General features: G+C 25.1%; 1 protein-coding gene across 1 annotated transcript; it reads right to left on the bottom strand.

Annotated features, from left to right (window-relative positions):
- Positions 1–8,067: 8,067 nt before the first annotated feature.
- On the bottom strand, positions 8,068–45,696 carry LOC129608931 (protein trachealess). Its single transcript, XM_055520736.1, has 8 exons — positions 44,788–45,696; positions 27,234–27,472; positions 18,356–18,423; positions 17,969–18,260; positions 14,273–14,394; positions 10,819–11,012; positions 9,935–10,041; positions 8,068–9,835 (listed from the first exon to the last, which is right to left on the bottom strand). Exons 1-8 carry the CDS (start codon positions 45,057–45,059, stop codon positions 8,166–8,168), a joined length of 2,964 nt encoding a protein of 987 aa, XP_055376711.1. The 5' UTR covers positions 45,060–45,696; the 3' UTR covers positions 8,068–8,165.
- Between the last annotated feature and the right edge of the window lie 11,970 nt (positions 45,697–57,666).

Here is a 57,666-nt window from a genome sequence, read left to right as displayed (position 1 = left end):
AAATACAAAAAGCACTTACTTAATATTTATTCAGCTAATAATTCGTATATGGAAAGTTCAAAGTTTTGGAATGAAACCCGCTTTTTTAAGTTTTTTAATTTGAAATATTGAATTAGAAAAAAAATTGTGTCGATCTAAAATTTTTAATATTCAATATTGCCAAACAAATAGATTTGCAAAAAACATTGAATAGCTCAAAAATATTTAAAATGTGACAGATTACTTCAATTTAGGGTTAATATTATAGGGGATAGGAACTATATTTGTTCACGCGCATAATTACTTTGACTTCAACTGTGCAGATATATACGTTATTACTGCAACACTATTACGTTTGACTACAATCTATAGATAACATTGTAAAATGCATTTCATTTATTGACATTGCATATAACTACCTGATTGTTGAATCGGTACGCGCCCAAATAAAGCAATCCAATTCGATTGCTTATTCGTCAATTTAAATCGATTGCCTTAACTAAAAATTGCAATCAGTTCGTAAAAAGTTTTACACAGTTGCATATGTGTGCGCTTCAACATAAACCTATATGGAATGCAAGTAAGCAATCAAACAGTTGCAAGACTTTTTAGTTTCTGTCAGAAAATTTAAGGAGTTTTATTCGTTTTCTCTTACAATTTCATAAACAGTTTTTATTATATTTAATCAGCTCTGTAGTGTTACGTTTCGAGTTAATTAAGTGCAATTGTTAAATTTAATTAGCCATTAAAAATTCGGTTTCGTTCAGATTTTTATTTTATTTTTGTGTATTGACGTTACTTTTACATTAGCTGTGACAAAACAAAATTTAATCATAATTTTGTTTATGATTAAAGAACTTTTAAAATGTTGGAGGCACATTTTCATTATGTGCACATTTTATACGGATAACAAACTACGTTGAACTTTAGACTTTACAGATTTTTGTGCATATAAAATGTTAAACTCTAGACTCTCTCTGCACAATTGAAATCAGGGATGTTCAATGAAACTGCCAATATTTTTAAATAATTTTGTTGTTTTTTTTTTATTTTCTTTTAATTATTCTTAATAATTTTTTTTTATATACTATTTTTATATAATAATTAATTTTTATTAGAACTTGAACTATTTTACAAATTTTTAATTTAATATTTTATTAATAAATTTTAACTCATAATTAATATTTATTTTTTTTTTTAATATTGTTTTATTGTTTAAATTATAATTAAAAGCTCACATTATTTTTTTTTAATTTTAAAATTTTAATTTTATTTTTTTTTATTTATACAATTTTAATTTAAGCACATAGCAATGTTAAAAATTTTTATTTTTGAATCAAATGTTTCAAATGTTTATATAATTATTTTAAATATTTAAAAATTAATTTATTTATTTGAATTTAAATATTAAATATGCATGCATGTACTCGTATGTACATATATGTAAACAGCTAAGGGATAAATTGAGTTTCCTCAATTACATTATTTTAATTTGAGCAAAACTTTTGAGGGAAATTATAACGAAATCGTGACAGAACGTGTTTTATACAATACCCTATATAAATTGAATTATTATACGTAAATTATTATAAAAATGTGAATATAGTATTATCTACCGTAAGCTGCGGTAGATACGTTTCTATACAGAAAAGAGCAAATTACGTTCTGTAATTTTGTAAAATCGCACAAAACTGAAAAAACGAGTTAAAATGAACTCAAAATCACATAAAGTTTACCGAAATTAAAAGAAATAGGTTACTTAATAAATTATTTCGAATGTCTGAAACAAATTCAATATAAAAGTTTTAAATAAACTTGTATTCAAATTTGATTCATTCCATTTTAATGAAAAGAAATCAAAATGTGCTGCTTTTTACTTCAATTTCAAATTAGCAAAATTTAAAACCTCGAATTGGAAAGGAATGCAATTAAAAACTAATATTACAAGATGTCAGTGATTTGTTTTTAATTGTAATTAAATGCTCGAATTGCAATTAAAAATTAATCACTAACATCTTGATATGAAGAGTTAAGGTATATTTCTATAACTATATTCTTTACATCCATAAATACTATATCCGTCAATTGAGTAAATGTATAGTGAGCTTTGTGCGTCCCACAATTTTTGGATACTGTGTACGTAGCAGTGGTCTAAACAATCCTTATTATCGAAAAAAAAATTTTGATTAAATTCAAACCGTACAACTTCAAAATCACACAATAATAATTCGCCATAATAAAGAAAAGAGCCCACTGTATAGAAAAATTTCACATGTGGTAATTTCTTGATTTTATGCTAAGTCAACTTTGTATAATTGTTTTCTCTTACTGCCACAAAACTATTTAATATTAATAGTTATACAACAAAAGTTTTGTGGTATGTGTTGTTGATTGTTTCGCAGCACATGCGATATCAGTTTACTTTAATCAAGATAGGATATATTCGTCTATAATATAGAAAGTTCTATGACAAAGTAAATTTGCCCATGTTATTTCAAGACAATAAATTTAATTAATGTGATTGAAATCGGCCATTAAAATTTTTCTATACTGAAATCACAAATGAATGAAATTTTTAACATACTTCAATAACAACGTATAAAATAATTTCAATTTAAATATCTGCGCACACATACAATAATAAATAATTAAATTCAAGTAAATTATAATTCTTAATTATTGATAATTTATTATTTATATTTTATTATTAATTACTTTATATTTAATTTTTTATTTTTTGATTTCTTTCGTTTTTGATTTTGCATTTTATTGCACATTTTCGATTATATTTTATTTTACGTTGACATTTATTACAGTATATTTATATTTATGTACATGTTTAGATAATAAAAAAATTTTTTTAACAAAATATTTTTATGTAAAAAACAATTGTTTTAACATTTAATAATAATTATTAAAAAAAAATAGGAAGAAATTAAAAAAAAATTTATAAATATTAGAAAAATTAGAAAATTTATTTTTCAAATTTCTTTTTTTTTTAAATTAATTATTTTTTTTGTTTTCTATAGTTCCTAAAATAATTTTGAAGAAAAATATATAATTAAAATTAAGTATTTTAATTAATTTTATACACAATAATTAATTGTAAAGTTATTTTTCTTTCAATTTATTCTTATTTCAATTGTAATTTCATTTAAAATTAGTGATATGTGTTTATTTAATCATACTATACAAAATTTCATACTAAATTTAATAATCCTCCATTGTTTTAATCCTTTTTATATTTATATGATTCAGGTTGCATAATTATGATTATAACAATTCATGTATAATGAATAAAATAAAAAATTTGTAATTCATAATTACGTGTGTTGAGAAATAAAACCGTGTATGATCGGTATACGTTGTATACGTTATACCCTGCTTCATTTCTCAGCAGACAAATAGTTTTTGCAATAGAAAATTTTAAAAATATTTTTTAGAGACAGTTTGTTATTTGGCTATACGAGTACGAGTATCATATAATAAATAGAAAAATTCTTAAATATTACAAATTTTTGTGTCTGTTTGACTGCAGATTTATATTGAATACGGTATTCAAATTCCAATTATTCATATTAAAACATACGGCGTGTTTCTTGTTATTTTACTCGCCCAGTGAGAAGAAGGTGAATGAAAATCATATATATGTACATTTGTATTTGTATAATTTTCAAGTGAGAAGAGTTTTTCCATATTGCGTATTTCGTTTTTTCAACTATAATTATTTCAAATCATTATTTATTCACTTTGTGTTTGAAGGTGATAAATTCAGTCGATAATTGAGGAAAAAATAAAGCAAAACTCCAATTGAGAAAAGGGTTCTATGAAAAACGAAGTCTTAGTAGAAAAAATGAAATAACAATTAGGAGAAAGGAAAATTCTTATTTTAAAGTGAATAAAAAATAAAATGAAAAAAACGAGATACATGATTTCGCTAATAATTTAGTTGCGATGGTTTCATATTGTATTGATAAAAAATTAAAACTATGCCTAAAATTTTATATACATATTTACGAAAAAAAGAATGGATACTTTCCACCATATAGCAAACAAAAAAACAACATTTGCCATAATCACCATCTATTTACGCAGAAAGTGCAAGTAAGAGGTCTTATACAAGAATAAAACAATCTTTTATAATGCAAACTTTTTCTGTTCGGAGTAAGTTGGGTTTGCCTGCGTGCCATTTATAATTATCTACATAAGTTAATTAAAAAAAAAGATCTGAACATATCATGGAGGTTTTTGTTAATTTTGTTTTAGAATAGTTTTAATTTGCAGGAAGTTCGAAAATAATTGTACGCTGCATACACACTGAAAATATAGATTGTTCGGAAATTATACTTGCTGTAATGAAGTTCGTAAATTCATTCTGTAATTAAGAAATTTCAGAAATGTAGCGCCCGACATCTAGTTTAAATTTTTTTACTGGCACATGAAATTTTTTTTTTTCAAATTTAAGAATTTGAGTTTTTATATAACAACTTCATTTAGGATAATTTTTGAACGACTTCAGAATTTGAAGAAATTTCAGAATTTGAAGACTGCATAATCATAAAAAATGTAGCTGAAGTTTTTGTTTACTGTTTAATGCTGCCTATTAGAAATTTAAGTTCTAGATTAGAACTTTTAACGCATAGCGTGCATAAAAGAAACTAACCGTATATTTTTTTTGATATTCAATGAATATAATATGATATACACTGAATTCTAATTGATTACCTGACTTGCATATTATATAAAAAAGAAACGTTTTTGTTAGAAAATAACATTTTATTCTACTTGAGTTTTATTTTTTGGTATATACCTATAGTAGATCATACAATTAAATGTTTTTTTTTTTAATTATGAAGGATTCTAAAGTTTATTCGAATTCACAGATATTTTTTTTCCAAAATTTACTAAAAAATTTGTTAAACTTAATTTTGTTTCATAGTAAAATAAAAGAACAAATAATAATAATTATAGATCGTTTATCAAAGTAGTGCAGACCTAATGTCAACATGACTTATTCACCATAACAGTGTCAATTATTGAATAAGACAAGTTGACGTTAGACCTATATTTTGGTAGACGCCAATTGTAATGTAGGAAAAAAGTAAGTAATAATTATAATATAAAAACTAAATAATATTAAAATTAAATTTTTAAAATAGGTAAAGGTTAAAGGTTAAACAATTAATTTTATTTAACTTTTAATAACATTAAATGTATAGATAGTAAGATAGTAATATTAATATTGAGTATGAATTTTTCAAATATATTTCACTAATATTTTAATATAATTATAATTTTATTTTCGTTTAATATTTTGAAATTTTAAATTTACATATATAATTTTTAAATATTAAATTTTATATTTACATTTTATTTAATTTTTTTTTTTCATTTGAAATAACACTATCTAATTTTTAGTTTTAAGTTAGCTGTGTGTGTTCAATTTATTCAAATATAATTATTATTTAAGAGTATTTCATAGTTTTTTTTTTCTTCTAAATTATTAACACTTTCTTGTTTAATTCTAAAATATTTTGTATTATATACTTATATAGTAATGATTATTATATATTTTATAATATTATTAAGTAATTGAGATTATAATTAATTTTAGATGAAACTTTTATTTTATTATTAATTATTAAGTCTTATGAATTAATTAATTAAATTTTCTTTTAAAAATATTTTTTTTTTTTGTTCTTTTCCTGTGGAAAAAAATTTAACAATTTTCCTTTTTTTAATTTAACAATTGATTCTTTTAATTCTAGACTTAAATAATATCTCGTAAATTCAATAATTACAATAACTAATTATGTAAAAAAAAATATTTTATTAAAAATTAATATGTGTAATTTTATAAAAGTATTTTGAAATTATTTTTTTTTATTTATTTGTGTGTAAATATTATTTAATTGAGCGTTTTATTTTAATAAATTTTACTTTTATAATTTATTTAATTCATTATTTTTATTACATTTTAAATTAAATTTTTTTTTTATATTTATAATTACAAAATTTTTACATTCTTTGCAAATTTTGCCTTTAAATGAATAATACACAAGGAGAAGGAGTTTTGAAGATGGTTTTTCATTTCGATTTCATATATGAATGCTGATTTCATAGTAATACCGTTACTGCAATTTTAAAGTGAAAGGGACATAAAGAATTACGAATTTATTGTTAAATAAAAAATTTCGACGTTTATGTTCATGTTTTTTCGGTTTGGCAGTTTTATGTATGAATTAAATAAAAATGAGGTGAAACTTCGTTATGTTATAGGAATTTTTATTGGAAATTATTTAATTAATAATATTAAATTAATGTTCTATTGTACTCTAATTTAAGTCTAGTATCTTGAGTTTTCATCCTCAACCAATTTAATTGTCAATTAAGATTACAGGGTAATCTAGGGTATTTGGAACTAAAATTTAAATATAAATAAGAAATTTTTTAACTATGCATTTCAATGTTAGTTAATAATATCCAATCTAATATAGTTGAAGTGATGCTATTTGTGTGATTTTTTCTTGATAATGATCTTAGATATAGGCCCAAGTATATGTTTTTGATTAGAATTTTGAGTCCATTTAGCTTTTCCCGTCTCTCCGTCCGTTCGTTTGTTCGTCCGTCCGTCCGCCCGTCCCAATGATAACTCAAAAACTAATTGAGCTAATTTCCCCAAATTTTCACAAAAGATTTATTATAATAAATGCCAGAACCCTAATTAAATTGAATATGATCGAGTTACTGGTCCGGGTAGCTGCCATACAACTTCAAAATTTATTTGGCTTTACCTCAGAAATTATCGAAGCTACAGTATTGAAATAAGCGAAAATATTATTATATTCTGGTAGCTGCCATACAACTTGAAAAGTTATTTGGCATTATCTCAGAAATTATTGCAGCTTTAATGTAGAAATTCCGTGGAAACAAGTATATTATTAGGGCTGTTAGAAATCGTTGAAATTCCTTGACTCCTTATCGTAGCTGCCATACAACTTCAATAATCATTTGGCCATATCTTAGAAAATATTGAAAACAGAGTACTGAAATTTTACATAAATTAATATGGTAATTCGGTAACTCAAAATCATAGTCTAATAATAATAACTCAACTCTATTTTTTCTCGTTTTTTATCAAATTATATTTTTTATGTGCTTTCGGAGAATTTCACAAATGTCCTGTTCTGCCTTTCGAATTTTCTACAGAATATGAAAATTAAAGTTAAATTTGGATCGAATGCATTATCGGATTTTAGATCGAATATATTATTAAACATTTTTCAAGTTATTTTGTACTACAAAACAAAACATAAATATGTAGGTACTTTGTAAGGTTACAGACTCGTTATTATATTAGTCTTTTCTAATAATTATAATACAAAATCTGAAATAATTAGAAAAAATATTTCTAATATTATTATTTGCATTTAATACAAATTTCTTTAATAAAATTATTTTTATTAGAATTTTATGATAATTTTTAAATGTAATTATGAACATCCTTTACGTCTGCATGTTACTGTATGTATACATATTTTGTTTCCTTACATATAATCATTTTAATCCCTTATATAACATTTATACAACATATAATTGTCATTTAAATGTCAAATTATATTTTAATATTCCGTTATATTACCGTATACAGAAAATGTGATTAATTTTTCCCTAATGCCTCTACATAACATGAAATGAAATGAAGATAAAACAAGAAATTTACCTTCTCAATTCAATCAACTCCCACCTTATCTTTATATCATCATTTTAATGTCAATTATACATATCTTTATATTATATAATATGTACATATATATATTATGTACATTGTAATAACTGCCAAATATTAACGGTTAATGGTATTGGTATACAATGTATGTACGTAAATAAATTTAACCAAAAATTCAATTATGTTATAAGACATTAACATTACAGTGTTACATTATTATTCTAACAATAATAAAGTTGTATGTTATTTTCTATATGGGCAATATTAAATTCTTATTTTGTATGCATGTATGTATGCATATAATGTGTATATAAATAAATTATGAACATTAATATGAGTATTTTATTCAATAATTTATTTTTAAATGCAAACCGGTTTCTTTAATGTTTTTTTCTTTGTATTAAATATTATATAACAATATTCTGCTCTAAATAAATTCTAAATGATTTTAATAATTCTATGATGGTGTCGTATACCAACCAGCTGATGGAGTTCCTTTATGATATAAATGAAAACTTGAATGAGGTGAAAAATATTGTGATTGTTCTAAAGTACCATAAGCAGCAGCTGCTGCAGCTGTTGTTGGATCTATTGTTGCTGCGGCAGCAACAGCAGCTGTTGATGCGGCATGATGCATTGCAACAGCAGAATATGGTTGTGGTTTGATTAATGATGGCGTTGTAGGTGATTGATTCGCATCACCATTTGAATTACCATTTCCGTTTCCAGTACCAGTATTATTACCATTACCATTTCCATTTCCTGTACTACCACCTAATGTACTATATTGACCACGAAGTGAATCAATTGTTGTGTATTCATAACCATTTGCAGTTGACGTTGAATGTTGAGTTGAATTTTTTAATGAATTTAAATTTGTTGAATCTCTCGGTGATACTGAGCTAGGTGGTGTCATAGCATTATGATAATCAATTGAACTATGATGTGGATAACCACCGTATGTTGAAACTAAATTTGTAAATGCATCGGCTGATGTCTTTTGGCTATGATGAGAATGTAATTGTAAAAATTGGTTATCAAAAGAGGATTCACTACCGGGTGGTGTTGGTAATGGTCCATTTTGACCATTATCATTACTATAATAAACTGCCCCAGTTGGAGTTTGCCTAGCTGTTGCTCTTATTACACTTTCCCGATTCGCATATAATTGTCTAAGTAAAGCTGAAGCTGGCATCGGCGTAGGTTGTTGATATGGATTAGCAGCAGTGTGTGTATGATGTGTACCAATCCATTGTATTGTACTACCACCAAGTTTGTCTTGTTGTTGCTGTTGCTGCTGTTGTTGTTTTAATAAGGCATCGGTGCTGAAATCTGTTGTTGGATTATTCCCCCCATTCGTGGGTGAAGGAAGATGTTTAGACATTGCATTTTCTAAATCTTTAACAGAGGATTCTGTATGTTCTTCAATAACAGATGATGAATGGCGTGAACGATTCGTATCATTTGTTTGGTCACCAGGAACACCTCCATTTGAATGCATTGACATAGCAGGAGAGGATTTTGGTGGATCTATACTTATTGCAACCATTTCATCTGTAACTTTCATTTTTCGTTTATGACCTCTTTTTGTTACGATGGGTGTCACTGTTGTTACTGTTGGTGTATTATTAACTGCAGATATATTAAGATTTTGTTGTTCTTCAGTTACGGTAGGAACTACTAAACTGTCTTTAATGGATGACAATGAATTATTTCTACGATTTCGATGCTGTTGTTGATGTAAATCTGGATCAATTTTTGGTGATATTTGAGGTTCTAAAGTAGTTGCTGATGTTGCATTTGAATTTCCAACCGCCGACGTTACTGTAGAATGATGATCAACAGATAGATCACCACTACCACCACAACTTGGGGAGCCATCATTATTATCATTGATAATTTCTTCGTGTTTTATGAGATTATCAAGGCCACCCTCTAGCTGAATGCAATCTAATACAAGATTCTCATTTTCACGGAGACTGACGACATAATTAACACAAATTATGTTCTGTTCATCAGCATTTTTTGAACTGCATACCACAGTAGCACATGTTTGTAGCCACGTATAACCACCGTTTTTATTCATTATTCTATAGTAATGTGTCAGAACTTGTCCTTTATTTATTACTAGAATTTAAGACATGAAAATTCATTATTTAAAACAGAGAAAAATAATATTTTACAAGTAATACAATTTTAGAATTCGAAATTTCATGTTTAACTTACAATCTAAATGACATTTCCGTAATTTTTCCGCATCTTCCCCATGACATAAATTGTATAAATTTTTACCGGTTAGTTCTTCAGGCGTATAATCAAGTAAATCGGATACTCTGTAAATAAAGTTAAAAAGAAATTTAGGTTGACAACAAAAAAAAGTCCAATGATTTGTGTTAGTATATATAAATCTAGTTTTAGAATATATGGGAACTTTTATAGTTTTTATATAAATAAATTTCAATAGTAATTTGCATAGGAAAAGTATAGAATTATAAAGAGACTTTACAAATCAATCACTCAAATCGAAGATTTGAAAGTATATTCTGTTTTCTGATTTTTGCTTTTACAAAGAACAAAAATGTGCATAGAGTCATGCTATTCAAATTTCTTTAAGATTTATTGGAAGATTAAACTTCAAAATTTTTGTGCTCATTTAAATATTTGGGAAAACTTTATGTTATCTTAAGTAAGGAAGGGTCCTGCTAGTTATTAGTTAGTCAAATATTGCAATTTATTTTCATTTTATAATTTTCTAACTTAATCAGGAAATGTTTTGTTTTTTTTTTATTTGCAATGTTTACATTGCAAATTTGCTAATAATATTTTGAATTTTAAAGATTTCCTTAATTTTATGCCAGAAGAATATTTTCTTATTTACTTTGATTTCTCCCCACATCAAAAGGATCAAAAAATTTTTAGAGGAAAATCTAATTTTTTTATTTATTTTCGAAGGCAAAGAAAATTTTATCAAAATTTACATTTTAAATTATTTTGCAAAAAAGAACATTATTTTAATGTTTATTTATTTATTTTGCGGTTTTCTTCTCTCTATTATTGTGCATAAATATTGTAATATTAAGAAAAATATATATAAAAAAATATTTACTTACTTTGGTTCACAATGCGCTATTCGAAAATCAAAATTTATTCTAGTCACAAACATGTCACATTCTAAACGTATTTCATGTACAGATGGTGGTGGTAATGCAATTGCTAATGCCACCATGCCTAATAATGGGGGCTGTGATTTTCTTGTATGTGAAAATGTATATTGCGGTCGTAAACGACATAACATTAGTACAACCTGCAATAAAAATTGAAAATAAACAAAAATATTAAGTGAAAAAATTTATTTATAGCATATTAAAAAATAAATAAAATATAAAATATTTATTTTAATATATTTAATTTTGAAAACATTCTTATATTTACTTTATAATATTCGATACTGATCAATAAATCAGTTAGTTTCTATCTATTAAAAATTCAAATGCTTTTATAATTCTTATAAAGCTTTTACTTTTAAAAAAACATTACGTTAGTTTTATTTTTAGGTAAAAAATTCACACAAATATTAAAAAACAATCACAAAACTTCTTTAACAAAATAAAGTATACCAGCACACTTTTACAAAGGTGTAAAAGTATAGGTATAAAAATTAAAATTAAATCAATAATAAGAAAAACACACAAAAATAAGTAAAACAGAAAAAATGTATGAAAACAAAAATGAAATTTTAGATAAAATTCAGGCATTAGGAAATAGAATATAGTCCGCAAATGGGATTAAACTAAAATGAGTTTTTGTACTATAGGAGCAAAATTATTTATTAATAGTTCACTTAATTAAAATATTACCGTGGAAGAAAAATCTATTAATATTTTGTTAATAAATGAGTAACCATTGCAAATGCGAAATTGAACCACATAAAAGCTAATTCAGGAAAATTTTTAATTACAAACTTTGATTTAAATGACAATAAAAAATGAGTATAATGACATAAAACAAATAGAAAGAATTTAGCTCAATTTTTAATAGGACTCGGAAGTCAATAACTCTATGAAGAAATAAGGAAACTATCAGCATTATTTTCTCAGCGCGGGCATCAATGGTAAAAAATTCTTCATTAATGACGCTTCAGACGCTTGGTAAAAAATTAACCCTGTGCTCTGTATTAATTTGATTTATTATAATGAAGCATCAAAATGAAAGTTTGTATCGCAGTGAATTTATCAAGGTTACGAAATTTCAAAATTACATTAACAATTTGAAGACAGGAGTTCTTACCAATTTGTATTTAACAAAAAGATTGTAGTAAAGTCAAACGGAAACATATGTAAAGAAAAATACTATATGAAATCAAAACAAAATCAAAGAGAGGTTAAGAAAAAATACATTTTTCAGTTGTAATCAATTATAATTTCAAAATGAGGAAAATGAATTTCAATGTGAAACGATAAAAGAGTGTCAAGGTTTGAATATTCTCATATTGAAGTTTACTATGCAATTAATTTTAATTTGATCATTCTTATCATCAATTTTACTATTCCACATTAAAGTTTATTATTCTCATTTTAAAATTAAAACAGTTTTATTCTAAATCAAAGAAAAATAAAATATTTTTAAATAATTTTTTAATTAATTGTTATAAAAACTTCATTTAATTTTTAAACTCTCATTATTTGTTTTTGGTTTTTGTGTTTCAAACTGATTTTATTGATACGTACCGAATAACAAGCAGAAGATGATTTCCCATATTTGCCATTACTACCATTGGACAAATTACTACCATCTTTATCCTCTTTTACCTACAGCATATAATATACACATATATACGAATGTTAGTTATTAAAACTCTTTTAAAGTTTTATAATTTTTTTTTTATTTATTATAATTAGATTTCGACACAATTTTTTTTATTAATTTTTATATTTAATTCAAAAATTTTCGGTTTGCAAAAACAGCTGGGTTCAAAACTCCTGTCCAGAAACACTAAGTTGCAGCAGTACAAAACGCTTATTCTTCCGGTTCTGCTCTATGGCTCGGAAGCTTGGACATTGTCTGGGACAAGTGAGCAATGCCTTAGTGTTTTTGAGCGAAAGATTCTTCGTCGCATTCTTGGTCCTGTGAATGAGGGGGGGGTCTGGAGGAGAAGATATAACGCCGAACTCTACGAGCTGTACAGCGACATAGACGTGGTTAGCAAAATTAAAATCAAAAGGCTACACTGGCTAGGTCATGTGGCGCGAATGTCTGAAACCAGTAAGGAGAGTATTCGACTCTAGACCCGAGGGAACAAGACGTCGAGGTAGACCGCATCTTCGCTGGGGAGACGAAACATCGGCGGATTTAAAAAGGCTTCGTGTCTCCAACTGGAGGAGAGTCGCGCAGGACCGAGGCGAGTGGAAGAAAATGCTGAGTCAGGCGCAGGACCTTCATGGTCTGTAGGGCCTAGCAAAGAAGAAGAAGAAGAATTCAAAAATTTTGCATTTAATATGTAAAAAAACTAAGTAAATCACTTTTAAAATAATTTTCCTATATTAATCTTTATAGCTCAATTGTTATGCTCTTACTCAAAAAAATAATTGTTGAGATTTCCTAAAGTAGCTTACGAAACAAAAAAACAAATTTTTGCGTCCGATTTCTAAACAATTTACTCATTCTTCTATGCTAGTTGTTTTATTATTTACTAATTTGCTAACTGTTATACTGGAAATTCTATACAGTTTTAGCAGAAATTTAAGCTTTTTTTGTTTAAATAGAAAATTATGACATGCTAATGCATACAGAGTTTTGATTGCTTTAATTTTTTCAAGAAATTTCGGTAAAGCAAAAAAATCTTTACGTACTAATAATAAACTTTTTGAATAAACTTTGGTAGTAAGGAAAAGATTCAAAAAGCTCGGTTACAGCTTAAACTTTACTAAAAATATTTTAATGTCAGATTCATAAAGATATACATATAAAGGGATTCTTAAGACTACAATGAATGTTGAATTAAATTGAATCGAAATAAAATAAGGAATGAATTTCAATGGAGCATTTTTTTTTAAATGTATACAATACTCTTAACATTAAATGTAGAAGAGTATACTAATCAGATGCAATTTCAGAAGTGATTTTTCAATTGTGATCACAGGAATCAATTTGATGAACTCATTTATTGGTCACTTTATATTTACAATAGACATTTATTGGTCACTTATATTTATAATTACATTTGGACCTTATCTTACGAATATACGATTTAACGTTATGTGAGGTGAATTTCGCACTTTTGGTTAAAATAATTTTGTTAATAAAATTTGAAAGTTTGATCATATAAAACGTAACGAAATAATAGAATCAAGTATTACTCGATTCTATTATTTCGTTACGAGTAAAGTTTAAAGAATTTTTGTTATAGGATTGGATAATATTGTGTTTTTTATTTCAAATTTTTTGCAGTATTTGTACAATTCTATTTTTCAATATGACAAACATTTACTAAATTTATAAATTTTAATTATTATAAGGTATGCGATTATTTCATTATACCTCTGGGGATATTAATTTTGCACTTACCCTATAACCAGATGATTTAAAATGGCAACCACGTTTTGTTAATGTTGATTTCATTCGAATACAAAAAGCTCTATCAAAACCTTTATAAGCACTTGAAGCATTCAACACCATTGAAGCTGACACTGTAAGAATTAAGAAAAAAATTAATAGTTAAATTTAATGCATAATATTGTGAGAGGTAAACTTTTTTGTAGTTATCTTATTTTAAAATTATGTAGGAATGCCATAACGAATTGAAGAAATAAAAAGAAAAAACAACTCCCCAATATTACAATTAAGGATAGTCTGCTTGTTTTGGTAAAAGCTGAACCTGAGGTTACCGGCTGATTCCGTAGGAGGAAAGAACTTCTTTTACTGATGAATTATAGACTAAACATAGCTCAAATGTTGAGGATCGTTTTCTTACAGCGGACCACAGTCCGTTATGAAACTATAATCAGCGAATAACACATTTCAGTTATTGCAAGGAAATTAGAAGCAAAGACAAGCTGAACAATTCAAAGTCCTTATAATTATTTGAAACATATGTTATGTTCATTTAATGCACCGTATCCTTCAACTGAAATTTTGCGTACCAATTAAGGCTACATAAATATATAAATAGTTTTAAATTATTTTACTAAATTCTTTTTATGTGCGATATTAAAATGTTGCATAATTAAACGCTGTCAGAATCGTTACACGATAGGAATCATCTAGTGCACGATACACGTGGAATCTGAATACAATTAAAAAAGATTTTTAAACAGCTCTTTTAGTGACTGAGTTTTTATACGTGTATCAACGACACATATATATATAAATAAATATTCACAGTAAGAAAATAATTCACAATGGCATTATAATTAAAATAATCCAAAATGCTAAATCATTTTTAGATATCAAATTGTAATCATATAGCAATCTGTTTTATAAAGAAAAAAATAGATTATTTTTAACTTGTAATCACTTTAATTTCATCAGCAATCAAAGTACTTCATGGTAAATTAATCAGTTAATGAGTTACGCCTTTCTTAACGAATAATCAACCTGTTTTTTCTTCCTCCCTTAACCCTTTTACCCGTTTTATACTCTACTAAGAGTAGAGTTAAGAAAATCACAAAATTTTTTTTATTTCTTTAGTTTGAAAAGTATGGTTGAAAAATGTTGGAATTTTTGTTTTTTTTTCTCATTTTTGTATTTTATGGTGAACGTGCCTCCGATACACTTGGTTAGAAGCATGAGAAAATCTTTATTAATTCAATGAGATCCAATTTGTTCATTTAACCATCACAATAATTAGTACAAGAGTGTATAAAAAAATAACTGCAAATTTACAAGATTTTTTCCCGTTTTGTTCTTTTGTAACTTCCTAATGAGCTTCACCATTTTAAAGGAAAAGGGTTAAAAGAAGTAAAAAATAATATTTTGTGTAATAGTCAAAAATTAAAAAATATTTGTGTACAAACATTTAATTGAATAAATAAGTTGAAAGCAATGGATTTAGTAATTTGAATACAAGGGTTAAGTTAAATACAAACTTGGTTTTTGGATTCAATTAAACGCACTTACACCACTATTTTGCTTGCAGTTAAAAGTTTTTACATTAATACTCGTACTTTGCTCTATACATGGAATTTATTTTTATGCACAAAAAGGAGTAAATTAGTTAATTACTCATTGAATTATGCAATTAATGTTTAAAATTTATATTTTCCATCTAATATTTTTAATAATAATATAACGATTAAAGGAGTAGATATAGAATTTTGGAATTTTAAAAAGATAATCCTTGAAGACGATCTGTGGTTTTCAGTGTTCATTAAAATCGTCAATTATAATTTTTGATTTACTAAGAGATTTTGTAAAGTTCTCTTAACAATGTAAAATGTTCAATTAGGGTTATATAGAGGAGCTTATTCCAATGAAAATTGTTATTCCAAAAATTGAAATAGGAAAATAAAAATATATTGAAATTCTATATTGATTTTTCCAAGACAAAACTGTATAGAAGGATTTTTGCAACAAGTGTTTTATTTGCAATAAAACTTATTAATGTAAACCCTTATGACTGTTTTGTGGGGGTTCTTAGAAAATAAATTGCTTTTACAACTTGATACCGAAGTTCGAATACTTTCTAAAGTATAATAAAACTATTTTTGAATCTTATAAATTATTTTTGAGTACAGAATCAAAAAGATGCTGTATGGAAGTAAATTTTTTGAAAAACGTGCCCATTACTAAACAATTAATTATGCAAAATTTTAATATTGAAACTTAGTTTTTTTGCGATATAGGTACCTATTTTTGTTGTGTATCGGCACTCTCATAAACACTAGTACTAACATCTAAATTAATTTTAATAACAATTGTTGTTTTAATATATATGTTTTTAAATTATATTTGAATTTGTGTGACAACTAATTTAACCACTACATCGATTGCAGCCAAATTAAATAAAATCCCGGTGCTCGCTTTTATGAAGCATTGGTGAAGAAAATAAAGTGGGCGTTTAATTTTTTAATTGTTGCAGAAAGGAAAAATTAGACAAATTGGATGGATAGACTGACAGACAGAACGATTAATCAAAAAACAATTAGTAAAAAAAAATAAAAAAAAAATTGAATTTAATTATAGTACTTTTTAGCGCTTTTTAAAAAAAAAGTGTTTATTAGCTTTACTCTGTCCGTCGCGCACATGTTTACAAAACTTTTACACACTTGAGGATAGAAAGGTAAAATGTCATACGTACTAGAAACCTATTTCCGTGAAAGAAAATCCTTATACACCTCCCCCCCCCCCCTTCCCCTTTAAAAGTTATATCCCCCATTACCCTAAAAATGTCATTTTTCAACTATTTATTGCCGTGAAACCATATGCACTTTTTAAATTTTGCAAATGCAGTAAAATAGTGGTTGGCTTCTCCACCGCGGCATACTTGAATTGTAAAAAACATAATGGCCTTTGAAATTTACCGCTATTTAAAATTCGCTTTTTCAAATTTTTCATATCGTTTTTAGGTGGCAAGATAACTGTTTATTAGTGTCTAAAAGCCTATAGCAGCTCAAAAATTTTCTTCTTACGAAATAGTTTATTTCATTAAAAGAAAATTGCAAGTTCTTTTTCATCTCCACCCCCTCTCAATTTATTGCCTTTCGAAATTGTAAAATTGAAATTTTTGCACCTTATATTTCTGAAACTGTAAGCTTTTCCAAGTTTCTGCAAATACGAAAGCTAACGGTAAATGCCTTCCCACTAAAAAGTATAATTATTTTTCGTAACACCCACAATTAACCTTTAAATTCGAGCATTATGCTAAAGCCTTTTTTCAATTTTTTTTGGTTTATTTCAAAGATTAAATATATTGCTCTTCCGAACTGTATGTAATTTTTGAAATATATTCGTATATAAATGAAAGTAATTTTAATAATGCAGTACATCGCTAAATTGTTTTAATACCAATTCCCGTCACTTGTTGACGGGAAAAGTGCTACATTACCAACCATTTGTTGGATCCAACTTTAATTATTCTTGGTTACAAGGTGGTGCATATAATATAATTTTGGTTATTATTTCTCACTAGAATTCGAAACAGAGTGGTACATTTATGACATTTCACGAGCATAATTTGTATTTTACTTTTATAACAATAAGGTTTTTAAATTATGTGATTATAACATAACATTAAGAATTTATGGGGAAAAAATTGAAACTTACCATCTGGATTGTTTGTTCCTTGATTTGTACCACCTTCATCTGATGCACCTGATGACGGTGATGCTAAACCAATTCCATTATTATTGCTACCATTACTACTACCAGATTGATTATTTGCTAAACTTAAACCTAATTGTTCAGCTATTTCATTATGATCCTGCTGATGTACATAATCAAATATACTGCTACCGGTCATTTCAACTTGTGATAAACCTAAATAAATTGATACCGTTTCTGATATATATAAAAATCTACCATCTGCTGCAACAGCTAATGCAAAACCATCTAATGACTGTTATAGAATATTAAATGAAAAATTTTATTTATTGTAATTGTGAATTTATATATTTAATTTTTAAAATCGAGATAGGTTTTGTATTTTCTTACCTGTAATATATGGGTACCTTGATGTTGTTCAAATAAATCTACAGCGGGACTTCTTCGTATTGAAGAGGCTAGAACAAAATATTAAAATATATTGATAATAGGAATGCTAATTTATTTATTGTTGTGTTCACAAATATGACGTGGCTTTTAAAGGCAAAATTTAAATAGTAAGATTCTTTATGGATTTAAATAAAGCACAAATGCAGTATATTAAAATTGAATTCGGATACTATTCTTGGGCGTCTTCTCTCTTTTTAATGTAATTTTATCTTTTTTCTGGTCAATTACAAAATTATATGACACCCTCTTTGATTCCAGCTGTAAGGGACTTTATAGTAAAAATATTTTAACAATTTTTTTCATTAAAATTCGTAAGATAATCAAAAATTTGTTATTTAGAATTTAAAGAGAAATTTACGCCATTTTCTTTTTACTTTATTAAAAGAAAGAGAAAATTCATATATGGTGCCGACTTCTTAAATGGTGTGCATATAAGTATGACGATATATGAATTATATTTTTATTCATAATTCTAAGAAAAGGCACTAAAAGAAAGCAACCTGCACTTTAGTGTATAAAATAGAAGAAAACGATGAGCAAACAACAAAAAAAAAAAACATAAAAGAAACAGGGTTTGGCTTTATTATTTATTCTCTTTTTCTGTGTTTAATTTAAACAGGGGATCGTTGTTAAAATAAATCCGAAGCCATTGAATATTTATTTTTTTTTTTTGAAATAATTAAACAGCTTATTCAAGCGGGCTTTGGTATGTTTGTGTATATGAAAATGAAATGTATAAGAAATAAAAAGGAAACATAATTTACGCTCATTACTTTATTGATGGGTTTTTATTTGCTTTTCATAAGTCTTTATTAAATTTTACCAAAAATATTTATATATGGTTATTGTTACGCCTATCCAAAATAATCTTTGCAGAAATACGTATGTTATAAAATTATTAGTTCGTTTAGAATTGTAAGATATAAAAATTTTGAAATATTATTGTGTCATAATATCTTTGTATTGTGCCGAATTCTAACCTATTTACTAATATCTACGTGTATTTGCGTCCATGTATATGCGCTTTTACGAAGCGCATATGCTGATCTGTGAAAATTTTAATTAAAATTTTTAGTAGAATATTTAATACCGGCATCCTATTTAGTTTGAATTCGGCAAGAAAATACTTAATATTTGCCATAAAAGTCATTGGTCGAATATTAACTTAATGAAATCCCAGAAACTTTTTGTTGGGTTATAAGTTTGTTAAAAGTAGCACTAAGGCCAATACAAATTTATACATCACATTTTAAAATTAATCAAATTATCAAGTACTCCAAAAACGTTCTTTGATAATAAGCCCAAAACATTTTTTTCTTTTAAAGTTTTATAAATACTTTTGAAAGCTTACATAAAAGTTCAAAATTTGTTTTTTGCTATTGATACGAGTTGAGGCTAACCATTCTCCACTTTTTATTTAATTTTGTTTGAAAATACGTTTTTTACTGCTGAACTTGATGTATGCTGCATTTTTTTCATAGAAAATTTAAACAATTTAAGATATGTTGAGCTTTTTAGCGTTTCAAGCCATAGTACGGACAATAGGTTTGACTAGATATCACATGGGTTGGTATGGCTAGTTCACATATTCTTCTTCTCACTTGAAAGTTATTGAATTAAGAATATGTGCTGACATTTTGACAATATGTTAATGTTTTCGATTGATTTCATTCAAAACAGCAAAACAATGTCATCATTATAATTCTTATTTTTTTAACTTTTTTCTTTCCTCCAAAATTTATTGAACAGCAAAAGACATTGGAGGGTAAAAAGAGAGATGTGTAAAAGTAGGACATATAAGCGACTGTACCAATAGATTATGCAGATGGGTTTACCATGTTATTGTGTGTGCATATAAATGAATAATAATTAAACCATTATTTCAGTTTGAAATAAACGAATTCATTTTGAATTTCTTTTGTTATTTTTTCTTTTTCATTACTGTATTATTATTACAAATAATATTTTTTTTTCAGGTCATTTGTAAATTTATTTATTATTATCGTCATATTTTGTATGTGAGACGTGGAGCACACAATAAATGGAACAAAATAAGAGTAACACAATAAAAAAAAGTGAACAAATAAAAAAATTTCTTTTTTAAATAAAGTAGCAAAAAAAATTGATAATTTTTTTGTTATAACTTTTATTTGGTATTTAAAGAGTTAAAATAATTTCTTGATAAGGCTTAAGTGAAGTAATGTTTTAAAGTTTTAAAACTTAAATATACTTTTGTGAAAATACACATATAATTAATATATAGCCGCACATATACATATATAGCACCTTGGTTCCTTAATACCGGAACAATTTAAAATAGTTAATTTCTTATTTAACCATCTAATTGGAAGCGCAAAATATTTTTAACTCGCAACAGCTTTACGATATTTTTGGAAATTGCCATTCTTATTTTCCGCTTTTTGAACTTATTCTTATTGCTTTGTTAAAGAGTTTTTTTCTAAAATTATTACTCGAAATTGCATCAAAACGATGTTGCAGTATTATTGACTGGATGAGATTTGTTAATTCGTAATAACATTTGTATTTATAAAGAATTTCTAAAAAAAGTACTTATTAGTTTTACTCTGTCCATCCATCCGTTCGTCCGTGGATATGTTTACAAAACTTTTACACCCTTGAAGATAAAAAGCTGAAATTGAATATGTGTACAGATATTTTTTTACTAGAAACTTATTTCCGTAAAAGAAAATTTTTACTTATTTCCACTCATCTAAAAGTCCCTTAAAACCTTAAAAATTCCATTTTTTGACTTTTACTTGTAATGAAACCATAAAAATTTTTAAATTCGGCAAACACACAAAAGTGCTGGTGAGCTTTTTTACCACGGTATACTATAATTGAAACATAAAAAAACAAAATGGCCGTCGAAATCTGCTGTTATCTAAAATCCGTTTTCTTCCAAATTTTTGATATAGTTTCTCTTCTAGACCTTAAGTTGTAAATTTTAACAACTTTTAGATATTAATAAAAAGTTTATTTCGTTTCCATCTCCACCTCTCAAGTCATAGCCCTCGAAATTTGTAAAATTTGAATTTTTGGCACTTCATTATTTCGAAACTGCCAGCTTTATGAAATTTATGTAAATGCGGAAAGTTAACGGTAGGTGCCACGCCCTTAAGAAATATAATAATTTTTCTTGACTCACGCAATTAATCCTTGAGTTCGAGCATAAAATTTAAAGACTGCATACAGTGCTCATCTTAGATGTATGCAATTTCAACCGCAATAAATATATTACAAAATATTTTGATGTATGAATGAAACTAATTTTAATAATATTGTAGATTGTTTTTAACAGCGGTATTTTTATTGGTTAAAGGGAAAGATGCTATAGTAGAAGCCATTGGTTTTGACCCAACTTTATTCAAATTATTTTGGTAACCCCAGTTTAGATTAACATTTTTTAAGAATTTTATTGAAGATGCAAACCAAATATGTGTGACGACAGTTGAATATAATGACTTTGAGGTTGGTTTGAATATAATGACTTTGAACTATCTTTAAAGAGCATATAAAAGTCTAAAAAATAGGATAACGGGCTTAGAGAAGCCAAGAACTTAATTTATAAAATTTTATTTTTGCATTAAATGAAGTTCAGGTTTTCTTAAAGTTAAGTGAGAGTATACAAATTCTATACTTTTTTAACAATATTAACAACATTTAACTTTTGTAAATCGTTATTTTTAAAAAATATGTAGACAATACAAATTTTTAAGTCAATAAAAAAATTAAAATATACAATCATAGACCAAAAAAAAATTTTTCTCAATATTATTATTGAGAAAAATTACAAATTCAATATTCTCAAATATTAATTTTGTAAAACGTTATATTTAATCTGCTGTATTCTGTACTTAGATTTTTTTGTTTTTTTACTCAAAACTTTATTTAGTTTTGATTTAAGAGATTTTACTGTTTCAAAAGCAGAATTGTATTGTGTATTGTAAATATTAAAATAATTTCTTTTAATGAATCGTATATAAAGTTGTGACTTTTTATTTTGTTTTTAACATTTTATTTTTTTATTATTTTTATTTTCATTTTAAAAAATATTTTTGGGCCTTCATTGTTAAAATATAATTAAAATAAAAATAAATTTCAATGCTTTTTTTATTATAGCCATTGCCATATTTGTAGTCCATATGAGTAAAAAAAATTTCATGTCATTTACATACGCAATGAAAAACGATGACAAAAGGGATGACTCCGGCTTTTTTTCTTGTTTTATTTGTACTGCTTTTCACAGAGACAACCAGCTTGAAAATTGTGTATGTCTCATTTTCTGTATACAATATATGTATGTAATTACTAGGCAGTTTTTAAGCTAGTCAGCTTTTTCAAAATGCCCATCAGTATTGTGACAATGGATAGAGTAATGAAAATAAAAACGGTTGACGGTTAAAAATAAAATAAAGAAAAAATTAAAATAAATTTTTTTTTAAAGCATTGAACACTGATGGAATTTTAAATGAGGGTTTGACAATAATAAGAAAAAAAAAATCTCCATATTTATTTAATTTTTTTTATTTTATGGTATAGAAATGTATTTGTATGTATTCGTGTTGGTTTGTAGTTAAATGTCCGTCATCAGAAATTGTTGAAAAATTGTAATTGTTTTTTTTTTTTTGTTTTTTTTTTTATTTTTTGTTTATTTGCATATTATGCCGAGGATCTCATTTATTTATAACGAAAACTACTGGATTTTTATTTCTTAACTTTTATGTATTTGAATATTGCCAGATGACATCAAATTTAAAATTAAATCAAAGAAAGTTAACGATGTTTTTAAAATGAATTCGAATATTTAATTACGATGTGACGGATTAGTAGATATAGGATGTTGCCGCAAGCTACAAATTGTACTTTTATTAAAACTAACTCTACATGCTGTATCATATACACATTTACAAAATGTTAGTATGTATATAAGTATGTAAAAGCAAATTCTATACCAGCCTAGATATATTTAGAAAGATTGTATATGTACATACATATATCATAAATTGTAATGATTTACCCAAAATTTTTCAATATGTGGCTCCCATAAAGAAAAACTTAATATTAATATGCGTCTCTTAACAATCTCTGTTCGCAAACATGTCTTTTATGGGAGTATACTTACAGCATTTCATTTAGTGATGAACTCCCAAATTTTACATCAAATTGTGTAAAAAATATTCCGAATTTTACTATTAATTATGAAAATAGCGTAACAGTTTGCAACAATCAATATTTCTCAGTATTTAGGCTAAATGCCATTTTCTCAAAAGAAAAAAGATTATATACACTCTTTGACAAATAATGTTATTAATGTAAGGGCTTAATAAAACTTACAAATTAATGTTCTCAAACACAACGTAAACAACTCGATACTTCTTTATATCTCTGTAGTTCAGTTAGTCTAAATTGTTAGGCACCTCAATCTCAAAAGGAAATATCTGTGTTGTTGTTTATTTGTCCCACCCACACTTTCCTAAATATGATGTATTTCGGTATATTTAAATTATAGTGTAACTTTCTGGCAATGCCATTACAATGAATTAGCATTTGATGAGTTCAGTATTCACTTTAGTATATTCATAAAAATAATAGAAAAATAACAATAAGAAAAATTACAAAACAAAAAAAATAAAAATAAAATTATAATTTTAAATAAAAATTCAAAATGGCGGAATTTTGAATATACGCATATTTAATATGCTATAGTTATATGATACATTTCCAAACGTTCATACATATATATATTATGTATACATAATATATAATACATAAATACATAAATTGCCAAGATTTATTTGTATCCATATAAATATTTGAATAACTAAAAAATAAAAAAAAAACACTGTGGTTGGAATTTTTTCTTTGTTTTTTTTCTTTTAATTTTATTTATTTGAATTTATTGTTAAAGCAAAGATTTTTTTAAATTTGCTTTTGTTAGAAAATGAAAATGGCGACATTGTGACAGTAAAATTATTTATTCTTATTTTAATCATTCTATTTTATTGTCTTATATTTTCTTTAGTTTTCTCTCTTAAATATGTATTTAAACTCAACTATGTAAGTACCCATTAAATTACTGTTTTAGAAATTATTGTTAAAATGTGGAGAAAAAATTACCATTTGTTAAGATTAAAAAAAACATAATATAATAAAAAAATTTATTTATTTAAAAAAAAATTATTTACAGATTTTTTATGTTCCATTTAGTTTGATTTGAAATTTTTGAAAAAAAGATGAAATAAATTGCATAATATTAAAATAAATTTTATTTTTTAGTTTAGAAAAATAATAAAAGAATTTCTAAACATTTAATCTCCTCGCTTTTATGGATATTAACTATGTGTAAACATAATATCTATCAACATACATAACGTACATATGTATATGTGTCGGTTGTCTTTTACATAGTATATTAAATAGAAAGGAATTTGTATATATAATTTAAAATAATATTTTTAAAACTAAAACTAAAATGGCGCTTCACATATTTAAAATTATATTCATATCTACATACGAGCATAAAATTTACGCACGTATTTTTAAGTTTTTGGACAATTTGAATACATTTTGGGTTTTATTTTTTTGCTTTTAAGACTTAAGCGAACAAATTTTATAATATATAGTTCTACAATTATATTTTAATTACATATGTACATAAATAAATTAACAAAAAAATACGAAGGCAATGACATAATTCCTCTACTATTCGAAACTTGTATCAATTTTATTGTGAGGCAAAGTAATATACACAGGAGAGTGTGTGGACATAATCAACGTGGAGTGAGTCTAAGAAAAAGCACTTTATTTTTACATGCTTATAGGTATTATTATCTTCGTTCCTTTAGGTACATATAATTCCTAAAAAATTTCGATAAACCTGAATAAAAATATCTTTATTCATTACATTTATATAGACGCTCTTCTGCGCTTGGAATATATTCCGTTAGTCTAATTTTTAATTGACGTTCTCTTCTGCGCTCGGAATATATTCCGTTAGTCTGATTTTTAACCGACGTTCTCTTCTGCATTCGGAATATATTCCGTTGGTCTGATTTTTAATTCACGGAATATATTCCGAACACAAAAGAATGCCGGAATGTAAGATATTGTTTACATATACAAAAATATTCAAAATTAATTCTACGATAAAGTTTGACAACTGTTTTTATATCAGACTTAATTTTTCTGATGGCTGATAATTTGAGAGGGGATGGAGATTGAAAAAATTTTTTTTCTAACGAAATAAACTATTTATTAGTATTTAAAAACTGCCTCCCACAACCTGGGGTCTAGAAGAAAAACGACTTCAAAAATTTGGAAAAAACGGATTCTAGATAACGGTAAATTTGATCGGCCATTTTGTTTTTTTTTAAAGCTTAACTATAGTATGCCACGATAGGCGAAGCAAAAAACTGCCTTTCCGCGTTTGCAAAATTTGAAAAATGCTTATGGTTTCATTGCAGCATATAGTTAAAAAAGGCCATTTTTAGGGTTTTGGGTATAGCTTTTAGAGGGGATGAGATAGGTAAAAATTTTGTTTTACGGAAATAAGTTTTTAGTAAAGATCTATGCACATATAAAATTTCAGCTTTCTATCTTCAAGGGTGTAGAAGTTTTGTAAACATGTCCACGGACAGACGGACAGAGTGAAACCAATAAGCACTTTTTTTCAAAAAATGTTTGGAAAAGTGCTAAAAAGCAGCTTATCGTTGCTCCAAACTTCAACAATAAATTAATTGTCACTCCTTTACTTTTAAAAAATCTGGCAGTAAGTCGGATGAAAATATTTATTTTAAAATTAAATATTAAATAATATTTAATATTTTTCCAAAAAATTATATACATACATATATTTGATTTAATGAACTTTGCCTTTCAAACATTTGTAGCTTTTCAATTTAAAATTAAATCCCCCTCATATTTTACTTTTGTTTGTGTTTATTTAATTTTGAAATTCTAAATAAATTATTTTAAATTTTTTTGAAATGTTGAGTAAATATGACCTTTATTTATTGCTATTTTATTCGTAACATAATCAAAAATCATCATTAAAGTCAAAACTAATTAATAAATTGCATGAAATAGTTAAGTACCTACTGACATCAATATCGCAGACTTTTTTATAGTTTTGTTAGATCATGATAAAATATATTTTTATATAATTTTCAAATAATAACAAAATTATTGGAAAATTAATTGAAAAATCGTGATGACAGATGTAAAATAAAATCGTGACATGGCTAAACTCATAAGGTTTTTAATTGACACCACATGCTTGGCATGTATGTATTTTTAGTATTCAATGTCAATCAAAGCTCAATTTTGAGATAACCTTTTTATTTAAGTAATTACTGCACTTAAATTTTTGAATACAAAAATATATGCAAAGACATAAATATATATCAATTAAGGGCATTCTAATAGTATAGCTATACTCTTATTTGCATTTATTTTTGAAAAATCAATTAATTTATTGATTTTAAAAATTAAATGCTTAAGGTATTAATAATCTTTAAAATGTAGAGCTTACGAAGTTTTAAAATTACCAAATTATTTTGCAAGTATGCAATTGTTTAAATAAGAGTTGATCCTGATTTTAAATCAGGTTCTCAATTATAAGGAGAGTAAATATAATCTCATAATCAGGAGAATAATTATAATCTCAATAACTCTATAATTAGATTAAAAGAGTATAGAATGAATAGTACAGTTTAATTATTTATGTGTATAATTTTGTAACAATAGAAAATATTGTATATTGTGTTTAGTAAGAAAATAGATCACATTTGATACTTACTTTTTAATACTTTACTACTGTTTGAAGGCTCCCTCGTCCATGGCGGGTCTCCATGACCACTAAAATCACGTAATTTTAAATAACTTATTGTCAGTCTTATTATAGAAGCTTTATCCAATTGGCTTGTTATTGCTGCTGGTAATGGCAACATTTTTGCTAGTTCATAAAATTCAAAATTCTCTTTACCTCGTCTAGATCTTGCTGCATCTCTTGATTTTTCTTTTCTTAATTCTAAAATTCTGTAAGTAAAATAATTTTTAAAATTAATATTCAATATTGTAAAAGTAATATTATATTTAATACTTAATTAAAAAATTTGAAATGCCCGACACTGTATGAATTATGTTTCATAGATTTTATAGAAGCACAATATGTGTAACTTCGTTTTATAGCCGCTTCAACTTATTTTACAGTTAACTGTTTGTTTGAAAATATTATCGAAATTAAAACAAAACATAAATCGTCAAACACATAACGATTTTGAAAGTGTGTTATAATATTTTAATAAATTAGCAAAAGGTAGAACGACTTATTCTTGTTATTAGAAATTAAAATCTTGTTTGCGCATATACAAATACCGCATATTGATTCGTATAACGTTGGGATGTAGGGATGGTTGGATTATTTGCTCTACATATTTGTACAAGTATGTATATATATCATAATTATAAGATTACCAAATATTTAAAAACGAAAGTTGCAATTTTAGAACGTGGAACAATTCCGAAGGTACAGGATGTTGAAAAAATTAAATTTACTTATACGAATCATTTTCAGATTGGCAGTTTTATTCCTTTGTTTTTTTTTATTAAAGGATTTAAAAATCGAACTTTCAATTTTTTTCCTTCTTATTTAGAATAACTATGAAAAGAAGTTAAAAATATTTTATCATTTTGTTACTAAAAATGTGAACAATAATCGGATTACAATTTTAGGTATGTTACATAAAAACAAATTTCAAATCGAATTAATAAAAGAAAATAAAATAATTTTTTTTCGAAAATATTTACGGTATTTTTTATTAATAAGAATCTATAATGATCTATAAAATGGAACCTTAACATTACTTATGAGAAATGTTGCAATTAAGCGCCACTTTCAACAAAAGGGATTAAACAGGATTAACAGTAAATTTTTCTATTAAAATCTAAACATTTTATCAACACAAAAAAACTCGTACCGAGTGTATTTCATGTTTACATTATCATATGTACATATTTATTTTACAGGGCTCTGAATCTTACATATGTTTATATATCTGTTATGTAGATTTGTCAATGCACATTACGTAAATCAACTGTAAATAAATTTAGTTGCATACTATTTACAAGTAAGGGTATTTCAGATAAAATAGGCGAATATACCAAAGATACTTTTCGAAAATGGAAACTTAACTGAAGCTAATTGAAGTTAAGATCTTGTTTTCGTAATAATCTTTTGTAACGAAGGCAGAAGGACTAGAACCATTGGTAGAGAAATAAAACAAATCTGATTTTAATTTCGTGTACACATTAACTTATCCAAAAATTACGAGTGTGATTAAGGAATAAAGAATGACTTGACTTGAGAACAAAACAGAATAAATAAAAATAAATAATTTCGAAACCCAAATAGAGATATCTCTAACTTGTCCTTCGTGGATAGTATAACTATTATAGATAGAAATGTTGAAATATACGTTATGTATAATATAAAACTTGCCAAAATAGCATTAGGAAGATTCTTAATAGAAACACAAAGATAACTTTATTCAACTTTTTCGTTAAATTACTATTTTTTAACGAAAGCGGAATCTGGCTCACAAAAAAAACTGAATAGACAAAAGAATATATTTTGTATCTGATGTAAGATAATCATAAACGAAGAGGAAACCCAAGGAAAACCCAAATTAAAATGATAAAATGGATTTTGATCAGTCATTCGTTGGGAGAGAGCAGCAAAATAATCCATAAGGGAGACTACAGGAGTTGAGTCTTCAGCTTAAAGGAAAAATTGCCAGGCCAATTAAAATAAAGCCCAGGTTTGTGAAATAACAGAAGTATGAAGTAGCCCAATTACTAATTCACAATACAGAAAGGTGCTTACAAAAGAAATGAAAAAGAACGGAAAAATAGCAATAATTTCGTACAAATGGTTGCGTTAAAATTTTGTAAAGCTTAATACAGTAATGAAGAATAAAATTAATATTAAGTGTACTATAACAATGTGAAATTAATCAATTGAAATCTTAGAAGAATGGATGCTCAACATTGGTAATACTTTTGATATCTAATGTTTATATCCTAAAAAAATGGTATAAGATTAACAAATTAAATACTAAAACGTTCTTTGTTATTTTTTTTATTGAAAGCAAAGGTATTAACAAGGATTTAATCGTTCTCCATACAGGTAAATATTCTGCAGATAGGAAACCAGTTTAGGGTTTCCCGATTACAATTTGAAATAAAAAAGCAATTTTGTTTATAAAATACTGATTTTGTTTTCATACCATCCTATGCTTTTCATAATTATCAGTTTAAAAGTACTAGAAAAATTAGAAAGCTTTGGTCTTTAAATAATTTACAATGTTAATAATTTACAAAACAAGAACATCGTTGAAAAGCCCGAACTAATTAAATTTATTAATTTTACACGAAAGTCTTACGTAGACTCGTAGACTAGAGGTGGGACAAGGGATTGACATGTTTCTTTTGAGATACATATGTACATATTAAATTTTTCAGAATTTTCATTATACAAAAATTATTTTCCAGATTTTGCATTGGCCATAAATATTTCGATTTACGCATTAATTTATACTCAAAATAATTTGAATCAGTTGCCAACTGACCTTAACAGATCTAAAATTTTTACCGTTTGTTTTTTTGTATCAATACGAAATTATTGTTGTTGTTACATTTTTATTTTGTATAAATTTTCTTAATCTAACATAGTTAATCTACCATTGCTTATTATAAGTGATAATGTGAATAATTGTGAAAATATAGAAAAAATAAAACCAAAGTGAAAAATACTTCTTTTATTTTATTTTATTGAAAATTTTTTTCGGAAATTTAATTCTTTTTTTTTTGCTTTTAACAGTAAATTTTTTTTTTGCCCTAATCTCTTTGTCTTCGGCAATTCTCAGTCACGTACAAAACCTTTTTGGTATTTTTGTGTTTTTTTGCCTTTTTGAGTTTTGTGGCTAAATAAAGTCATAACAGAAACCGACATATTTCTTTTTCAAAGGGAATGTTTAGCTAAACATTCTCATATAGTAAAATAATAAAAACGCTATTACTGGAAGAGAAAATGTAAAAAACTTTCCTAATTTTTTTCTGTCATGAGGATTTTTTTTTATTTTTATTTTTTTACAAATACATGTAAGTACAGAGAGAGTTAATAATCCATTATATGGTGGTAAAAAGTTGAAAAATCATAAAAATCATAATATCATTTGTATTCCCTAAATTATATTTACATTTATACCTAAATAAGGTTTGAAGAAGTTGTTAAAATATTATTTAAAATAAATTTTATTTGTCAAAAGTTTGTATGAATTTATAAAATAGTGCAAGCAAATGCATGCTTAAAATTACATTTTAAGAACATTTCTGAATATTTAATTTCATGATCAAATTATCTGTATTTTAGCAGAAATGTTTAACTAAATTCATGAAAAAATTAAAACCTTGTATTGGAAACTTTGGACAATAAATGACCAACATGTGACGTTTTTCTTTTACAATATGGATGCAGAGAGATTTCGATTTTACTTGTCAAAATAAGTTAGAAATCTACTCGAAAAATTATTTGGATCAGTTACGCGGACTGATCGTTTTATTAAAGTATTCTTTAATTAATTTAAGGATCTTGGTATTTACTATAATGAATCATTTATGACAATTTGTTAAACAACTCAATAAATTTTTGCTTCATCGCCTGGACACACGGCGATGAAGAAACATATACTTCCAGAAACATATACTTCTGTTATTTCTTAGCATTACAAACGAGTCAGCAAATTTATAATGCAAACTGTACATACGTTTATATGTGTATAGAAGGAGTATAATAAATAAATAAACAAAAAAAAAATATTAAAACCATACATAACATAACTTTATATTAAATCCTTAACTATACAAAATATTTTCAAAGAATCATTCATGTTTTAAGTGTCTAATAACGAACAACAATAACATATACGAAGCTTAATGATAAACTTCAAGCATAAGCTTTGGCACAGAATAATTTTTGATAAAACTCATGTTTTTATTAAGGTACCAACTAACAAGTTATAAAACTCAAGAAAAAAATAAGGAATAAATCCAGTCCTTCATTTACAAAATACAACATTTTTCTTTGAAGTAAGCGGGCTACACAAAATTATTTCAATCCAGATAACTAAAGGTTTCGCTAAGATTCTATGTATAAAATTTGCTATATTCAAACAGACGAACATATGAATACATTGACAGACAGAGTGAGTGAAACCCATTAGCTTATTTTTCACAAATATTTATCGAAATGTGAAAAATTAAATCGTGATTTGCTTATGCTTTCAAATTCTTTAGTGTATGGACGTAAGTAAAAAACTTAAATGCAAATTACAGAAGTAAATCATAGTAAGTTTTGATGCGAAGTTCCATAGGAAGAAACCTCTTATATATTAAAACGTAGTCGTAAAAATCCATGTTTTGTAAAATGGCACATTTCTCTTTAACAATTTAAGTCTAGGACTTGTTATTATAAACAATTAGATAAGTCAAAATCTGACCAAAATTAATATTCAGGGTGATTCAGTAAAGAGTACAATATTATATATCATAGTTTATAGCACAACGGTTTCCGAAATACAACGATTTTAACGAATTTTCACGAAATTTCTACTTGCCCTAGTTTTTTTGCGTATAACGTCTCTTCCAAAAAGTATAAAAGCTTTATACAAACAGTTATTGAAAGCTAGTAAAAGGCTTGATAGTATGATATTTTGAATACAGTTAGTTTGTCAAAAACTTAAATTTTCTCCACCTAACATTGAAAACATGAATTTGAAAGAACGTTGTATTGAAGTTATATGGGATAGTACAGAAAATTATGTTCTAAAAAAATAATGTTCCCACTGAGTTTTAAAGGTTTCAGTCATCTATTTTCGATGTGGAAGAAGAACGTACGGGCAGACATAGTAAACGAATGCACAATTTTTTCGAAATTTTGTAATGTGATAAAAAAATGAGAAGTAAATCTCATACTAGTAAACATGTTATAGATCCTTCTGAATAAAATTTGCTAATCCAATAAGCATAAAGTAAACTGCTGTTTATTATCCAGCAGTTATAACGTTCTGTAGCATCTTGTAGCATTTTAATTTTAACAACTCCTTTTGTTATTGGAGACGTTATTAAGTTACATTTTTAATCACATTTAATAATTTTAATTTACATTGCAAAGGATGCAATTTCAATATAAATTTACACTTAAAGAAGGACACTTTGGACCATTTTTCATATTTAATTTCTTCCAAAGTTATTTATGACTTTTAAACATTTTATTCATAACGTTTTTATGTATTTCATTTTTATATATTAAATCTTTTTATAAAATATTCAATATTTTAAAGTATAAAAATATTAATATGTTGAATGTATCTTATGTTATACGAGTATGTATATATGTTTGTAAAATTGTCTATAACTTTAACGTTTCCGTATTGAATACATTATTTGACAAATAGCTACTAATTTGTCAGTATTACTTTAGTGAATGATTTGTATGTTTATTACCTTTAATTTATCTGAAATTCTATTCATGAAATATCAATACGAGATGTATGAAACGATGATGAATCAGACAGAAATATTTTAATATTGTACTCCGACTATATTAGAATGTAAGGTTTCTTTTATTTTTTCGAATATTTATGAAGATATCAAAGAAGAAAAGTGTGTTGTTTTTCTTATTCTTCTTCTTCTTTTGATTAATTGTTATTACCTTTTAAAGTAATACACATATATTTCATATGTAATTGTTTTGTCATTTAAATGATACACATACAAAAGTATAAGCATATCCCGTTTAAAAAATTTCAATTTTTTCTTTGGCATTTAATCTTCATATGCTATCATTATAATCATCAAGTCCAGTATAATTTAAAGTTTATTTGTTTTGGCTATTATAATAAAGTTTTTTCTATATCTGGTTTAAATTTTTCTGGTTTTCATTCATTTTGTAGCCGCTTTTTTTTCCAATATTTTGAATGAATTTCCGTAATTTTTACAAATAAAACCGAAACGAATCTGAATATCTTTTGTTTTTTTTATTTTCTTAAGAAATATGTTAAAAAATATCTTTAGGAAACAGAGAGATGCTTTAGGGTAAACTTAAGGTAATAATTTATTAAAAAAAAGAAGAAGACTATGTATACACATAAAAAAGAGCAAAAAGTAAACCTCATAAAAAATATGAAAAACAATAAGAAAAAAGTAAAATATTTGTTTATCACATTTTTTAGATCTGTTTCACTTTAATGATTTTTCACTTATGAAGAATTTGGAACATATTAATTTTAGGAGAATAAGAATTATGATAACAATAGTTGAAGAATGTTTAAAAATTTAAAAAAAATTAATATTTTTAATTAGATTTACAAATTTTGTAAATCTTAATTGATTTAGAAATTGAAGTGCTCTATTACAGGATTTCTATTAGCAACACTAAATGAAAATTTAAAAATTCAAACTTTTCCAAATTTATTTTCATAATGGAAAATAAGATTGTAATTATATTATGTCTTTTATAAAGCACGCCAATTAATGCTTGACCTTCCAGAAAATTTGTAGATCCTTATGATCTTTTTTTATCTACGCACAATATCATTTGGCTAAAATAATTCGGTTTTTTTCTGGAATTCATTAGTCTATAAATTGTTCTTCGGTGTTCGGATTTATGCTATTCTATTGGCTCTCATTTCTTTCCCTATCCACTCATAATAAAGAGTAATAGTGTATCATACATATTCATATTAAATTGTATAAAATAGATGAGATACCTATGTGTTTTTGAGATAATATTTTGTAATTGCCGCGCTTTATTTCGTCTTTAATTGTATTGCTTGCTAATTGTATTGCTAAGATAGAATTTATTGAGACTCTCTCGGCATTCATATGCATCTAGGGAAGAAAAGCACTTTCTTTTAAAGTTAATCACCAATTCCCCTCCTTAATTTCACAACTTAAGTAATAGCAATCATAGAGAACAATTCTTGATGATGTTTTCACTCTATGATGTGATGGGATGTTGGAGAAAGAAGACCCTAAAAGTCTTCCATTATACCAAAGGATATTTGATTCCTTTAAAATTTTTTGTTTCTTAAAATCATAAAAATACTAAAAATTAATAATAGTATTGCGGGTTTTTTTTAAATAAATATTTTTCAAAAATTATTGGTGTTAAATTGGTGAAGAAATAGTCGATTATCATCCGCCAATGTCTTGGTCTTATCTTAATTCCTTATTATGGCTAATTTTAATTGTATCATAACATATTACAATCTTATTTATCACAAAATACGTTTTTTCATTTCGCTCTACAGACAATCAAATTTTATTATCAATCATCGTTTTAATTTTTTTTCGATTTTCAAACGCATACACCAAATTTGGGAATCCTTTATCTTGGAATTAACATAATATTCATATGCTATTTATGTTTTATTTATGATGGCGGATTTCAGGTTGGAAAATCAAAGTGGCACTACACTGCGACATTAGAAGAAGAGTTGTTCTATTTTATAGAACAATTCTGCTTATGTTATTAAAATCTCGATATTGTAATGATTACATTAAAAGAGTTTATCGGTATTTTTTTTGCTCTTTTCAAATACTAGCAACTGTAAAAGGATACAAAGCGGTTAATCAATTTATATAGATAAATATCTTGTATGACTCCTGCATTTTAAAATGTTAGTACAATTCAAGTTACAAATAAATTTTTTTTCATAACTTTTATAATTTCACAAACTTGAATATTTTTACAAACTTAAAACCATACAGTTTACTTTATCCACGGGCTTAACTAGTTTGTCAACTTTTTTTTTGCTTACTTAATTTTATTACATTTAAGCGAAACCAAAATTTAAATTACTTCTTGAATTAAAACATAAAATTCAAACAATAAAAATATTAAAAATGAACATTAATAAAAATATAAAACAAGAGAAAAAAAACCTTAAGAATCACCGAAAACTTCTTTATTTTTTTTTGTGTTGATGAAATTTATTACATGTTGACAACAATAAACTTTCGGAACAGTCCTAAAAACAAAAAGGCATTTTAAATAATTTGTCAAGTAACGAAAAAAAAAACCAAAAAAAAATTTTTTTGGAAAACAGGTATAAAAAAATTAAGACTAAAAAATTAGTAAATCATAACTATACGAAATAAAATAAGAAGTTAAAAGTTAAACACCTGTGTTTAGTGTAGCCTCTACAAACAACCGAAATTATTAAAAGAACGCGAAACTATACCGAAAGTTTGTTAAACCAGACAATGAAAATGGTGTTAGCTTTACGTATATTTTTACTTTGATTTGGATGTCATGATAAGCCGAAGTATAAAAAAATAAATTGAATTTTTTAAAGAAATCTTAGATTTCTTAGAACTATCACTGAAAACAACACGGTAATTATACCAAAATTAATGTATCCATACATTTTATGCTTTAAAAAATTTGAATACCGTATTTAATCCAGAAAATAATGGACCGTGCCTTAATCATAAAAAATTATATGAAGCATTGCTGTTTTGGCTAGAATTAAAAAAAAATTTTTTTTTATAATTTTTAACGCACTTAATACATGTAAATGATATTTAGACTTAAAAAAATCTACTTATTGTGAATTATTTTTTCACAAAGAACTTATTTAATTCTGTAACAATTTAGAAAAATTAAATTTTAAGTTTAATTAAAAATTTTGGATTGAGAATTATTATTTCATTTCTATTAAAGATTATATACAGCACAAAATTTAAAAATTTGGTAAGCTATCAAAATCACGGTTTACTTTAAGTTACACCTTTCCATTCTAACTTTTTAAGGACTTTTCCATTCTAACTGCTCTGAAATATGTATCGTTGTGTTTTATAAACACTTACTAGGAAGGATCCAGGCCTTCAATATTTCGTCAGCTGAATGAATATTTATCTTATTTTAAAATTGAGTTGCAGATTTTTACTCGAGGTCTTATATTCTTAAAGATTTCTTAAAGATATGAAGTTTATTTCTGAAATAATTATAACTTATTCTTATGAAAAATCTTATTAAACAAATGTTCTTAAAGGGTGTTCTTAGTGCTTTGTCGTAAATTGGTAAATGTTGTTTTAAGGTAAACGGTTATAATTCGGTTCTAATACAGTTTTTTTTATAATAACTTCTTACTCTACATAAAGGTAAAAATCTAAATGAAATATGTTTTTAAATATACGAGTATTTTTTATAATTAAATTGATGTTCGAGTTCAGAGCACTTCCCAAATTAAATTTAATGATTTTAATTTAATGTGTAGTTTTTCGGGGATTTTTTCAGAAAATGTTGTAATTTCATTTGAAATTTAAGAAAAAATATTTTTCATTATTTTCCGCTGAATAAATGCGTGTAAGTCATAGTCTAGGTTTCAGAATATTTAGATTTATTTTTTCTAATTTTATACCTTTTTCTTAAATGTTTTTATTAATTTATTTAAAATAATTAAAAAACTTTCGGACCAAATTAGAGCATTAACCTTTAGCAACTTTCTAATTTTTAAGTAAATAAGTACTGCCCATCCGTCTGTTAGAATGTCTATTCCAGCGATGTCCCAAAAAGACATTGAGCATGAGCTATAAGCTAAAAAAGTTTTTATAAATTGTTTAGATTCGCTATAATTGAGCCGAATTCATTTTCGAACTGAGCGACGGTTTGCGTAGCTGTAACAAAAAAATTAAAATAAGTTACTCAAATCTGGGAGACATAGGTACATGTATCTGGGAGATGTTATCTGGGAGATGTATGTTAAATTATACAGCAACAAATAAAGTTTGTTTGTGGGTTTTGTACCACAAACCGTTAAAGTTTGTTTGTGGTTTTTGTGTGTCGCAGCTGCCACATTTAGTCGTATTTCAGAAACTTAAAAAAAGGCAATAATTTAAGAAAATTTAGTTGCTGTTGTATATAAATTCTTGCAATAGCTGTAATACAATTTCAAAACAAATTTCGCGATTAGCCCAAATTCTTTACACTTAAGCAAAAAGTCTAATAACAACACTATTATTCAGAAAAAAATATTAGCGGGGACTTTAACGATAAAGTCTTGTTACATACCTTCTTGATATCTAATTTCATTTCTTCATAATTTTTAAATAAGGCAACGTTTTAAAAATTAAATTTTACAATAAATTATTTAAAGTAATTTTAAATTTAAACTCAAATTTGAAAACATTATTATCCAGATTTAATAGTGTGCACACATTTTTAAAATTTTGCAATAAAAAATTTTAGAGAATCGTAATTAATAAAATTGGTTCAAGGTTTTTTTCATACAAATTGACAAGAAAATTTAAAATTAAAAAAAAATTTGCAAGGATATTTTTTTAACAATAAGAAAAAGGATAATTAATCAATAGTACAGAGGTACAATTTTGGTATAGAAAAGTAATACATAGATAATATTGCAAATAAACAAAAAAATATCCTTGTCTTGAATTTGATTAACAACACTCTAATAATTTTTATGTAAGAATGTTTTCTTGTTTGCAAAAAATGTCAAATTACTCAAAAATACTGTGGGGCCCGAAAAATCATTTGTCATTGCTCAAATTGGTGATTACATAATATGAAGAAACGGTATTTCTTTTTTATTGATGAGGCATATATTATTGTCGTTTAGAGACCCTCCTAGACAATTTTAAAATACTGTTTTATATTTTTTTTGTATTGCTCAAGTCAAATGCATTTTTAATAAAAAGTTAAGTTATATGTGTACTTGAAGACAAGCAGTGTATGTTTATACATATAGAAGTCAAAAAATGAATTTAAAAAGATATTTACCATATAAGAAGTCCTAATGATAGTCTTTTTCGAGAGTTACAAGTTTTAGTTTTTAATATGTATATGTAATGTAATAATGTGCATCTATGTAGGTCTATTATTTTGATTAAAATAATTTTAAAATGAAAAATTGATATAAATTGGTAAATTGAGAAAATTGGAATATATGGCATCAATATACAACTGGTGTTAAATTAATTTAAACTCAAAATAAAACAGCGTTCATGTAAGCTACCGTATTGTTATTGTGTTTTATTGTAGTTTGCTTTCCTTTAGCTCAGCATAGTATTTTACTTTTTTAATTCAAAATAAAAAAAGGTTAGTAAAAGTGAAAAAAAAAAAAAAAAAATGATTTGAAAAAAAAATTATAGAATTTGTAACAATTGATTTTTAACATTTCTAATTTAAAATTTTCAACGCAGTTTATATGAAAAAAAGAAAAAAGATTAATGCATTTTCCGTATTAAATTTAAAACGTTCGCTAAAATGCAATTAGTCCGGCTAGTAAGTCTTAAAATATAAATGTATATTGGAAATAAATGTTGAGCATGGACATATTTTAACTGAATAACTAATTGTTAAAAACTAATAAAAACTACTAAATTAAGTTCATTAATCAAATAGGTAAATGATTATCGCGCTTCTTAATTGTCCCAATTCTTCTAAACACTGAAAATGTGTGGTATCATACGATTTGATTTTTCGCAATTAAGATGGAATTGTTGATAAACAAGAGAAATTTGTGGCAACAATGAATTACATTCTAACAACAATAAAATATAAAATGTTAATCTGTGCCGTGTTTGGTACGAGTAATAAAGAATCATAAACCATTCAACATAGCTTAACTTATTAAACTAACTAAAATTGTTGAAAACTTCAAATGGCTTTCCTCAAATTTCAATCATTGACTCTTAAGATTAAAGACTAGAGATCGTCTGATATTTATTGTGCGCTACGGAAAAATGTTCGTTTTAGTCGAATACCTCTGGATTAAGTAAGTAGAAAACAGTTAGTAAAAAATATCTCCATTCAAAATTACTTTAAGTTTTAATTACTGATAACAATTACAACATATTGGAGATCTTATAACTTTTTCCAGGAAGAGATTGAAGGATAAAAACAGAAAAATTACCAGTTGGTCACTTATTTTTATTTAAACTAAAACATCAAAAAAATGTAGATGTTCAATTTATTATTTGAAATTTCGCTTTGACGTTCATATTGCTGAAGATTTCAACTAACTAATATGCGGAATCATTGTTTCTTTTACAATCTGATGGTCAAATTTTGCTATTGCTGTCTATTTGTAAAAACCAATAACTGGTAGTACTCGTATCTTATCGTTCATCGGACGACTTTTCATTATTTCATATTAAATTCAAATACAATATTTGAATTTTTCGAAGAATTAAAATTAAATATTCTATTAATTTAAAAAATTTATGTACTTACATATTTATAATATTTGTATAAGTTCAGAATTTAGTTGTTATTTTTAGTTGTCGGAATACAGATTTTTTCTTTTGAATTAATTCAATACTATACTTTATCTAAATAATCTTATCCTAAATTATTTTTAGGAATAATTTTCTAACAGTATGCAAAAATCTCTTCTTGATACCAATAAATTAATTTCAAGAATGTAAGAACTAATTAAAAATATGAGAAGTATAATTAAGGACATAAATATTAAATATTTTATAAAATTTAATTTTAAATAAAAATTAGTAAAATATTGTTCTTATAATTTTCTAACTCTGGAATTGCCATGATGGTAATCTATTGGGGATAAATATATCCTCATAGTTTATTATTACCTACATATTTTTGTTAAATACGGACATATATGGCTATATTTAGGCCGTTTCTCGCCAAAATTGTTAGTTTATTGTTTTTTTCGCACCAAAATACCACAAGTGTTAGTGCGATAGAAGAGCATATAATAAATAATATCGAGTGTATCTATGTAGGTTATAATTGTTTTTAACCATAAAATTGTATAAATAATTTTTGGCAATTCACTTGACGATTGCAATTATGACTACTCTTTTATCTTATAAGACTTTCATCGTCATCGAACTAGAAAATAAAAATTAACTAATAAATCTCAGTTAAAATGAAATGTTTTCGATATTAAAATGAAAAATTTGTATCCCATTTAATTTTTTTTTATTTCTATTGTTTTTCGTGTGTTAAGTATTTAAAGAAAATTTGTTACAAAGTAGACTTTAAAGTAAAAAAAAAGAAGCAAAATTGACGTTATAACTAAGATTTTCCTTGTTAATATTGAAGTGTAACAATTTTTTGCTTTTATTTTATTATTTTCTTCTCTTTCAATTAAACTTTTTCTTTAGTTTGATTTTCTGTTATAGAAATTGGAATGAACTGTCGAACAAAGAAAAATTAGATTTATCAGATTTAGAACTGAATGCTACTGCACTTCCAATATATATAAATTTATATACATGTGTGTAGATTAATAATGTTATAGCTACACTATTTATTTTATATGAGCTATATCGTGTAGCTTTCTTAATGATGCATTGATAATGATAATAATGATGAGAATTAGAAAATTTTCTGATGAGGTGCACAGTTTGGTAATGAGGTGGATAAAATTTTTTTTATTTCAATTCTTTTCCGGTAATTTGATATCATCTGTGATTTTTTAAATAAATTTTTAGCACTTTTCCAAAAATTTTTTGAAAAAAAGTGCTTATTAGTTTCACTCTGTCCGTCCGTCCGTCCGTCCGTCCGTCTGTCCGTGTGTCTGTTTACAAAACTTCTACATTCTTAAAGATAGAAAGCTGAAATTTAATATGTACATAGATCTTTACTAGAAACTTATTTTTGTAGAACAAAATTTTTACCTATCTCCCCCCCTCCAGAAGTTATACCCCCCCAAAGCACTAAAAATGGCCTATTTTAAATATTTGTTGCAATGAAACCATAAGCATTTTTGAAATTTTGCAAACGCAAACAGGCAGTGACTTGCTTCCCCTACCGCGGTATACTATAGTTAAACTTTAGAAAAACAAAATGGCCGTTCAAATTTACCGTTATCTACAGTCCTTTTTTTCCAAATTTTTGATGTCGTTTTTCTTCTAGACCCCAGCATGTAGAAGCTTGAAATTTTAGGGGCTTGTAGACATTAACAAGTAGTTCATTTCTTTAGAAGAAAATTTTTTTCCATCTCCAGCCCCTCTCAAGTTATGGCCTCTTGAATTTTGTAAAATTTGCATTTTTGACACCTTATATTTCTGAAACCGGAAGCTTTTTCAAATTTCTATAAACGCAAAAATTTAACGGTAAATTCCACGTCATTAAAAAATATAATTGTTTTTCTTAACTCACGCAATTAACCCTTAAAATCGAGCATTATGTTAACCCCTGTTTATATTAATTTTGGCTTTATATTAATTTTTTTGCTTTTTTGGTTCATCCTAAATATATGCAATGCTAGAAATAGTTTCGTTTATAAATGAAAATAATTTTAATAGTGTGGTGGATATACATAGACTGTTTTTAAAAGCATTATTTTCACTTGTTGAAGGGAAAAGTGCTACATTACAAACCATTGGTTTGACCCAACTTTTTATTATAATATTATAATAGTAATAAAACAATTTTTTGAAATAATTGATTGTTAATGGTTTGGGAAAGAAATTTAACGCATAAATAGCTTTTAATAAAAATATAAACGTAAAATTTTACTTAAATCCGTAATAATTGCAATTTTTTTGTTTCCTTAAGCAAAATAATCAATAAATTTGCATATTTATTAGCAATTATGAAAGCGTTTTTAAGAGTTTTTGATGGGAAATATAAAATAACATTAGCAAAAACTAAGAAACTGTAACTATGACCATCAATATTCTGTATCAATATGAGTTATAGTAACGTAACGTAATAATAACCAATGGTAATTACAAATAAATATACAATGGTAATTACAAATATTGCCAGTCTAAAATGAAAACGCTATAATTTCAAAAACCAATTTTTTTAATAGAGACAAAGCAAATAATGTTTAGAAATAAAAAATTTAATATTTTTGGATTATTGATACTATTTTAAAACCAGGTTTTAAGTTGGACTAAGCTCTTTTCTAACATTTCTAACTAACAAGAGGACACAGTAAATAATAAATAACGTATAGTTCCATAACCAATATTTTTTTTTTCTAAAGCGTCTAATTATTTTTGAAATTATTGTCGACTTTATCGTTAAATTACTGATTCAAATTAATTTTAATAATTCTACTTATGCGTATGTAACTATATCAGCAACTTCATAATAATCAAATCACAAATAAGGATAATGTTGTCACATTAATACTAGGTCCATTCAATGGGAAAACAAAATTAGTTTTACATATACTAGAATATAAAAGATAAGCTTTGCAGTTTTATCTAATTTGATTAAAAATTACACAAATTTCAGAGTCTAAGACGGTTATAATGAAATTAATAATACAAGGATAAAGTTTTTCCATGTATTTGCCTACGTATATGTACGTATATATGGTAAGCATACGCGTATTTACGAAAAATAACAAAATTCCCTGTATACGCAATTTTAAAATCTTATTCAAAAGTTGGTATTTGTTATATAAGAATATTCTGATTTGGACAAATTCTTTGTTTTTAAGAAGTTAATATAGAAGAACATAGCTGTTTATAAGGTACAAATACAAGGTTTTATAAGATACCTCATCCAAATTAATGTGTATGGTACATCATAAATTCAATAATTCTTGTAAAATTTTGATAAAATTTTTAGAAAATCCAATTTAAATATAAGGTGTATGTACTTGTTAAAAAACTAAGTTAAAACATAAATAAGAATTCCAGTAGCACTATCCTAATTTATACCTACATGAATCTAACTTTAAAATTTAATTACTCATAATAACATAAATAGAAACTCATTATACAAAGCTCAATACAAAGTACAAAAGACTATGGTGCCCAGCTTTATAAGAAAAAAAAAATACAAAAATCAAAAAACTTCCCTGCTGCAATTTAAATATAGTGAAACCAATAAAGAAAATTTGGTATCATGCTGACTTTTTAACACCAATATAAAAAAATGGAAAAATTATTTTTACGGCATAGGTACAGTAGCATATTTTGAGTATTTTTTTTTTATTTCTTAAAAGTGTTACTCAAAATTAAGCATAGTCATTTAATTTGTATGTTTATGGAGTAATATAGCATATCATTAGATTTAAATCTTGTTTTTTTTTTCTTGCCTTTAAGAAATTGCTGACTTGACTTCTTATTGAATCGGTAAGTATATGAAAATAATTGAAATTTTTTCGTAAATATTTGATTGAAAATAAAAATTTGACCACCAGAGTAAATGGGTTATCTATCAACGCACATAAGCAAAATGTGTTCGTATTATTTAATAATGAAATGATGTGTAAGTAAAAAAAATAAATGACCTTTAAGGAATTTAAATACCTTTTTATAATACCCAAAATATTTTTAAATTTTTAAAATAATTTTTTTAAATCTCATTCTTCACTTCTTTTATTTTGAAATGTAAAAGACTGTTGCAAAAACTAAGAAATTATATTTTTTTATCGCAAGTATTTTAATGAAATCGAATGGGGTCAAATTATAAAAATTGGTACAGAGCTGCAACTTTAGAAGTGTCAAACATAAATTAAGTGAATTTGGAACCTTTTAAATGTAATAATTTCCTTTTTGAATGGTTCTCGAATGTGTTTTAGAGTTTTAAGCTGCATAATTTTGTTTTTTATGGAAAAAATTGTTATAGGAAATAAAACAACATAATTTTTTTAAATTGAGCAAAATTAATTAAACTTAAAGATTTTTTAACGTTACATAAACTATTTGAAAACAGTTGGTTCTTTTAAATTTTTAATTGTTTTGATTTTACTACTGCATTTCTTGTATAAATATTCGACCGGAAAAATTTTGAATTTTTGTAACCAGCTTAATGCAATTTAAAGGATATTTAAGTGGTTTTTTAGTAACACTGCTGAGCTTTCTCGTTTTTATTGTATGCGGCATCACTCATAAAATAAGAAATCTTTAATCGTAAATATCACACAATTTTTGTGTATAAAGGGAAAGTTATTCTTTAATAAAGTGAGTGAGTTCGGTAAATCTTCAAATTTCGTGTGTTTCTTGAAAACAAACCAAATTCAAATAAATATCAAAAATATTTTGGTCATCTATTTCTTTATAATTAAATAAGTTTAAGTATTGTTTTAATTTTTGGAAAAAATTAATCTTCTTTTATAAAATAGTGAACGAAATGTGAAAATCGACTCGATCCTAAATTGTTGTAAGAAAAGAGTACTAGTATAGTTGCGGTATTTTAATACTTAAAATAAGTTTAAATACACACCAATATTTGCGTACTTATACCTAAAAAAATATTTAAATTTCAAATATTTTATTAAATAAAAAAAGATAATTTAATTATAATAATTATAGGAAAAATAACATGCCCCGGTTCAATTTGTTGATTTGGATGCATTTGTGAATTCTGATGATGATGTTGATTCGGCATTTGTTTATATGGTACAGCGCATAAATCCTGTGTTGGCACCAACCATGAATGTGTAAATGGTGAACCAACACTACCAACACTAACACCAACACCAGCCATACCAAGTGAACCCATATGATGTGTCATTGGTCCACCAGGTATACCAGTACCTGGTTGCCTTTGATAACCTGCCGCTGCATAATCCATTGCAACAGCTTGATAAGGCAACATTTTTAATAAGTATTTTTAATATTAATGGTTCGATTAATAGAAAAAAAAGGAAAAAAACTCCGATAAAAATTTTTTATTCTTTTAAAATTTTCTTAATTTTTTTTTCAAATTAAATTAAGCATGATAACTTTTTTTTGTTTTTATTTATTTAGAACTTAATTTTCTAATCTTCACTCTTAAGTATTTTGTGTTTTAAAAAAAGAACTCTTTTTTAGGCTCTGCTTTTTGTCAGCTTTCAGCAAAATTACTTTGTCAATTTTGTTATGTAATTTTTTTTCATAAATATTTTGAAATTTTATTTTTTTTTGTAATATTTTATTAATTTGTTTAATTATTTAATGTTTAATTAGTTTAATTTTTAAAAAAACATTCGAATTGTATTGTAAAAATTAAAAAAATTATTCCATTTTTATTATTTTACAATTTTCAAATCCTATACTATATGCATTTGACATATGATGTCATGGTGTCCACTTTTCATTGATATATTTTACTATTAGTACGTGTACTTTATTTATAGCATGTTGAAACCGCACGTAAATAAATTGTTTGTTTTGTTTAACATCAATGAATGCATTTTATTTAACATGAAACTATGAAAATATATGAAAATCAAATCATGTCTAGAAAATGTACGAATCACATACCTATATTTTTGTATTATGAATAAAACGAAAATTCTATATGATCAGAATATTAAATAAAAAATATCATGAAATTTATAATTTTATATTATAAAAGAATTGAAATTCTCATATTGATCGAATCCCAAATTTGGAAAAATTTGAAATTATTTCACTTTCTCTTGTTATTGATTAAAATTCAATTAAAATTTAAATATATTAATTAATTGTATTATTATTTATAATTATAACAATTATTTTAGGTTTGACAATTATTATTATAATTTTGTTTCAAAAATATTCCGTTAACCCGTATAACACTTGCATCGAATAGAAACGGCACTGAGCTTAAAATTTTGCTTTTTTTGTTTTAGTTTTTCTTTTAACTTTCTACGACAATATTTTATTCTTAATGCAAGTTATATATGCGAAAGGGAGTCAAAAATTGTAATTTGTATGAAGAACACAAAAAGTATATTCACATATTTGTAACACACGGAATTAAATAGTATAACAAAAAACACACTCGTTTGAAAATCACACACAAAAAATACATAAGAGTGTAGTTATTCTTATAGTTTTCTGTTTTCCTCTTTTAAACTCGCTGTACGTGCGAATATATTCACGTCACAATCAAAACTGAAAACTTCCCGAATACAAAATTAAAAACAAAATTTTTTGACAAAAGAAAAATACATATATACATACATAAGTGATATACATATAAAGTAAAGTGTAATAAAAAAGCAACAACAATAATAAAGAAGTGAACTATATGGAAATTGAAAATAAAGCAAAAATAAAAACTGAAAATAAAGGACAACACTACAGAAGTATAAAACAAAAATAAGAATACAAAAAAAAAGCAAAGAAAGAAAATTTTGATTTTTTTTTGTGTCATTCAATTATTTTTTTTTCAAAACATTAGGGCTGGATTATACCGTTTAGTTACAATGTATTAGTGTTAAGAAATTTTAACTCAGTATATTTTATGCATAACATAACTCTACATATACAATATACTTATACAATATAGAAAATATACACGTCGTTATGAGAAATTGTAATACCAGCAGCAACATATTTATGCATATAGGGTATATAGAGAGAGTACAGAACAATTCGATCATGTTTTTACGGTTAGTTTTTTAAGAGCTCGCAAGTATATGTATATAACAAATATTAAAATAAACAAGAATAAAAGTAGACAGAACAAGTATTTAAGAAAAAAATATTTCAAAATGTTTATCCGCACTCTCGCTAATAAGTTAAAAAAATATCCATTTGACAATGTCGGAAATATGAAAAAAAAAAAAACAAAGTGTACAATATGTTCAATCACACCAATGTGTTTTAAGTGTAAACACACTGTAATATTGCAAAAGTCACAATCTGTATAAATCTATATAAAGATAAACCTATTTCTCTAAGACAATAACGAAAATTCATTTCGCTATATGAACGAAATTTCATTGCTCAAGTTACCGCCTTTCAAAGTTCGAAAAATTTTAATTTTAGTCAGCTTATTTTTCCTAAATAGTAAATGGCTTCTTATCAAAAAATATAATTATGTGTTTGGACGTTTGCGTTACAATTAGCAACGAAATTTAATCATTCTGATGATATGTCTCGTATTTTTTTTTCTGCTCCCAAAGATATGCAAAATGCGAAAATTATAATAATTATTTCAATAAAACTTTCTTCTTTAAAGTAAATACTTTAATCAACTTAAGTTGTTAGAATAAGATAAGAAATATGCTCTTTTAATAATGCTGTTGAGTTTTAAATACAAATTTCAAAATGAGGTATTGTGTTTCAGATACAAATAGAAATTTTAAATGATATTAGTTTTAGTTTGTTTTTGAAACTTATAAGTTTTAGTTAATTTCCATTATAAGAAAATTATGCTTTTACAAAACAAATTAGAAAATATAAAAAAACATGGCAAATTTTTTATTTTTTCAATAACTTATGCGAGGCAGACATTGTATAGAAATGAAATTTAAATAGTTCGCACATCTGATGTAAAATTATTATTCTTTCTGAATTTACATACCACAGTTCCATATTGTACAAGTTCCTAATGATACATTAAAAATCGAGAAATAATTGTTTTTTTAAATTTTTAGAAAAGTTTTATATAGAAAACTGTAGCAAAATATTTATGTAGAAGTTTAATAAACAAAATATAAACTCGAATAAAGTACAATTAATTTTGTGATTAAGTTTTTGTTCTTCCACTTTCTACTCTTTTATCATTTTCTTTTCTATTTATTTCTTCTTCTGAAATAGTTTTTTATTCATTACATTTTCCACTTTATTTGAATTTTTTACGATTAAATTTTCTCTACGAAAATTGTTTTACAAAATTCCGTTAAACTAATTCATGGAATACCATACGATATCATGTTGTAACTACCACATATAAATATAAGTAAAGAGAGACAAAATTGTGTATTCTACTTTTTATTTATTTTTGAAAAAATAAAAGAAAATGATAAAGGCGAAAAGAGAGATTGAAAGAGATTTTTCTCTCTCTTCTAGTTGAAAAATAAAAACAAATAATCAACAATTACTGCACAATATTATTATGAGAGTTTTCAACTCTGTGTTAAAGTTAAAAACATCTAAAACTCAACTATTTGATATTTTCAATATAAAGTTAGAAAAGGATAGCATAAACAATTATTTTTTGGAGTAAAATTGCATTTATATAGCACTCTTTTTAACGTAAATTAAAAGAATGTATGTAAGTTAATTTTCATCTGTATACATGGGTTTTTATTTTCAATCCTTATAACGTTTTTTAATACACACACACATATACACTCTGTATATATGCTTCTTAAAACCGTATAAATATGTAAAATGCGTATTTATGTTTTGTACATGCTCAACTTTTATGATTTTATATTATTATACACATACATATGCATATATATGTATAACATATAATATATTTTTTCGTTGGTGGGAAAACAAGGACCTGACATCCCTGATAGTCATGTACATAGCTCACCAGTGGCATTTTAATAAGAGTCACGAATTGAAATTTTTCGCTTCTGAATGGATTATTTTTTTTGTGTGGTATACATATGCATATACAATGTATATTTTGTGTGTGGTATTAGTAGTATAGCGTAAGTGCTGGTAATGATTTGGCACAGTGCTATTTTATTATGTTTGATAGTATAGTAAGAAAAAAATAAAAAAACAAAACAAGATATTGATTGTTTTTTAAGAGTGTGTTTGCGTGTTATTGTTTTTTTTTGTTGTTTTTACTTTTCAAGTATTTGCTTACGATTATGCGATGTGCCTTATAATTTCAAGTAAATGGGCGGGACGTGACTTATATGCTGTACGGGATTTGATAAAAAATTTTTGTTATTTTTTCAGATATTGCTGCTGTGCACTCGTATTTCGTATGTTGTTTCTTTTTTTGTTTTTAATTTTTAGTGAATGGTTTGAGTGGTTTATAATATGTTTTATTTTTTTTTTGTTTTTATTTTATTACTTTTTTTGGAATACATAAGATTGAATTATATTGCTTTTTGTATACCTAATATTATGTTTTCTTTTAAATGGCTATAGGATAATTTGCATATATAAATTTAAATATGTTTATTTTATATGTATGTAAATTCTAAATTGGATATGTATGTGAATGTGTTCATAGGTAAAAATGCGATTATATTTTATAATCAATAAAATATAGTGTTAAAAACCAATAATAATATCATAATAATTTTTTGAAAGTTTCATTTGGAATTCGAAATTAAGAAAGTAATATTATAACAAAAACATCAAAACACATAATTTTCAAAAATAAAATAAACTTTCCCTGAAATTTTTATTAATGTATACAATTAGATTTCTCAACAGAAAAACAGTAGTCAAATTTACACGAAACTATAGAAAAAAAATTATAATTTTATATAAAAATATTTATAAAATACAAATAGGTTCATAAGTATGATGAAATTGCTACAATTTTCATGCACGTAGAGGAGGGATTTTGTTGCGATATTTTAGGAGTAAAAGTATCACTACTCGGGGCATTCGGCAATCGGATTTTGAAAAATACCTGATAAAAAATCAATACTGGAGATATTCAGTGATCGGACTTTGAAAAATACATGATAAAAATAGCAATATAAATATAGAAATGCTCCAAATAATTCATTAAAACTAAAATAATCAACTTACTTTATTGCACGAACTAAATCTTTTAATTCGTATATTAAATAAATATCAATTTCTTTAAGGTGGACAAATTGTGCGCTAAAATATCATAATTCCAAAATTATACGTCTCCGTAAAATTTTGCTTGATTGAAATTGTAAAAAAACTTCTGTGTAGTTTTCAAAAAATACTTAAGATATGTTGTACTGGGTTTAGAGTATAAGCTTAAAAACGATTTCAAGATTTCCCGGGGAGTTAGATATTCAGATAAACAAAACACGGCCAGAATAATATAAAAATGTGGACAAATTAAAACAAGTGTTTTATCCGTTTTTTTATCCCTTAAATATTTTTAAGACCTGTGTATGTATAAACGTATATATGTCTTAAACTTAAGCATTTTCTTCAGCAAAACTTATATGAGTTCTTAATTTTATTCAATAGTACATATTTAATATGTGAGCACCTATGAAAAAGAAAAATTTGAAGCATTGTGACGAATAACATTATGGAAAAAAATAATCGTGAATAACATATTCATACATAAAATATTTCAAATATGTACATTCTTATACATATACATAAATACCTATATTAAAGTATATATATTTTTAGTATTGTATGAACAGAATTTTATATGTAGAAATTTTAATACTTTTAAAGGGTTCATCTTATTTTTACTCTTTATCAAAATAAGTATAATATTTTTATTCTATGTTGGTTCTTATATAGTCATTTATAGGAATGGTCACCGTTGTCGACGCCGTTACCATAATTTTTATTAACAAATCGAATATGAAATGATCAAAACAATATCAAAATAAAATATACATATTAGATACATACATTTATATACGTATAATCATACAACCATACCTTTCATTAGACATAGCGTACGTGAATTCCCAAATAAAATAACATTAAAGTTCTTCAAATACTCACTGAATGGACACTACACATACACATACAATACAAAGTTTTTATTTATTATTATTATAAAATTATCAAATCACGTTTACAACCAAACATGCAGTCAAATACAACTACTTACTATGCTAGCCCATAGTTTACTTAAATAATATGAAGTTATGTATGTACATTCTGTATAATATGAAAAAAAGGGTGAAGAGGTTTTGAAAAATTGGAAAATTTAACGTTTCAATATTGTCAATGGATTCGTGGTTTTTGTTTTGTTTTTTTGTCAATTATAGATAGGTAGACATCACGCGTTAAGTTTTGAATTATTAGAGAAATTTTCTTTTCATAGTTTCATAGTATTTACTTTTTAATGAATACTTTTGTATAAAATACACGTATGCCACCCTAACCTAACCTAAAACAAGTATGAATAGATGTAAAATTAGCAATAATAACACTATTGGTTTTTGAGTTTGCTTTTTTTTTTTTAATTTTGATGGATTTTAATGTTATAGTTTTCCTGCACAATTTCTATATATTTGGTTATACATATAAAATAGCTTTATATGTTAGGTGTATGTAGTTGTGTTCAATGAAAAACATAGTTATTTAATTTTAAAATTTCACACTATTCAGAAATTATGCGTTTGTATGATTTAAGTTTGAAAATTTTTGACAATTTAATAAATTTTATTGTTACACTTTAAAATTTGAAGCATTGTGGTACGGAAGTAAATTTTTTAGTTTGAAAATATCATTATAGTTTACTATATAGTTTCTGAAGAATGAATTTAGAAACCGGATTTTTAGTTGTGTGACTTTCTAAGGATTGTATATTATAATATACTGAATATACTTAAGTTACTTTCAAAAAAATTTGATGAAAATCCAATGCATTAAATTTCAAGAAATTTTAAAAAAATTATTCGGTTAATTTCGCAGTTCATCGTCATTTGCATTTTTGTCATGAATAAGTTTCAAACTCTGGTACATACCCAATTATAGTTTTAAATGAAAAATATAAGAGAAATCAAAAGCTATAAATAAAATTTTTTAAATGCCTTATGTACCTGTAGTTATTTTAGTTATAAATAATTGTAGGGGTATAGGAAAATGAAGTCGAATAAGAACATGGTATATAAAATAGCACATTTATTTTTCAAGCTTAAACTTTTCGTGTAGCTTAAGAAGTCTGCCTATAACTACAAAACTTTACATAAATTTAGAAGGAATCTTAAATTTGAGAAACAAAGGTTTATGACATATACATATTTAAACGGTTAAATCAATAAATATGCCATAAAAATAGAATTTCTTTGCTAATTAGTAAAAAGAGTATTTTTCAGGGTATGTGTAGTATAACTGTTATACGAGTACATTCTTGCTTTATAGAATTCCATGGAATTTTTGTTTTTGTTTAAAATTTTGACATTTTGCCAACTTTGAAAAGTAATAAGTTATGTGCAAGAGCAGAAAGGATTTTTTTGTCGAAAATGAAATGTTATTTTGATCATCATTATTTTAAAGGGTCAATTTAATAACCTGTTAATTTTTATATATTCCTTTAAGACAGAAAAATTAAACCTGTTCAGTTTAAAACTTTTATAGTCTTGAAAATTATGAAAGTTTTTTCATAATTTTGAAAGAAATCTTGAAAATTATGAAAGAAAGAAAGACATGACAAACGGGCAGACAGATTGGAATTAATTGGCACATTTTTTACAAAATTTTTTTCTGGTCATGTGAGTCACGAATAATTAAACTTCTAATACAGAATTTGAATAATAAATTTAAAAGCAATAAATTTCAATTTGGGCATAGGTGTAAGGAAATGCCAAAAATCTGAGTCAATAAAATCTAAAATATTTTTCATATAAATGGTTTATAAATAATTTTTAAAATTAAAAATTTTTTCAGTATTTTGATATAATAAGATTTTTTATATAAATTATAAAAAAACATACATAAATAATGTGGAAGACAGTATTATAAAATCTTTAATTGCAAGAAACAGTAAGTTTGCCCTATATTGTCATCCAATAATTTTAAGCGTTTGTTCGAAGTGAAAGTATACGTTAAATTTCTTAAACTATTGGAAAAATTTTAAATAATTTATGTATATGGGAAACCCACTAATTTTAATTATCGAAAATCAATAATTATTTTCCAGAGTTTGAAAGAGATTTTACGAAATCTTAAAATGCAATCAAAAATTTTATATTGAGTTATCATTTTCATTGAATGCAATATATAATTTGACAAATTCCTACTGAGTAACACGAAAATGTGTTTAAATTTTTGAAAGCTTTTCAATTGGAACCATTTCAAATCCATATTCAACTTTTTCCCTTTAAGTTTCTTAAAAAAGTTGGAATTTGCATATTTTTGCTTACATTATTTCTACCGGAAATCTCTACGAATTCAGAGCCAAAGAATAAATCAAAAGATTTTTTTTCATATAAATTTAAAAAAAAAAGATCGTACATATTGCTTTTTTTTAATTTCGAGTTCGCGATATCAAATTTTTATTTTTTATTAGATTTTGTGTGAAAGTTTCATTATTGTACTTTTTTTTATATTTTTCGCAGCGTGTGACGCATGGAATTTGTTTCAGAACTGTGTATACAACGTACAGTGTCGAACAGTCAAACTTTTCTCTTTCAAGTTAATTAAATTTTTTTAACTTTTTTTTTTTATTTTTTCATTTTAAAAATCCAAATGTAATATTTTTAAGATACGTGTCCCGTCATTTTAGGTCATCCTTCTCATGTACATATATTAACAAAATGTGTAATAAATATATATGTATATGTATATGCGTAAGATGACAATTCGAAAGACACAAAATTATAATAATATATTGAAATATATGTGATTATATATGTATATATATGTGTATATATAAGTCTCAATTTCACTCAAATTCAGAATACTAATTTTGTATTATTTTAAAAAAAATTTCTCTTCAAAAAATATCTGAGGCTTACCTAACAGTTGAAATGTACAATATATATGTATATATATTGTGTTATATATATGTACGTATGTATGTAGAACTTTTATTAAATAAATATAAAAATTCGGAAAAGTTTTTTTTTTGTTATTTTTTTATAGTAAATAATAAACCATTAAAATGGAGGTGTAGTACTACTTTTTTTCTTTCATTATTTTTATTATTTTTCTGTGATTTGATTTACAATTTTCTCTTAAGTAATATTTTGTATTCAATTGATGTTCATTAATAAAGGTAAAAATAATATTGAAGTTTATTGTCATTCTATAAAACCATTTTTTTTTTTTTATATTCGAAATTTTATTTAAAATATTTCTAGGAAAAAAAAAAACAATTTTTGTAGTACAAGGTTTGTAATTTTTAGTTTTGTAAGGGGAATCCATTCAAATTTATATATATGTATGTATATATACGAATACAAAGTCTATATGTTGTAGACATTTATAAATATAGTATTGTTTTTATAGGTATAAATAAAGTACAACTTCAAATTTAGTGTATATTTATGGAATTATAAAAATAAAAATTTAAAGTAAACTTTATAGCTTATGACTAAATAAATTTTTGATATTTTTAATAAACATTAACCGGATCTTATTATAGTTAAACTTTCAAATTAAGAAAATTCATGCACCTAGTAACTATTAACTATATATAGAATCAACTGAGAAATAAGATGAAAAATTAAAATTTAAAATAATTTTAAAAAATTTAGTTTTTTACAATAAAGCAGAATAGTCCAAGTCACAATTATTATAGTTTTGAATAAAATATTAGGGATCTAAAGCCATAGTTTCGAAAAAACTTAATGTAAGGATAAACATTTGGAATTTTTGATGTGATGGCATTGAAATTAAACTATAATTTTATTTTTGAATTTTTTGCTGTTAATTTTGAAAAAAAAACTCTTTTTAAATTAGAGCATATTTCTTCCGAGTGTATAACAATATGACAGTAAGTACATATTATGTTGCTATAGATAGATTAAAAATGTTTAACTATTTTGTTGCAAGAATGATTCGGTTATATTCGATGCTGTATGAATAAAAATTTAAAAAAAAATCAAATGCGTAATGCCAATACAAAAGACCTTTTCTCCTTCTATATTCAGATTATTTTAATTTTAATTAAGGTAAACTTAATAAAACCAAATAAATATTTTGGTTGTAACAAAAATTTTTTTTTTTCGATGTACGCTAAAAAACCGGATATTCATAATTAAAAATGAAGATTTTTAATTCTATAATTTTAAACAAGTTCATAAATACAAGTTTGGAAAAATGCTTAACGTTAATTTATTTGATAGATCTAAAATTTTATATTCGTAACCTTGGATTCTAGAGATGTACAATTTTCATAATTTGTGTATTTTATAGTTTTTGGAAATAAAGAAAATTTAATCTGATGCGTAAATTGTATTGAAAATAAAAAAAATTTAAGAAAATTTGAAATACAAAAAACTTGAAAATGTATATATGTAGCTGTTCGATCGCCATATATGAAATTTTGATATCTAATGAGCTTTGTAAAATTAGTAATCATTTAATTTAATACATTATTAGTTATTCAAATTTGGTAAGCCAATTAGTCTGTTTATTAGTACAAAATTATTAAAATTATATTAAAAAATTTGAATAATCTCGTATATCAATTTCTCGCGTTTAATAATGAAATAATTAATATAATGCAAAATTGTAATAAATCTCATGAACATTATTTATTTAATTAAAGATGTAAATTATTTAAGAACTTAGCTCTTCGCCAAAAATTCAATAGTCCCATTTGTATATGTTACACAGAATAAAAAAGAATTCTTATACATTTTCGAATTTAAAATTGAAAACAGTCATTTAGGCACTTATCACGTTTCATGAAAACTATTTTTTATAATAAATTTACTATAAAAATCTATAACTATAAAGTTTTGAAAATTCTACACGAAAATTAGAATCATTTTTGGGAACAATAAAATTAGGCATAAGACATTTATATCAATCACAGTAAGGTATCAATTTCAAATTGTACATATGTTGGTATAGAAACTTGTGTTGTACATAAGAAGCTATACCGATATTATTATATGTGAGTATGCATTTACTTGTTTATATGAATTCGTTATGAGTACGTTTTTGTTATGAACATATATACATATGATAGCCTCATTGAAAATCTAAACGAAACACCCACGTAAAATGATTTCTTCCTACTTTGAATTCAGGCACATATTTCATTAAAAATAAAAATTTCACACACATATGTATATACCTAACTTTTTGCATAATCTCGTTTAATAACACAACATCATATACCATTGATTTCACACATCATATTATAGCAAACTATAGTTACTATACTGGTGTGAAATTGCGGGGAAAATCTTTTTATTGGGAAAATATTTTATTTTTATTTTAAATGATTTCACCATTCACACAACATACGATATGATTTTATTCGATATTTCACCATAAGTTCCACTAAAATTTAACTACCAAATATTTTCCCCTTTCAAAATTCTTACGATGTGTATATCGTGTTTTCAAATAGAATCAAGGAGAATGTATGTATTTACATTTAGGTGAAAAAATATGGTGAAAATTTTTTTTTTTTGTGTTTTTATCGTTTAATTTCAAATATGTAACTAACACAATCTTAATAACGTTTTAAGAAATTCAATAAAATTTGTTTAGTGTTGGTCGTATTTGATTTTAACCACAAAGGCGTGGTTGTCTAGTTATTCATCATTTCCTTTTCATGTAGTGTTATATAAAGATGTGTTTGAATAAATATTTTAATTTACTAACACATCAACAATTACTATGGTTAAATTTAATGGAGAGAGAAGCAAGATTTCTTTAAAAGTATGTGTTAGTTTTTAAATATTTGGATTGGGCTGACCCACCCGTAAAGTACCTACATTTTTAATCCATATGGAAATAAAACAAAATAAAATTTCAATTTTAGGTGGGATAAGCATAATTTTAATAATGGCTTTTTTATTATTAAACATTTTATTAATAAGTTTTAATACATACATAGATATACATATGTAGGTGACATTTTTGTGGTTTTTTATTGCGGCGTACTAAGGTATTTATGTAATATCTAAAATATTGAAATTTACAAATAATAAAATGATGGGAGGATAGACTAGTTTTCTTGGGATTTCATAGAAAATTCAAGGGGTGAGGAATGAAAATTATGTAATTATTGAAAAATAAATAATATTCAATGAAACAAATTTTAAATTGAAATATTTATTGGGTTATCAATTTGGGTGATGAATTAAGTCCATACGCTTGTTTAAAGCAAAATTAATTCGGAGTTTTTTAATTAAGGAATGGATGAAATTTTTATAGTATTTTCATTATAATATTTTTATTGTTAAAATGTAATTTTTACTGAATTGTAGCAATTTGTAAATTTATTAGAATATATCAGGGTATTTCTATAGCAATAGTTTTTATGAAATGTAACTATAAAAATCTTCTCATAAACACGAAATGCGGCGAAGACTTCTACAGTTTGGAATTTTTAATTTCTGTATAGTATCACATGGAAAAAAACATTATAAAAATTATTTGGAAAATTTTTTTTTTTAAAAAATGTTTTCAAAATTACCATATTTTTTTTTTTTGCAATTACATCATTTACATCATTTAGTAGGACGAATTTGTGTGTAAAATATATATGAAAAAACTGAAAATTGAATAATGGAACCAATATGTGAGGACTGAGGAGCAACAGATATAAGTTTACTGTGATAGAAATTAATATTAGGCACAGAAAATTAAATTTGCATATTTATCGCGAATTTCATGTAGCTAGATTTAAAAAATATATTTTTAGCTTAATAATACATATATGTATTTGG

This window comes from Condylostylus longicornis, unplaced genomic scaffold (assembly GCF_029603195.1).
Source record: "Condylostylus longicornis isolate FDR11 unplaced genomic scaffold, ASM2960319v2 ptg000038l, whole genome shotgun sequence".
NCBI lineage: Eukaryota > Metazoa > Arthropoda > Insecta > Diptera > Dolichopodidae > Condylostylus > Condylostylus longicornis.
This window is presented reverse-complemented; position numbering and strand designations above follow the sequence as displayed.

Coding starts and splice junctions, on each gene's coding strand:
- LOC129608931 (XM_055520736.1), bottom strand. CDS start 45,059: ATGTTGCCTTATCAAGCTGTTGCAATGGATTATGCAGCGGCAGGTTAT. Junction 18,261..18,355: donor AAGGTACCCATATATTACAG/GTAAGAAAATAC, acceptor ATTCTATAACAG/TCATTAGATGGTTTTGCATT. Junction 10,042..10,818: donor ATAGCGCATTGTGAACCAAA/GTAAGTAAATAT, acceptor CTTTATTTACAG/AGTATCCGATTTACTTGATT.